This window comes from Garra rufa, chromosome 6, assembly GCF_049309525.1.
Source record: "Garra rufa chromosome 6, GarRuf1.0, whole genome shotgun sequence".
In the NCBI taxonomy this organism is placed as follows: Eukaryota; Metazoa; Chordata; class Actinopteri; order Cypriniformes; family Cyprinidae; genus Garra; species Garra rufa.
Window position 1 is genome coordinate 2,665,616 of NC_133366.1, and position 70,792 is coordinate 2,736,407.

The 70,792-nt window shown below is 38.9% G+C and overlaps 6 protein-coding genes across 6 annotated transcripts in view; 4 read left to right on the forward strand and 2 right to left on the reverse strand.

Annotated features, from left to right (window-relative positions):
* Positions 1-3,600: 3,600 nt before the first annotated feature.
* LOC141336290 (mesothelin-like protein) lies at positions 3,601-15,798 on the forward strand. The gene is made up of 17 exons (XM_073841849.1): positions 3,601-3,642; positions 3,955-4,125; positions 4,202-4,351; positions 4,755-4,804; positions 4,897-5,026; positions 5,207-5,289; positions 5,403-5,532; positions 6,379-6,569; positions 6,645-6,735; positions 6,826-6,958; positions 9,561-9,748; positions 9,833-9,988; positions 10,189-10,325; positions 11,691-11,839; positions 12,870-12,964; positions 13,178-13,457; positions 15,087-15,798. The coding sequence occupies exons 1-17, from the start codon at positions 3,601-3,603 to the stop codon at positions 15,170-15,172; spliced, it is 2,262 nt and encodes a 753-aa protein (XP_073697950.1). The 3' UTR covers positions 15,173-15,798.
* Positions 15,799-30,375: 14,577 nt separating this feature from the next.
* Positions 30,376-36,703, forward strand: LOC141336292 (protein NLRC3-like). Its single transcript, XM_073841858.1, has 2 exons — positions 30,376-30,631; positions 34,914-36,703. The coding sequence occupies exons 1-2, from the start codon at positions 30,376-30,378 to the stop codon at positions 36,701-36,703; spliced, it is 2,046 nt and encodes a 681-aa protein (XP_073697959.1).
* A 6,740-nt stretch (positions 36,704-43,443) lies between these two features.
* Positions 43,444-48,854, reverse strand: LOC141336177 (protein NLRC3-like). Its single transcript, XM_073841716.1, has 6 exons — positions 46,980-48,854; positions 46,312-46,485; positions 44,977-45,150; positions 44,719-44,892; positions 44,363-44,409; positions 43,444-44,281 (listed from the first exon to the last, which is right to left on the reverse strand). Exons 1-6 carry the CDS (start codon positions 48,713-48,715, stop codon positions 43,752-43,754), a joined length of 2,835 nt encoding a protein of 944 aa, XP_073697817.1. The 5' UTR covers positions 48,716-48,854; the 3' UTR covers positions 43,444-43,751.
* A 2,513-nt stretch (positions 48,855-51,367) lies between these two features.
* On the reverse strand, positions 51,368-57,619 carry LOC141336293 (uncharacterized). The gene is made up of 4 exons (XM_073841859.1): positions 57,473-57,619; positions 57,364-57,408; positions 56,614-56,729; positions 51,368-54,656 (listed from the first exon to the last, which is right to left on the reverse strand). Exons 1-4 carry the CDS (start codon positions 57,617-57,619, stop codon positions 53,267-53,269), a joined length of 1,698 nt encoding a protein of 565 aa, XP_073697960.1. The 3' UTR covers positions 51,368-53,266.
* Positions 57,620-60,166: 2,547 nt separating this feature from the next.
* Positions 60,167-64,924, forward strand: LOC141336126 (cytochrome P450 3A27-like). The gene is made up of 13 exons (XM_073841651.1): positions 60,167-60,358; positions 60,529-60,622; positions 60,834-60,886; positions 61,085-61,184; positions 62,139-62,252; positions 62,647-62,735; positions 62,951-63,099; positions 63,173-63,303; positions 63,436-63,514; positions 63,598-63,758; positions 63,841-64,067; positions 64,201-64,363; positions 64,445-64,924. Exons 1-13 carry the CDS (start codon positions 60,288-60,290, stop codon positions 64,559-64,561), a joined length of 1,548 nt encoding a protein of 515 aa, XP_073697752.1. The 5' UTR covers positions 60,167-60,287; the 3' UTR covers positions 64,562-64,924.
* A 2,014-nt stretch (positions 64,925-66,938) lies between these two features.
* LOC141336125 (cytochrome P450 3A30-like) overlaps positions 66,939-70,792 on the forward strand; it is a 4,775-nt gene continuing 921 nt past the window's right edge. The window contains exons 1-11 of the mRNA XM_073841650.1: positions 66,939-67,085; positions 67,268-67,361; positions 67,563-67,615; positions 67,892-67,991; positions 68,126-68,239; positions 68,886-68,974; positions 69,753-69,901; positions 69,993-70,123; positions 70,226-70,313; positions 70,385-70,545; positions 70,623-70,792. The exon at positions 70,623-70,792 is cut by the window's right edge and continues 57 nt beyond it. Of these exons, the coding sequence (XP_073697751.1) occupies positions 67,015-67,085; positions 67,268-67,361; positions 67,563-67,615; positions 67,892-67,991; positions 68,126-68,239; positions 68,886-68,974; positions 69,753-69,901; positions 69,993-70,123; positions 70,226-70,313; positions 70,385-70,545; positions 70,623-70,792 (1,220 nt within the window). The 5' untranslated portion in view covers positions 66,939-67,014. The remainder of the gene's footprint in view (positions 67,086-67,267; positions 67,362-67,562; positions 67,616-67,891; positions 67,992-68,125; positions 68,240-68,885; positions 68,975-69,752; positions 69,902-69,992; positions 70,124-70,225; positions 70,314-70,384; positions 70,546-70,622) is intronic.

Here is a 70,792-nt window from a genome sequence, read left to right on the forward strand (position 1 = left end):
TCCTGTCGCTGATGCCGCCCGCCCGCGTGCCAGAGGTCAGACACGTCTGCCTATTATTGATTAGCCCCCATAAATTAGTCTATACTGCCCTCCAAAGGCAAAGTGCAGTAACTACGCCAACACTAAAACTGAGAAAAATGCCTTTTAAAGTTTTTACACCAGCTAGTCAAACATGTTGACACTCTCGTTTCTCTGAAATGGGACACAATTGAACCAGGAGACTTTGCCACAAGACAAAACAGTTGTCACAAAGTCCATTTTAAGCCTTAACTTAATTTTGACCAAATGTGTGGTTACTGTGCTTTGCCTTTGGAGGGCAGTATAGCTGACATTAGATATTAGATTACGAATAAAGAGAAGCCTTCCAATATTGTTCAGAACAATGGGAGTCAAAAGGATGAGAACTGCTGTTTTAGAGAAATGGGCATTGAGTCACTAAGCGTACCTTTAACTCTTCATATTGTAAGTTCTGCTGTTGTTTAACACGTTTGTTTCCTCACAGCTGATGGAGTCGGTGTCTCCAGCAGAGGTCAGCAGTCTCTTGAGCCGGCCTAACGCTGTGGATGATGTTACCAAAATCTGCCAGTTTTTCAGAATTTACCCGAAAACACCTCAGTACTTACAGACGGTACGGACATCTTTCACTGCTTTAATAACGCAGAAACAAGTGCATTTCTAGATTGAAATGTTTCTGAGAATCTTATATTACCCACTCAGCTTGTTTAGCATCTCCTGATTTACTCTCATTTACTGCGCAAATCAACACAGATTCATAGTCCTAACTGTGATGTGGTAGCAGCAAATGAAGAAGTGTCTCTCTGTGTCCCACAGGAGCCACCGTTGTCTGGCGGTTTGGCCCAGAAGGTGTTGTCCTGCGTGTGGCCTCAGGTCCTGAAGGTGGAAAGCCAGTCTGAGGTGAACGAGTGGTTTGATCATCGACTGGTTCAGTACTTACCCCTCCTCAGCTCAGCTCCTCAGTTAATCACTCCAGACGTCATGCAAAACGCCTCCTGTGTTCCCTTCAAGAAGTTGTGAGTAGCATGTTTTTGCATTGTAGCATTGTGTTTTCAGTAGCATAGTGATATATGAAGTACAGCTGTATCGTCAAAATGCGTTTCAGTAGTGTAAACTAAAGACCTACTCCAAATGAACTTTGTTTTGTTCCAAATGACATCATATCAGTTTGTTCTTACATTTTGCTAGAATTATCCTGGGCTGCTCAATGTAAGTAAGTTTTAGATAAGTTTCCCTTACTTTGTAATGATGGTGGATTTGTGCGTTTCTCTGTTTAGTGTTTCAGTGATGGCTAAATACAACTACACTGCAGCGCCGTTTTCTCAGAGTGACATCTACGACACCATCCTGGTCTACCTCAACACCTGTGAGTTACTTTGATTGACTGCATGATTGATTCTGCTGTTAATGCAAAATTTGCATTTGTCTGACGATGAGCCGTGTTTGTCATTGTGTTCTCAGCTTTAGATTCAACTCCTAAATGCTATAACACCTCTAACCCTGATCTCAACTCCACCGCCTGGTTCGCAGACTACATCTCCGTCTTCTTGAGCTTCATCACACTGGATGACCTCCTCCGGTTTGGCTCAATTCAGGTGTGTCAACCTACATCTTGAAGAACTGTTTCCTGTATCCATTTGCATGTACATATCCATTACGTTTCAAACTCAAAAAACATGTTTGTTTTTCAGCCGTTCACAGTGAACCTGGAGAACCTGCAGCTCTTCGGTCAGTTCAGCGTTCCTGATGATGTCGTGGAGTACTACGTGACTCTGTTGTTTGACTTGAATCCGTCCTTCAGTGCCTACTAGTGAGAGACACCAACAACATACTCGATAATCAACCTTAATCAATGTTGCTAAACTACACTGCAAAAGGAGGATCTCACAGTAACACCATATAGAATAACAATATGGATTTCTCAAAGAACCTTTCAGTGAACAGCTCTTAATAAAACCATTTTTTCATAGTGTGAAGTATAGTTTCTGAACCCTTTTACATTATAAAGAATCTTTCGTTCATTATAAAGATTTAACAATGTCAAGAAAGAATTTATTAAAAGTGTACATTATAAGTCATTTACAGTTTTTTACAGACGCTAGGACACATTTCTCAATACTTAGGTCACTTTTGCAAAACTCTTCACACAATTCTCCTAACCGACTTTCAGCTTGGCAAAGCAGTTCATTTCACATTCAAAATGCACTACGACTACCAAAACACTTTATTCAGGTCTCAAATAAACTCATTCTTCCAGAACACTAGCAAAGGTTGACAGCCGACAAACACACTTTGTCACCCACAAAACAATGAGCTAAAAAACACTAACAACATGTAGCATTACACAGTGTTTTCTTGTGTAAAACAAGGACACATCTCTGTTTATAACTACAATATATATTGTTTATAACTGCAATATATGTTACTGGAATGAATCAGACATGATGCGGAATTCCTCAATATTTGATGTTGTTTATTCATTTTTATTTTTTCACTAAGTAATTCCAAAATACAAGAATTTGTATACACACCATCCACTGATACAGATACAATAGTAATGCTAATCTACTCACATTTTTAGATTTGAAATATGTTTCAATAAAATATTGCTGTTGAATTTTGCTGTCTTATTCAGTTTTGCATTATGTTATTGTTTTGAACATAAGTTTAACAGGTTGGAAAACATGTATGTAAGCACGTGCAAAATGTCCTGTACGTACAAAGATTTTTGGCTGTTGTTGTGTCTGAGTGAGAAAAGAATTCATGAAATTTGAGAGATGTAGTCATTGAATGCATTTTGTGCCAAAACAATGATCATTGATCCTCAGTTTAGTCCACATAGACTTCTGTTGTGCTCACTGTGTCAAGAGTTTTGCAAAAGTGACCTAAGTATTGAGAAATGTGTCCTAGCGTCTGTAAAAAACTGTAATCCATCATGAGCCACTCTCATCAAATGAAGGCTAGTTCAAATCTCACATAACACACTTTTTACAACACTATCATTTGAAAAATCTCCCTGCTGAAAAGACTGATTGGGTTTGATGGTTTTGGCCACTTGTCTGTTGGACCATTTAAACTATAGAGCACTTTAGAGCCACAAACCAACCAAAGCTGGTTAATGTTTGCTTGTGTTTATAGTCTTCCTCTGAAGTTCCGCTGCTTGGCTCCTACAAGCTCCTTCCTTGAGTTGAGTCCAGAGCAGCTGAAGGACATCTCATTCAGCATCCATCAAAACTGCACCGACGTCCTACCTGAAGTACGTACAGGAGGAGTGTTTGTGTTTATGTCAGCAGAAATCAGCTCTATCTGAGCTAAACCTGTGTGTGTGTGTGTGTGTGTGTGTGTGTGTGTGTGTGTGTGTGTGTGTGTGTGTGTGTGTGTGTGTGTGTGTGTGTGTGTGTGTGTGTGCAGGTGTCAGCGGCTCTGGCGAGTAATGCGGATGTTCTGACGGTGGACTCAATCCAGGCTCTGGGTCAGTCATGTATAGGTTTAAGCACGGCTCAGATCGGCGGTGCTGGAGGGAACGTGCTGCTCAATGCGCTGTCTGTGCTCGGACTCGTTCAGGGCTGGAACCTCGATCAGGCCATGACCATCATCCAAACCCTGCTGTCGTCTGGAGTTTACAAGGTACAGACCACCAATACCACTCAAAGCCAACCGAATCAAGCTGAGAAACCTACAGTAGTGGGGCTTGATTTCTGAATAATTGGTGTTGAACTAATGGGTTGAATCAAAGATTTAATGACTCACTCTTAAAGACACTTGTTTCATTCCTAAATGAATCTTGTACAAATCGTTTAAATCAGACATTAATTAAATCATAAAGACTTTTCTTACTGAAGGAATCAGTGATGTTGAACAAACCAGTGATTTGTTGACTCACTTGTACAGTTACATTCCCATATGAAATGTAAGTATAATTTTATCCGTCTGTGGCAGATTAATAGTGTGGCCAGTCTGCAGAACTTGGGTTCGCTGATCATCGGTGTTCAATCATCAGTCATCAGTCTAATCTCAGGAAATATCTTCCTTGAGGCAATGAAATCTGAATTGCTCCTGACCAACATTATTGGCGCACCCGTTATCGTCCAGCAGACCGTGGTCAACCAGGTAACTAAGACACTCACATTTACCTCCTCTGGTTCGTCTCAGCTTTGTCTTACGACGTCTCTCTCTGTCTCTTTAGATCATCTCTGTCAACAGCTCGTCTGACGGCATCATCACAAACGTTCCTGACGTCATGGCGACGGAAATCCCGCGCGTCTTCCTGCTGGGTGTGTCATCGTCATCCGCGGCTGCGCAGACGGTCAACCAGAAGAAATGGAAACACGAGCAGGTGCGTCAAATATCTGCATCGAGATGCAGTGAAAACATGCTATTTTCTGTTAGGAAAATAAGAGAGAGATGCTTTAACATCATTGTCCACGATAGCAAGGGACACATGAACATATAAAGAAAAAAGAAAATATTTTAGAAATGTAAGTTCAAGATTAAGAACTAAAAAGGGGCACAATTGAATATATATAGATAGATATAGAGTTTACAAATATATTCCCTTGATTAATGACTTGAATATTGAAAAGTATGAACTGCACATTAAAATGTATATATTGTACATTGAAATGCATATTTATTGCATATAAAGCCAATAAAGTCACACAGCATGCTGTATGAGGTAGCAAGTGTGTTAGTGCATATGTTAAATATTAATAACATGGTTGAATTTCTCTTCCTCTCAGGCTGTTTTGATCTTTGAAACTGTCGCTGCGCAGTTCAGCAACCCAGATGAGTGAGTGCCAAGCTCTTATCATACAGATTAGTGTTTTAGTTTTTAGTTTTGACCAAGTTAACCTGTCTCTGTGTGTGTGTGTGTGTGTGTAGCATGTCTTTCCAGGTGCTGCAGGGTTTCACCTGTTCACGAATCCAGAGTTTCAGCACAAATAAAGTCATGAGTCTGATCCGCGGCTGCAAACGGCGAGTCAATCAGACGCTCGTCCTGCAGGAGTCACAGGTGAACAAGCACACAATCCTTTCTTGTTTTCAAACAAACCATTGTCATTTAAATTAAGATGCCCCTTCATCTTCTGCAGAACCTCATGAAGGAATATACTTTCCTAAATCCGCTCTGGTTGACTTGGTTTTATCATTTGCATCATTCAGATGAGTGTGTTGATGTGTGTTTGTTCTTCAGCTGACCTGCATGTATCAATACGTCAAGAGCGCCGATCTCACTGCCTTCTCCCAGTATCCTGCTGAAGTGCTCATCTATTACAAGTACGTCTGAAAACACAAACACACACTCAGATCCTCAGTTCAGCTCATGTCGTCAGTCTCAGTGACAGTGAGTTCATCAAGATGAGATTGTCACGTGTTTGTCTGTGTTTCAGCTACTCTGCGATCGACAGATCCGTGTGCCGCTCGTATTTCTCGTCTCTGGGAACGGCCAACTTCTCTGTTCTGTCCAGCACACTGTCCTTCAAGAAGCAGACGCTGTTCGACAACGCCAGAGACTGTCTAGTAATGAAAACCCTCTTACATTTGAGTTTTTATATTCATTTATGCTCTCAAAAATGGATTTATGGATGTATTATTCCCATGGTTTCAGATTACTAGGTTTTAACGTAAACTAATTTAACTTAATCTAAATTCATACATCAATGAAGAAGGTCAGATAGTTTATTATTAACTGTTTTTTCATCTATTTAATTTTTTTAAATAAGCTTTTTTTTGTGAAAAAAGTGTAAACATGGTTAAAATGAGTTTTGACTCACTTGTTTGACTAACTTTAGTTTACTATGAAAAGAACTTCTGAAGCACTTAGTTAATCTTAGTTAATATTTATTGTTTAACATTTAGTGTGTGTGTGTGTATATATATATATATATATATATATATATATATATATATATATAAAAGTTATTGGTTACATTTATATATAAAGTCTTAAGTAGCTAAATTAAATCAAAATTAAAAGCAAAATTATCTCTTGTTTAAGCCAAAAATCATTAGGATATTAAAGTAAAGATCATGTTCCATTAAGATACATTGTAAATGTCCTACTATAAATATATTAAACCTTTTTTTTTCTTAGTAATATGCAAAGCTAAGAACTTTATTTGGACAACTTTAAAGGTGATTTTCTCAATATTTAGATTTGTTTGCACATTTTTTGTTTTAAAAAATGGACCCTTATGACTGGTTTTGTGGTCCAGAGTTACATGTATGAATCATGAATCTTACAGTATAAGGCTTAAATATTTCTGTGGGTATTTGTCTACAAAATAAAAATGTCTAAACTCCAATTCGATCAAATGTTTTTCAGTGCAAATGTTGATCTGCTGTGGTGTTTGTTCTGTGTTTCAGGGAATCTCAGGCTTCAAGATCATTCGGGATCAGCTGGAGGTTTTGGGCAGCATGTGCTGCTTCCTGAGCGCCGATTACATCCAGAGCTCAGACCCGTATGTGCTGGAGACGCTCAAGCAGTGTCCGGATCTATCGGCTCAGCAGATCTCTGCGCTTGAGAGCGTCCTGCTGGGAGGAAACAGCATCTATGGGTACAAACTCACTCACACACACATGATCTCCTGTACATTATATGAGCTCAGACTGACATCAGACCTTCCTCTCAGACCCTCAGACAGCTGGAACAGAACCACGCTGGAGAACCTGGACCTCCTGCCGCTGTACCTCACCGCCAACATCTGGGGCAAATTCACACAGGTAAGACCACAGGAACCGCACCATGGATGGGAACACAGGCCTGTGTGTGTTTCAGTGATAACTCTCTGTCTGTGTCTGTGTGTTTGTCAGGCAAACAAGCAGAGGTTCCTGAAGACATTTATTCGTGACCTGAGGAAGAATGATAAAGCTTCAGAGATGAAGATCCTCAACATGATGAATGAGGTCAACAAAGTCTCACGAGTCAAAATCAAGAGATCCGCTGGTGAGAACCACTGCAGAAACACCACACAACCATTATTACACTGATATTACACTGGGTTGGAGATCTTTTAAAGTTTCTAAAATAGTCTCTTTTGTTCACCAAGACTTATCATCAAAAATACAGTAAAACAGTGAATTATTATTTCTATTTAAAATAGCAGTTTTCTATGTGAACATCTGTTAAATGTAACTAGGCGCGTTTTCATTGCCCTTTAAATTGCAAATTGAAAATACGTCTAATGGAAACGCATCAATCGTGCTAAAACTCCCATATATCGCAAAAAAAGTTTTTACGCTTGCATGAGGTGTTTTTTTAGGCAATTTGAAAAAGTAATACTTTGCAAAACGGCAATGGAAACATTTTTTTTTTTTTTTTTGCATTTACAGGTCACATTCAATTGAATATAGCCAAAATCCCACAAAAATCCGTTGCCGTGACTTAACGCGAGAGGACAAAAACACGTTTTAGTCGCATAACATCTAGTCTCGCGTAGCCAGACCTTCAGACTGACGGCTGAAGGTCTGGAATTCATGGCAGCTTTAATTGGCCAAGGCCCGCCCATAAGGCCGTTTGACCGACATATCAAACAACCAATCACAGTTCATTTCATTCAGCGTCACTTTTCGGGGCGTAGAAATGCCCCCACAACAACAGACTGGCATGCAACAAGTCAGTCATTGAAATAACCAGAATTGAAAGTTAACGAAGAAGAGGGAGAACAAGCAGTAAGTCAGTAATTTGTTTGAACGTCGTAAATGTGTATAACAACAACGGCGTCTGCATAAGCACCTTTTAGCAAAACGCCGAGTAGATCAGTCTGCACTTTGTTTCCCGGCGGACCGAAAATAAACGCGACACTCGTGTGTTCCGGAAATCCGATCAAATTCAACTAATCAGATGACGACTTCGACATTCCTGAAGTGTTTCCAGTTAAGTGTACCATATGCATCAGACGTTTAGCCAATGTTCCGTGGGCATGACGTCTGAGGCTGAGACTACATAACATCGGTTAATGAAAACGCTGTCATTTGGCAGTACTTTTGAATCGACATTTATAAAATAGTGCCAAAGTTTTGCACAAATCTCTAATGGAAATGCGCCTACCGATTGCTGTGATCAAAGATGAATTTTCAGCATCATTAATTCATATAGTGTCACATGATCCTGAAGAAATAATTCTAATATGCTAATTGACCTTATGCACGGAGCGTTCTTTAGAACTTCCGCATAAAGATAAGCCAGCTCGTAAACTTCCGTTGAAGCTCATTTTATATGTGCTATATATTAGGTGGACACTCTTGAGACTGATCTAGTGCCTCGTTCTTATCAGAAACTGAGAAAAATTATAATTGCAACATTATAAACAATGTTAGCGGCATGAACATTCAGTTTCATATTATTTACAACAATTTAAATGCGGAGCCTGGCAATCCCATACTTACCCTATATGCATAGTTGTACATTTAAATGCTGACAGCTAAACACTATCATAACGTGTTTAGGCTAACGTTAGCTAGCTATCATATTTCTCTTCAAGGACATCTTAATCGTATTCTTGATAATCACTAACTTGCCTTCAAAGTCATGAACACATTTTTAAAATCTTGCAATATTTCAAAGCATTTATTATTTTCTAACTCTACAGCTGTGAAATAAAATGTATTTCAAAGACACACTTTTCATTAAAAAAAAAATGGCTTTTCACGGAAAACAACGTATATTTTTGGCTAAAATAATATGGAATTACCCCATATAACCAATAGATGGCAGCAGAGGATTATTTATTATGCAGCTGTCTCTCCCTATATTTTTCAAGACGTCTTGCTTTCGATTTATTATAAAATACTAGTATAATAAATTGTAGTGCTTTGACCTTTTACTTTTATAGTATAGCAAGTGCAGAAAGTCATTAAGCTCACACACAAACAGCCTATAAGGGTGAATTATGTAAATACTAATATATAGTTCACTACAAATACGTTAAATATTTATGGTAGGCTATAATAATTAAAAAATGCACTAATTATGAATCGATAGGAATTTGAAATATTTTCTTAAATTGAATAGCTACATCTTTTAAGTTTTATCTTGAACTGTAAAATCTATCAAATAGCCTATATTTAACCAACACATACTTGTTACTGCTGTAGTTTTGTTATCTGAATTTAGTCTGAATCATTTAAGCTCTTTTTTGACATCAGTTTGTCAGATGTTTGTCCGGTTATTACTGTCAATCATAGCTATGACTCGCGCATATTTAGCCGCGATTTACTCGCGAATTTTTTTAAACTGGCATTTGTCATTCTTGAAACAGTATACATGGACGTTTGGTCCTCTAAGACAAACAACACTTTTCATCGATTGTGAATCGATTATGTAGAGAAAACGAACAAAGTACGCTCATATTACGGCAGAGTACAGTTGACCGGAAATGACTTAGCTGGCTTGACTAAACAAGGAAGTTATCCGTGCATATGGTCAATTGGCTGCTCAAGAAACATTTCTGATTATTATCAAAGTTAAAAACTGTTGTGCAGCACAGTTTCATGAAATGAGTATGTATAATAGCTGTTTCCGTGTGCTTTTCTCTCGTCTCGTGTAGAAACCTCATGTACTGCAGGACAAATACTGCAGGCTCAGGTGTACAGCGACATGTTTCCGTTTGCGTATGACGTGACGCAGTTCAACGCCTGTTTGAGCGTCGAAACGCTGAAGAACAACCTGGAGGCTGTCACCGACAGAGTTTACGACAGGAGCTACCAGCGGATTGTTCTGGACAAACTCAACCAGGTAAAACACACACCTGAACACTACTGTACCTGCTGTGTCAATCATAGTGTTGCCATAGAGACGCATGTGTGTCCCGCCCCTCAGGCGTATCCGGGCGGAGTGTCTGACGAGGTGCTGCAGGTTTTAGGCTCCGCCTCCCGCGCCGCCACACCCGATGATGTCAGAAAGTGGAACGTGACCAAGATCGACACGCTTTCGTCTCTGATGAACCAGCGCTACGGAGACTGGGAAGCGGAGATGGTATGTGTGTGTGTGTGTGTGTGTGTGTGTGTTGTTATACTGTGCATACGTATATCCAGTACTCATAATGCAAGTCATGTCACACGCACTGTGTACGCACTAGTGTACACATAAAACTGAAGTATACATTGGGCTTGAGCAGAGCCGAGCATCGTGAAGTGTGTCCAGTTCTTCAGTGAGCTGATGTGTGTCTCTCTCAGGTCCAGCTGCTGGTCAGTAAGTATATGAGCGTGAATGGAAACGCTCTCGGCACTAATGAGCTGAACGCGCTGGGAGGAACAAACCTGTGTGCGCTGAACACCAGTGTGCTGAACAACATCGCAGCTGCCAGCGTGGAGTGAGTACACACACACACACACACACACACACACACACATATTTCTGTAGAGACTTTATAGAGACAGGGTGCATCCAATGCAATCCAACACTCTCCATTGACTTGTATTGCGGGAAGCAGTCTCCTCCTCATTTCTGACTTATGACAAAAAACAGAACAATGTCTAAAAGCTGCTATGAGACGAGGTGTACAGTAAACAAACTAAAAAAACACACAACTACGTTTTTATAAGCTGTCGACACAAAAAACGAGTGTTTAAGGACACAAATAGTTGTAGATGTCAGAGTATTTCACGCTGGTCCATTCAGCTGGATCATTTCTCCAACACATAGACCAATAAAACTGAGTTTCTCAATATATCTCCTGCTTTCAGGGTGGTGAAATAATCCTTTGACATGGTTAAAAATAATGAATGTTTACTGTCACCGTTACGTTTCCCTCCAGTGGGCTTAAACATACATCTTATAAAAACGTAGTTCTGTGTTTTTTAGCTTGTTTACTGAACACCTTGACACATAGCAGCTTTTAGAAATTGTTCAGATTTTTGTTATAAGTCAGAAATGACTATATTATTATTATACTATATATTAACTATATTCAGTATGTTAATTAATCTGTTTTGCTGGTTAGCTGGTTTCCAAAATGGGGCTGATTTCAGGTCTTTGAGGACATTTGCACAGCAAAAAAGGCACATCTTACTTAGTATTTATGTCATGTTTCTTGTCAAAATATCAAAACATTCTTAAATTAAGATGCATTTACTAGATAAGCAAAACGACTTAAGATATTTAGTCTAGTTTTAAGCAAAAATATACTTAATTTAGTTTTTTTTCCCCCTGGAAACAAGTACAGTTATCTTCCAATGGGCTAGATCAAATATTTCTAAATCAAAAGTATTTTACTTACCCCACTGGCAGATAATTTTACTTATTTTAAGCAAACTGCACTTAATTTGCTCCCTGGAAAAATGTAAATTTGCTGATTTAGTAAATGCATCTTAATTTAAGTATTTTTAGATATATTTTCACTAAAAACAAGACATACTAAGTAAGAAAAGTCTTATTTTGCAGTGTGTGTGTGTGTGTGTGTGTGATTATTTAACCATATTTTGGAGACTAATTTGTAAGTGAATTGGATAAAACCTCTCAAAACCTCACTCTGGGAAAACATTTTTTTATTATTGTATAAATACAAAATATAGTAGTTTTATAAAATAAAATAATAAAACATATAATGCCAGGGTTCTGTTATAATATTTTTAACTAGCTCTATATGGAAACAGTATAAGTCTAAGTCAGTATAAGTCACATTTAGTTTTGTGTTTTTTAAAGATTGTTTTTAGTAATGAAAATGTATGTTTTGCAGGCGAGCTTCTGCTCTCTCTTTGACCAGCTGCAGCTTGGAGAAGAAGTCAGTTCTGTTCAGTATCGCTCAGAACGCATTCAACCCAACAAACACACGCAGTACAAACACCGTCAGCATCTCAACATACCAGCTGCTGCAGAACTTCCTCGGTAACAACACTCACTCACTCACATATTCACTGCTTATGGTTTATGTGGACTCTCTATCGACATAATGGTTTTCTACTGTCAGAGGTGGAGAGTAACGAATTTCATTTACTCGCGTTACTGTAATTGAGTAGGTTTTTTGTGTACTTCTACTTTTTAATGTAACTTTTACATTTTGCAATTTTACTTTTACTTTTAAGTATGTTTTAAATTAAGTTTTTGTACTTAACTACATTTTAAATCTTATTCGTTACTGAGTAAAAATAAATTAAAAATAAATCAAACTAAATAAACAAAAAAAATAATTTGGCACAGTTTTTTCCTAAATGCTTGAATGTCCCTGACCCATTTCGACTTAGTTTTGCTCTACTGCTTTAGTGTTTAACTAAAGGATGCTCCACTGAATCTAGTTTATGCCACATTCAGTGTTTGTGATGTTCAATGTTTTATGGGATCTTTTGCACTAAAATTTCAAAATCTTTCATATGGTTATTTTTTTTTATTTATTGTATTTTATTCATTTGTTTTTATTGCACTTTAATTTGTAAAGTTATTTCCTCAATTAAAAACAACCAGGTTGAGATTTATATCCCCTTGTCTTTTTTGAACTACACTAGAATCCCCCACACACCCCTGCTGTTCAAAAAAATTATTTTTACTTTTACTTGAGTAGATTTTTTGACCATTGTTTTTACTTGTAATTAAGTAAAATGTCATTGAAGTAACAGTACTTTTACTTGAGTAGCATATTTTATTACTCTTTCCACCTCTGTCTACTGTACAAACTCTATTTTCTATCACTCTACACCTAAACCTACCCTCACAGAAAACTAATGGCAATTTTTTTTTAATTTCAAAAGAACACCATTTAGTATATGCTTTTTAATCCTTGTGTGGATGTGTAAACCTCATAAACCATGTTTACATTGTATTAACCACATCACGGCACATTATAAACCATACAGTATATACCAGAACACACACATGCATCACACTGCTGCTGTCAGGCTGAACTTTGTGTGTGTGTTTGCAGGCGGTGCTGATCCGACATTCATTTATCGTCTGGTGAACTCCAGTGTGAATATGGACCTGCTCACATTCATGAGTCTGAAGCAGAGCGTCATCAACGTGAGTCTCCTGTCAATCATTCATGTCTGATTTCTCAAATGGGGGTTTGCCAGTTGATGAAAAGCTGATCAGCAACTGAATTGAAGGCAATATTAAAGCAGATAAACTGGGCTGCTCAATTATGCTTTTTAAACATTTCAACATCACAAGTCTCATCCGCTCGTCCTCATCTTTAGATGTGTTGGGTTCATTAATCTCTGTGTGTTTGTGCAGGTGCTGAACGTGCCGGAGGTGAAGAGTCTGCTGGGTGTGAATGTGGCTGATCTGAGGACGTATGAAAGCGCGGCACAGATACAGGAGTGGATCGGGCTTCAGCTGCAGTCGGATCTGGACACGCTGAACATCGGCCTGACGGGCGTCAGGAACTCCACCGTCACAGGAACCGCCGCCACCGCTACCACCGCTACCACCACTACCGCCGCAGCCTCCGCCGCTACTGCCACCAGCAGCACTAAAGCACCCTCAGTCCAGACCGGCACCGTGGCCACCACAGGTACAGGAGACACACTGCACTGAAACACAATGAGAGGAGACACCGGGGCTAGTTGTCACAGTGTTGACTCCAGTCAAATCAATCTCTCTATAGAAAATGAACACACTACTAAAGTCTACAAGCTGTTGCACATGTTACTGTTCATCACACTAGCAAACAGTGTCGGGGTAATGCATTACAAAGATTACTTTTTCAAGTAACTAGTCAAGTAACGCATTACTTTTTCATTTACAAAGAAAATATCTGAGTTACTTTTTGTTTTCTTTATGTATTTAATCCCATTTTATTAACCAATGTCTTTGCTGCTGACCTTTGTTGATCCAATTCAGCCATACTGATGAGCAAAACTTACTGTAGATTAACATTTGTGCTTCATTTTCCTCATTGCTGAAGAGTGTTGAACTTTCTTCTCCTTCAGTTCTACTGTACAGACGTGAATTTACTTTTCCTTCAGCCTTAGGCTTATTCATTTCACTTTTTGGTGTGAAAGGGCTTTTACATTTGCTAAAAATCAAACTTTTTATATTAAAAACAACAAGAAAGCCTTGACCAGATTTAAAAAGTAATGCAAAAGTACTGTAACGCGTTACTTTCCACAAAAAGTAATTTAGTAACGTAATTAGTTATTTTTTTAGGGAGTAACTCAATATTGTAATTCATTACTTATAAAAGTAACTTTCCCCAACACTATTAACTAAAGAGTGAGTTTTCAGTAAAATATAAACAGTATCACAATCTTTGAGCACAAAACATTTGAGCAAAAAGTAAAGCAGTGTTATTTAATTATAATTATATTATTTTTTAATATATTGAATTCGATTTATTTTTAGTTAAAATGTTATTTCTTATGCTGTGTCTGACATTTTAGTAGCTGTTGTTTTTAAACACTATAGTTTTTTTAATGTAATATTTGTGCATTAATGAGAACTTTCTAATATATATATACATGTTTTTTTTTTTTTTTTTTTTTTTTTGCTCTTGTCTTTATGTATTTCATTTTAATTTGTTCACTTGTTATCTAACAGACCTTACATTAATACTCAAAATATAAGAGTTCAGATGAAAAAGTTCATCTGACACATTTCTTTAAAATAAGCATTATCAGGCTCCTATGTATAGGTTTCTACCTAGGTATTTCTGATTGGGCTGAGGCTAGGATTTTAGTGAGTTTAATGGAGCACTGCACTTTTATTGGAAATAGGCTCATTCTCCAACTCCACCTTCAACTTATTAACTCGGAGAGAGCTGAAGAATGAGCCTATTTCCAAAAAAGTAAAGTGTTCCTTTGAGGTAAAAGTATTCACTGGACGTATAATATGTGTGGAGAGCATTCACTCAGTATCATGATCTGTTTTTTGACCAAGATGACTTTAAGAGGGTTTGCATCTGAACTCTTCATATTGATTTTTTTGTTTGGAGAACACCAATGAAAAAAGGAGTCTGCATAAGTATGCATATTTGAACATATAAAACCACTGCTAAAGAAAACAATGAAGCAATGAAGGTGGTTTTGCTGTAGATGTTGAAATTACATAATTTATGTCAGTCCTGAGTTTGTCCAGTCATCTTCAGTAAATGCTGATCTGCTGATACTCACACCTCAACATCTGTGTGTGTGTGTCTCTGCAGCTGCTGGATCCAGAGTCTGGTCACCTGACTGTCTGCAGCTGCTCCTATTGGCTGTTACCATGACGACCCTGCAGCTGCTGCACTGATGACATCATCCCTGTACTTCCTGTCTCTCCGTCTGTGTCGTATTTAAAGAGTTTCTGCACTTTCACTCGTTACGCACTTTCACTTTTCATGAACTAACATGAACTATTTCTGTCTGAAATTGAAGAATAAATCAATCTAGATCGCTGTAGTCACATCCAACTCAGTCATATGATTTGACACTAAAATGCTAAATCTCAAAAACATCTTAATAAATAATATTTATAAAGACACAAGGATTTTTGTTTGCATACGTAAGAGAGATAGACTGAACCATAAGCAAAGCATGATCCATGAAGGTCAACACACTGAAGTTCGGGTTACTTAAGGAAAACTCAATGAATGTAATGCAAAACTTTGTACTGATTGATGAGTAATATAAACAAATGCATGCTTGTTATCCTGGTTTTTGCCTAGGGTATTTATACTTTTTAATATGCAAGTACAATTTAAAGTCATACTTTTTTACTTTTACTCAAATTTGATTTGGCCAGACAATTGTTCTTTTTATTGCGTAAAATTACACTGAAAATCTTTCACCTCAGTATAAATTTGTAATATTTTTACACCCATGCAACTTTGTGATGTTTATAATTAAGTGATAAAAATGTTGCAAATGCTGTACAAAATAAACATATTCATCTTTTCACCAATAAAATGCATAATGCTTTATTATTAGTAGTAATACTTATTCTAGAAAGGGTCCGGAGATCTCGACAAATGGTCTTTTGATTTATTTTCAGAAGATTTAAAGAGATCACAGATGTATGATTTCCTTTTTTAACTTTAGTTAGTAATTTTGCTGTTTGAGCATAAACAACATCTGCAAAGGTATGATGCTCAAAGTTCAATGCAAAGGGAGAAGTCCATTTCAAAAAACTGTCATAAACATTTTAAGCTTAGGAGCACAGATTTAATTTTGGTCTCATTTTAAGGAAGACCCGTGGCAGATTATTGCTAAAGTAGAACAAGTTTAAAGAGTAAAACCAAAAAAAAATAATTATAATTATAGTAGGGGTGTGCGATACTGCAAATTTTGGTATCGATCCGATACCAAGTAAATGCAGAGCCAATATCGCTGATACTGATACTGATACCGATACTTTTCCCTTTTTAAAAACAAACTTAAATGACCAATTACACTTTGTGTATTAACAATTACTAATATTGATATGACTAAAATATTGTATAATATTGTTTTTTATAGTTTTATGTTAAGTATTTACCTCCCACAGAGTTATAAACAAAAACTTAACCTGGCTTAATGCATTAAGGAAGTAATATTAAAAGGCTAAACCAGCATACTGATGATGCAAATTATGTGCACGCAAGCTGTCCAGGATATGAACACAAAGTGCATCCATGTTAAGGGTTTTCCTTTGATAGAAAACCATTTATAATGAAAACATTTAACGTGGCTTAATGGTTAAAGCCAGTGATACTGTATAAAAAGGCCAAATTCGAGAAATTTAAATGGTCTGGCTTCCAGTCTGCTTCCAGCTAACTTTAGCTGTACAAAAACGGTCGTTTTGCTGCTTGATATTGGAATTTCTTACCGTATTCTTTTAATGTATTGTCTTATTTATAAACACACGGGGTGGATAGCACAAACAGTTTTATCTGTTTATTGCAGTGTATTGCCTAATGAAGCAAGCATTTCGTACATTCACAGAAGAAAAAGCTTACTTCTGCATTGAAAAATAATGTGTATAAGTTGGTGGTGTTGCCACAGATGCAAATTTGTACCGTTCCTTATCTCGCTTTAGATCCGCTTACAACTGAAGTGACGTGGCGGCATTACAAAAAAACAGTATAGTGTTTTATAAAGACAGTGAGGTTTTACCTGCACAGCACCTACTGGCTGGCCTCCGTTACACTTTCATTTAAAGCATATTTTATATAAATTATACAGGTGCTGGTCATAGAATTAGAATATCTTCAAAAAGTTGACTTATTTCACTAATTCCATTCAAGAAGTGAAACTTTTATAATGAATACATTCATTCCACACAGACTGATATATTTCAAGTGTTTATTTCTTTTAATTTTGATGATTATAACTGACAACTAATGAAAACCCCAATTCAGTATCTCAGAAAATCAGAATATTGTCAAAAGGTTCGGTATTGAAGACACCTGGTGCCACACTCTAATCAGTTAATTAACTCAAAACACCTGCAAAGGCCTTCAAATGGTCTCTCAGTCTAGTTCTGTAGGCTACACAATCATGGGGAAGACTGCTGATGTGACAGTTGTCCAAAAGACCACCATTGACACCTTGCACAAGGAGGGCAAGACACAAAAGGTCATTGCAAAAGAGGCTGGCTGTTCACAGAGCTCTGTGTCCAAGCACATTAATAGAGAGGCGAAGAGAAGGAAAAGATGTGGTAGAAAAAAAAGGTGTACAAGCAATAGGGGTAACCGCACCCTGGAGAGAATTGTGAAACAAAACCCATTCAAAAATGTGGGGGAGATTGACAAAGAGTGGACTGCAGCTGGAGTCAGTGCTTCAAGAACCACTACACACAGACGAATGCAAGACATGGGTTTCAGCTGTCGCATTCCTTATGTCAAGCCACTCTTGAACAACAGACAGCGTCAGAAGCGTCTCGCCTGGGCTAAAGACAAAAAGGACTGCTGCTGAGTGGTCCAAAGTTATGTTCTCTGATGAAAGTAAATTTTGCATTTCCTTTGGAAATCAGGGTCCCAGAGTCTGGAGGAAGAGAGGAGAGGCACAGAATCCAGGTTGCTTGAGGTCCAGTGTAAAGTTTCCACAGTCATTGATAGTTAGGGGTGCAGTGTCATCTGCTGGTGTTGGTCCACTGTGTTTTCTGAAGTCCAAGGTCAACGCAGCTGTATACCAGGACGTTTTAGAGCACTTCATGCTTCCTGCTGCTGACCAACTTTATGGAGATGCAGATTTCATTTTCCAACAGGACTTGGCACCTGTACACAGTGCCAAAGCTACCAGTACCTGGTTTAAGGACCATGGTATCCCTGTTCTTAACTGGCCAGCAAACTCACCTGACCTTAACCCCATGAAAAATCTATGGGGTATTTTGAAGAGGAAGATGCGATACGCCAGACCCAACAATGCAGAAGAGCTGGGGTCCGTTCTTCGTACGTCGCTAACTCAGTTAGCTGGATTTGATTGTTGTGAATTTGTCCTGATCTTGGATTGTTTCGTTCTTCGATGCACATCTATCTATCTATAAGTTTGGGGTCAGTACATTTTTTTTTCTTTTAAGAAATTAATACTTTTATTCACTAAGGATGTATTAAGTTAATAATTAAAAATGTATTAAAAGTTAATAATAAATAATTTACATTGTTATAAAAAATATATATTTTGAATAAACACTGTACTTTTTAAACTTGTTATTCATGAAAGAATCCTGGAGGAAAAAAAATCACAGGTTCCAAAAAATATTTGTCAGCACAACTGTTGATATTATCCAACATTGATCATTCTAATAATAAATCAGCACATTAGAATGATTCCTGAAGGATGTGACACTTAAGACTGGAGTAACAGCTGATAAAAATTCAGCTTTTCATCACAGGAATAAATTCTATTTTAAAGTATGTTAAAATGAAAAACATTATTTTATATTGTAAAAACATTTTGCAATATTACAGTTTTTTTCTGTATTTTTAATCAAATAAATGCAGCCTTGATGAGTATAAGAGACTTCTTTAAAGACTATTACAAGTCTTACTGACCCCAAACTTTTGAACGGTAGTGTATAAAAAATATATATAAATAAAATAACATATCAAGGAAAAAACATGTAACATGGGCAGCATTAACGCATTTAATTTGTTCACTACTTTTTGCCAGCCCTCTCTCCTTGCTTTTGCATCCTTTGCAGTGTTCCCTTGCATTTTAATTAAACTCTGAAACTCTTGAAAACCCTCAATCAAGAGTTCTTGGTCTGCTGCAGAAAAATACTGAGCGCGCTCCTTCGTCATGTTCGCCGACCAATCAAAGAGTTGCCGATCAATGTTTCTACTATCGATACGTAGCCCCTTTTAAGCCACCCAGTGATCTCAAATAACTTCATCCAGCTATACTAATCATTAACAACAGGTGCGTTCGGAGAACCGGAATAGCCAGCTCATAGTTAGCGCGATGATTTGATCTTGGATGTAGTAAGCAAGGTACGAAGAACGGACCCCTGAAGGCCACTATCAGAGCAACCTGGGCTCTCATAACACCTGAGCAGTGCCATAGACTGATCCACTCCATGCCACGCCGAACTGCTGCAGTAATTCAGGCAAAAGGAGCCCAAACTAAGTATTGAGTGCTGGACATGCTCATACTTTTCATGTTCATACTTTTCAGTTGGCCAAGATTTCTAAAAATCCTTTCTTTGTATTGGTCTTAAATAATATTCTAATTTTCTGAGATACTGAATTGGGGTTTTCATTAGTTGTCAGTTATAATCATCAAAATTAAAAGAAATAAATACTTGAAATATATCAGAGTGGAATGAATGTATACATTATACAAGTTGACTTCTTGAATGGAATTAGTGAAATAAATCAACTTTTTGAAGATATTCTGATTATATGACCAGCACCTGTATATATGCTTACATACATTCCATACAATTTCAGCTTGGGGGTTTAAAGGGTTAGTTCATCCAAGCTAGAGGTCGACCAGTTTTGCCGATTAATCGGCACTGATAGTTGATTGGCGGAACTATCGGTTATCGTTTTTTTCTGGGTATATTGCATGTTGAACAGAGCGGACACCTCAGATGCAGCCTTAAAACATCGACAACGAACCAGGGGCGTGTTTACACTGGAGGGGGGCCCTAAGCAAACCTCTGGCAGGCGGCCCTGTGATCGCGCTCGGGGAGAGGGGTATTGTGCAATTTTTAGCAAAACTTTCTGCATGTTTGTATGTTTCATTTGCTGTGGTTTTCTCCATCCTCACTGCTCACACCAGTCTGCAGACATTTCAGATCATACAAAGATGCACAAATATAATACAAAAGCATTAATTTTAACAGCAATGCTATTTGATCTCTGTATTAGAAGTACCAAAATGATCTTACTTTATATTTTTGTTTCAGGTTTTCCTTTTTTTCCACAAATGCTGCTTTCACCTTTCCATTCAGGTCCTGCTCCACCACAAAAGCAGTGCAGGAAATGCACAGGAATCAAGAATCAAAAAAGTGCTGTAATAGCTCTGTTTGAAATGAAAACAATTAAAATAAACTACAACTTAATATTAAAAATGCTGTATTGATATCTGTAGTGTACTCACACAAAGCATTGCATGGCAGCAGCCCTTCATTAGTCACTCTTCAGCGGATAAACACGTGTGTCAGGGTTGGGGTCAATTCAGGAATGAACTCAACAATTCCAATTCAAAGAAGGAATTGGAATTGGAATTCAACAACAATTACAGGAAACAGAGTTGGAATTGAATTGGAATTACAGGAAGTGGAATTCAATTCAGGGAAATGAATTTATTGCTGTTTCTGAACATTTATTTGTGATTGCATTTATAGACATATATTTGAACTTTATTTATGATGCTTTACAATTACCATGTATGAAATAGAGTTGATCAAATGCAAGTAAATAAAAATGAGAACTGTACATTATGAATTAATAATTGAATGACAGTGGTGATACGTTTCTGGATGTACTATACATTCAAGATATGATTACCACATAATATACGTCTCAACTCACAAAAACATGAGTCATGTTCATTCATGTATTTTATTTACTTTTTATTGCATCAAATTATCATCATTTCCTGAAATTTGGCTTGTGAAATGATCATGCTTAACATACTAAACATACAGTACTTTGTGTTTCTTTTATATGTTTATTGTTTATGTGATTTACAATATTTAATGTACTATGAACTATTAAGAAAATCAAGTCAAATTATTTTATTTAGCAACTCAAATTGAATTTAGTGGAATTTATTTGAATTCAATTCTGTTACCTGACATTCCAATTCAATTCCAATTCCATTTTCTGTCAGCTGCATGCAATTCCAATTCCAATTTACCATTCATTCTCAATTCAATTCATGAATGGCCCCAACCCTGATGTGTCTCATTTGTCCCTGTAACATCCACACAAGATTCAGTTATGTTGAGTTATACTACGGTGTTGAAATGGTTGCTGATGCCTTAACTGGTTTTTATCCAGTACAAATGTTCCTCAATTTATCAACAGCACTAATGGTGTCACACCCTCAGCACGTTCCCTCAGTCCCAATCACCGTGATCCATCACAAACCTGCCAATCCCCACTGCACCATGCCCGTGAACCATCACCAGAGTTCTAATCACCCACACCTGGAACTGCAATCACCACTCCCTATATATACTCACCTCTGTCATTCACTCACCGGCTGGAATCAAAGTTACATGGACACCTCTCTGTGGATCTTCTCCTCCTTCTCTCGATTCTCCTGTGCTCTTCAAGGACTGCATCTGGGTGAACCTGTGAAACACATATTACCCACTTTAAGGGAAGTGACTGTTGCTCTTGCTGACGATTGCCTATGAACTTATGTTTACCTGTTTGGACTGTGTTTGAAGACTCGGATACCGAAGTCTATACTCACCTGTTTTCACCTGTTTGAAGTGTGCACGTCTGTTAATAAATACCTTGAAATATACTTACCTTCTCCTTGTGTGTGTGGACGTGACAAATGGACAATACAGTTACAGTATTTTTAAAAATGAAAATATGTATACTGTGCGCATACAGTAAAGTAGATATTGGCAAACACTCACCTGTAGTAAGTGAGTCTGGAGTTAGACACCTACAGTCTTTATGAACAGCCTTCTATGTACTTACAGTAGATTTTATTAACATATAGTGTAGTGTACATATATGAAGGAAGGTACTGTATTGGCAAAATCGCACCTGTAGGAATACATTATAAATATTACAAGCTCTATAGTTTAACAATGTGCTTTTTCAGTGTTAAAAGTCATTTTAATTAAAATACACTGGACGTTTTAACCCAGTCGGTGGATTTGTCAGGCGGTTCCTTACACCCTTACACATCAAGTGCTGCGATAGCGCATCAAAGCTTTCTCCAGTTTAAGTTTACCGTTACAATACAATAGTTTTGAAATATGTTTTTCATGTTTTTTGAACGGTGGCAAATGAAAGCAATATGGTGAATATCGAAACTAAAACTAACTTTCTCACACTATCATAGTGACAATCTGTGGCTGTTAACACGCAATCACAGTTACTGACGTAGACAATACATTATACTATACACAAAGCAGCAGCTCTGGCTGTAGGCTAATCCAGCCACCTAAAGAACTGCGGACTATACGATGCTGTCCTGGCTGCATCAGAACATCTTTTAGTTTTAAACCGTCCGTACTACTCTGGTATACTTGGCATTGACAGCTGCAGAACATACGTGCTGTTGTTCTGTCTGAAGAAAAAGCACAAGGCAAAGGTTAGCCCATTATTACTGTTAATTGTAATTATTACTGTCCGATTATTATAAAGTATAAATGTATAACACATTTTTGAGTAAATGACCGCTAAATTACGTTGCTTTCTGTTCACTTTATTGTGCACTATTTGCAAATCCTTGATTACTGGACATTTTAAGCATATTTTCTGACTCCCTTAAATGCATTTGAGCCATATCCCTGTGAAATTGATTTATCTTTATTTTTCCAAAGAAATAAAAATTATTGACATAACAATAAAATTCTATCACATTATTTTGGCAGTTAAAATGTTGGGCTGGTTTTTGCTGAAGTGGGCGGGGTTTGGTCAGCTTTTGGGCTGGAAATCGTCAACTTGATCTGGCAACACTGTGTCAAATTTAGGGCAAAGCAAGCCTCTGAAAAAGAATGTTTAAACAATGTTTACGTTTCATCGTCTTCTTTTAACAGCGGTTCGCAAACAAACACTGGCATGTAATGAAAGCATGCAACATGCATTTACTTTTGCATAACTGTTTCAATGATATGTGATTTCAGCTCAATAATCCAGCAGTTTCGCAAACACTCCTAAACATAAGTCAAAATCTTGTTGCCTACTTTTCACAGCGATTGGTTGTCGCCAGGCGTTTTGCGTTTGAGATTTGCATAAAGCCCAACCCTTTTGCTGCTCTCAAACGCTCGCGACGTGCCAGTGGAAACGCAGTCTTGTTAAGCAGCGCCGCTTATTTCAAGTGGAAAAAAACTTTTAGCCTTTAAGCAACAATCCAGAAGCCAGAAACACGGTTAGTAAAAATACTTAATAAAATACCCACTTGAATAGATTGAAGTGCTGTCTATCTGTTTACATTGTTTCTAGATCTTCCTTTTTATTTATTTATTTTTGTAGAAAAAGCTTTTTTTACTTTTTAGTCTTTTAAATCAAATGTACTGCAACGGATAACCACTACTTTCTGGCGTTTCATGTGCCTTTCAACTTCTCTTTATAAACAATGGCGGAGCCAGGATGTTCTCATAGGGGTGGCCAGGGAGGGGCCAGCAATCAGTCTGGGGTGGCACAATAATCTTCATTATTTCAATATAAATTTTTGACTATAAACTACTGGACTGTTTTAGTGACTAAAACAAAATTGAATGCAATTCATTTTCACTTTATTGTTATTTTTTTGAATTAGATCAAGTAATACTGAGTGAATTTGGCTGTTTTTGTAGGGGCTCACTGTTGCGCATTCAGCTTGGTTATGGTTCTCAAAACCCCCAAAACTTGTTCTCCAACATTCTATACGGATGAGACAAATAGTGATAAGAATGTGAAAAAGGCCAGAAGTCATCATTACATAAATCCCAGAATGTAAAAATAATTAAATTCACTTTTGTTTGTACTTTATAAATGAATGAAAGAAAACAAATTAGCGCACATTTTCTAATATAAATGCACTGTGCTCACATTTACTTGTGCATTAATTTACAAGTTAAAAATCAGCGTGTGACGCAGTTATGGAATGATCCGGAGGCGTTGGATCTAGGGCTGGGCGATATGGAGCAAAAAATATATCTCAATATATTTTGCTATATCTCTATATACGATATATATCTCAATATATTTACAGGAAAAAATAACCCCCCAAAAACTAATGCAAAAACAAATATTCCAAATTTCAAAGTCTTTTTTTATTGAAACTCAGGGGTAGGCAGTTCAGAACAAAGTGGTTCTGCGAATGTTCTTTTAAAAATCCCTGTATACATATTAAAGCTGCACGATTCTGAATAAAATGAGAATCACGATTTTTTGGCTTAGAATAAAGATCACGATTCTGGAAAACTTTATTTTAAAGATTTACACCTGAACATTAGGTTATCAAACAGCAGTAACATAGCAGTAAAATAAGACATAATAAACTTGGCTTTAAATTTAAAGAAATTTAATGAAAAATAATGTAATAATGTAATGAAAAAAACACCATTAAACATAAAAAAAACATACAAAGTTATTATATCAGAGAAAAGCAATTTAAAGCTTCTTAGCTAAAAACACTTGCCTGTCAACATTTTATGGCTATCACCGTCCTCTCTGTGGGATGCCCAAGTTTACTTCACCATTATACAAATAAATCCTAATCTAATCATGACAAACCATATAACATTGGAAAGGTCTAATGGTGCGTTCACACCGGACGCGACTTGCGCGGAAAAAACGCGCTATTCGCGCGTAGTTGAACGCTTGAACATTTGAGTTTACTCGCGCCATTCGCGCGGTAAAATTCGCGTCATTCGCGCGTGACATTTTCTTCACAACAGATGCGAATTCGCGTCAAGGTAGGGGCTTCTGCCACTCGTCAGCGGTAAAGTAGTTGTAAAATAGGTGAATGAGCTGAATTTGCCAGCTTTAGCTTGCTTGTAGTCTCAATATGTATGTATATGTAGGTCAAATTGAGTAAAGAGCGTTTTTTAAAACTAACCAGATTGTCCGACCTCTTCACTCACTTTATTCCTAGCAAGATCCCTTTTATTCCTGTTTCTACAAAAGTCCAAAGATGTATCGTACAGCACCGAGGAACCACAGACAGCAACGGTGATTTTGTCCGCCATTGTTGTTTCGGATTTCTGCCTCCGTCACTACTAGAGCAAGCTCCTGATTGGTTAACGCGGCGCGGATTTTCGCCAAAGTTCAGATTTTTGAACTCGCGCGAATGGCGCGGCAATCGCTTGAAACGCTCAATGCGCGCCGCGCCATTCGCGCGTTTCGCGCCGCAGGATGGCTATTCGCGTCTTTGCATTGACTTAACATGTAAATCACTCGCGCTTGCCGCTTCATTCGCGTCCAGTGTGAACGCACCTTAAGGCTCCTAAATAGATATTTGACATTTTGTGTTACAAATTGTAGAGTGCACCTTAAAAATCTACTTCATAACAGGAGTTCTGACCTTTTTCACAGACATCCTTGCTGCCTTTTTCCCTATTACACTTTAGAAATAATAAGAAATTATATTTCAGATGAAAACTTAAAATTTCAAAATTCATCATTTGAAAACCATTTTAAAATCAGACATTGCATTAACATGGACAATGTACATCAAAATCATATTCTTCATTTTCACGTCTCTGTTCAAAAATGGGAGTAACAGTTAATGGATCATCATGCTCATTTATGGTTCCATTGCTGTGCCGGTCCATAAATCTATCACGATCAAAGTACTACTCTTTTAATTTTCAAAGTGCAAATAGAGACCGAATTTTTCAAGCATGATACAGAGCTATCTACACAAGTTATTATAGCCCAAATACTAATAAGAGCCTAGATATTTTATGTAGCCTAATTTGCGTGCATTGGGGAGTTGCTCTCTAAACGAAGGGGATTAAAATTGCTTTTGAATGTGCGTGCTTGTGTTACTTTTGGTTTCGTTTTAACGATCACGCAAAAATCTCGGTTCGTGGTGCAAGAAGCTCCATATAATGGAGCCAGTTGTCCTTTTTTGCGACGAGTTCTGTAGCCTCCGGGCTGGTTGCGGGCGCCGCCATGTTGAATGAGACGACAAGCGAGGGAAGGGGGAACAAAAGCAAGGAGGCGGGGGCGAGCACAGCACAGAGAAGGCAAACAAGTAAAGTGGCGAAAATTAAATATAAACATTATATCGATATATACGATATCTCAAAATTCATATCGAGTTTAAAAAATATCTCGATATATTTTAAATATCGAGATATCGCCCACCCCTAGTTGGATCCATGTGCAACATCTATATTGAAACACACAGTGTAAACAGGCTGGGGTCGGCAACAACAGACTGGTGTGGTGAAGACAGGCCTAATGGGTTAATCCGAGTCCAGGCAAAAGGTCGGGGCTGGCGGCCACCAATAGACGTAATCCATGAAACAAGCGGGAGTCGGCAAAAGACAGGCAGCAAACGTTCACACATACAATAAACAGTCCGGTTGGCAACGGGTAGCCAGTCCGAGAAAAGAGCTCTCAGGATTTACAGCATAACTATTCAAAACTTCACGGGGAACACACCAACGCGGCTCGCCTAAAATGGCCGACGGAGGGAAGTGAACCGGAAGACCCGGAACTGGAAGTTCGGGCGCCAGCTACGGGGAAGCTGGAAAATGTAGTGATTAGAACTCCGGTGAGGATTCCCGCTGGCAGTGGTCGGAGGGAGCCACAGGGACCGCGTTTGTGACAGAGCCCACCCCTTGCGAGTGACTCCTGGCGCGAGGAGGAGCCTGACGCCGGGGCCGGCCTATCCCACGAGGGGTTGGTCGATCTGGGTGTGTGGAGTGGAAGTCAGAGGTTAGGGTGGGGTCGAGGATGTCTTCAGCAGGCACCCAAGACCTCTCTTCAGGACCAAAACCCTCCCAGTCGACCAAGTATTGTAGGCGGCCATTCCGGCGTCGGGAGTCCAGGAGAGAGCTGACACGGTAGGCCTCCTCGCCGTTGATGATGATGGGGGAGGGTCCCTGCGTGGTGGTCTCATCTAGGTTCACCACTTCTTCCGGGTCACCAGCGGGTTTAAACAGAGAGACATGGAAAGTGGGTGAGATACGGTATTCTGCGGGGAGTTCCAAACGAAATGAGACGGGGGTGATTTGTTTTATAATTTTAAAAGGACCCACGTACCTGGGGCTTAACTTTCTGCATGGTTGGCGCAGGCGAAGGTCCCGGGTCGACAGCCACACCCATTGGCCCACACCAACTACCCCGACGCTGGTGCTGGAAGCGTCTAGTTCTACGAGGAAGGGTTCTTTGGGATCAGGGTGGTGGAGGATGGATGCCGTGGTGAATCTCTGGCGGAGATCATAGAATGCCTGAATTTCTGGTTGAGTCCAGATGAGATGGGTACAGCCCTTCTTAATCATTGAAGTAAGTGGAGCGGCTAGGGTGCTGAAATGGCGGATGAAACAATGGTAAAAATTGGAGAAGCCCAGAAATCGTTGAAGCTCCTTGAGTGTTTTTGGACGGGGCCAGCTGAGGACAGCACTGACCTTTCCCTCATCCATGGCCACGCCTTCCGGACTGATAATGTACCCTAGGAAAGTGATCTTGGTCTGATGGAACTCACACTTCTCCTGCTTGGCATATAGTTGATGCTCAATCAGGCGCTGGAGTACTGTACGGACGTGCTGGACATGTTCGGCGTAGGAGTTAGAATAAATGAGGATGTCATCGATTGTAGATGATCACCCAGCGATTGAGCATGTCGCAGAAAACCTCATTGATGAAGGCCTGTAAGACGGATGGGCTGTTGGCCAGGCCGAAGGGCATTACCCGCTACTCATAGTGTCCTGAAATGGTAGAGAAGGCGGTTTTCCATTCGTCTCCTTCCCGAATACGGACAAGGTTTTATGCAGAGCGTAAGTCCAGTTTGGTGAAAATCTTGGCAGTACGCAACTGTTCCAGGGCCGACAGAACGAGTGGGAGAGGATAACGGTACTTGATTGTTATTTCGTTGAGGGCGCAATAATCAATGCACGGGCGGAGCCCTCCATCCTTCTTTTTGACAAAGAAGAATCCGGCTGAAGCAGGAGAAGTGGACTTGCGGATGAAGCCCTTAGCCAGTTCCTCCTGTATGTACGTGTTCATGACCTCTGACTCCGGTTGCGAGAGAGGGAAGATGCGTCCTCTGGGTGGAGTAGACCCAGGGATGAGGTCGATGGCGCAGTCTCCAGGATGGTGGGGTGGTAGTCTGGTGGCCTTGGAACGACTGAAGGCCTCGAGCAAGTCCTGGTATTCAGCAGGTATGGATTCCATGGAGATCAGGGGTGATGGAGGATTGAGTGGCCTGGCGGTGGGTTGGAGACAGGATTGCCGGCAGCGGGGAGACCATTGAGTGATGGTACCTTGTGTCCAGGAGATGACGGGTTCATGTTGGTTGAACCATGGATACCCCAGGATAAGTGGTGACTTATGGTTTCTTGGTGTGAGGGCGTTATGCACAAGGTGAGGTCATTGGTGGTGCGTTCGATCCGTCCAGTTCCTAATGGTCGTCCGTCGAGGGCGGCCACTGCCACAGGAGGGGTACAAGAGAGAATGAGAAGGTGGTTAGAGCTAACGAAGTCATAATCGATAAAATTTCCGGCAGCGCCAGAATCAATCAAGGCCGTAGTAGTAATGGTAACGCTCTCAGTGATTAACGTTACAGGGACCTCACACCGGTTAAGATGAGAACAACTCCTACTCACCGATGTGGGTGGACGAGGTGGCCATGTGGGGCAGTTAGCTCTGATGTGTCCTGCCTTTCCACAGTATAGACACAGGTTGCCCATAAGCCGTCTCTCCCTCTCCTCGGTAGATAGCTTCGTGGCTCCTAGTTGCATGGGCTCCGGTGTAGCTTCGACGCTGGGGGTGGCAAATGGCAGGGAGGTGAAGAGCCGACCTGGCTTACGAGCTCGCAAGACGTTGTCGACCCAGATGGAGAGGTTGATATACTGGTCCAGAGAGAGGTCGATATACTGGTCCTGAATGAAAGGGCGTAATCCTCGTCCGTTCTTTTGCCCTGACGTAACATCACGATCTGTTCCCCTGCCTCGCTGCTCTCAGAACTTGGTTGGAAGACCTTATTAAAACGCTGTGTGAAGGCGGCGAAGGAGGGAAAGGTAGGTTGATCCAACCTCCAGACCGCGGTGGCCCAGTCAAGTGCCCTCCCGGAAAGGAGTTAACAAACAAACGCGATCTTCCCCTCATCGTTGGGATACAGATGTGGCTGCTGACTAAGGAACAATGAACATTGGAGAAGGAAGCCTTTGCACTTACTCGGTGTTCCGTCGAATTTTTGCGGGAAGGCAAGTCGCGGACTCGCAGCCATGGCTTGAGTGGTCGGAGGAGGCGTGGCCACGGGAGGCGGAGTCGGCGAGGCAGAAACTTGGAGGCCTTGTAACACCTGGATGAGCTGTTGTGTTACCTTGGTCAGCTGATCCAGTTGGGTTTGATGAACCGACAACACCGAAGCTTGAGCTGAGAGCTCCGTGGGGATTTGCTGTACTGTCGCTGCATCCGGTTTCGGTGAAGTTTTCTGTGACGCAGTTATGGAATGATCCGGAGGCGTTGGATCCATGTGCAACAGCTTTATTGAAACACACAGTGTAAACAGGCTGGGGTCGGCAACAACAGACTGGTGTGGTGAAGACAGGCCTAATGGGTTAATCCGAGTCCAGGCAAAAGGTCGGGGCTGGCGGCCACCAATAGACATAATCCGTGTAACAAGTGGGGGTCGGCAAAAGGCAGGCAGCAAACGTTCACACACACAATAAACAGTCCAGCTGGCAATGGGTAAGCAGTCTGAGAAAGGAGCGCTCAGGATTGACAGCATAACTATTCAAAACTTTGCGGGGAACACGCAGACACGGCGCGCCTAAAATGGCCGACGGAGGGAAGTGAACCGGAAGACCTGGAACCGGAAGACCCGGAACCGGAAGTTCGGGCGCCAGGTACGGGGATGCTGGGAAATGTAGTGATTAGAACTCCGGTGAGGATTCCCGCTGGCGGTGGTCGGAGGGAGCCACAGAGACCGCGTTTGTGACAGCACCTTGTATTGTGATCTCGAATTGCAGAATATATTTTAGTATATGCATTTAAAAAATGTTCTTTAATGTGATCCATATATGTGCATGCTCAGTTTGCAGCTTTAATCGCCTTTTTGGTAATTTCATGACTTAACTGATGACAGAACTATGCTTGTAATTTCTTAAGTACTTTATTTAAGATGAAGCGTTATAGTTTTTGTTCTCATCCTGCAGGAGTGAATCAGTGAAGGACAATGGCGTTGGTTCAGGAAATGCTCGTGAAATCACTGATGGAACTGGTAAAAGATGATCTGAAGAAGTTTAAGTGGTACCTAAAAAATGATAAGCATATTTTAGCAGATGAGGTGGAGAATGCAGATGTCTTGGACACAGTGGATAAAATTGTGGCACGTTCTGGAACAGAAGAAGCTGTGAAGATCACGGTAAACATCCTGAGGAAGATAGAGCAGAACCTTCTTGCTGAAGAATTAGAGAACAAATATAAGGAAGGTAACATGTAAATGTTTATATGTACATTTAAGCATTTAGCTGACACTTCGATCCAAAGCAGCTTATGTTTGAGGCAGAAGCAAAAGCACTTTGTCAAGGAGCTAATTGTTAGGGTTAGAGGCTGAAGGGAAGAGCACGATGCAGGATTATCCAAGAACAGTCTTTTAATATGATGCACAATAAGACATACACGAAAACCAGGAGCAGGGGAATTGCAAACACAAGTAATGTAAAACAGCAGAAAAGCAAATGGGGAGATCACAAGACTTAAATACTAGGAAGCTAAAGAGAGAAACACAGGGAGACATGTAACACCAAAATTACTTGTTATATACAAAGGCATGTTTATTTAACACTCAGTGGTAGGGGTGTGCGATACTGCAAATTTTGGTATCGATCCGATACCAAGTAAATGCAGAGCCAATATCGCTGATACTTGTACTGATGCCGATACTTTTCCCTTTTTAAAAACAAACTTAAATGACCAATTACACTTTGTGTATTAACAATTACTAATATTGATATGACTAAAATATTGTATTATATTATTTTTTATAGTTTTATGTTAAGTATTTACCTCCCACAGAGTTATAAACAAAAACTTAACCTGGCTTAATGCATTAAGGAAGTAATATTAAAAGGCTAAACCAGCATACTGATGATGCAAATTATGTGCACGCAAGCTGTCCAGGATATGAACACAAAGTGCATCCATGTTAAGGGTTTTCCTTTCATAGAAAACCATTTATAATGAAAACGTTTAACGTGGCTTAATGGTTAAAGCCAGTGATACTGTATAAAAAGGCCAAATTCGAGAAATTTAAATGGTCTGGCTTCCAGTCTGCTTCCAGCTAACTTTAGCTGTACAAAAACGGTCGTTTTGCTGCTTGATATTGGAATTTCTTACCGTATTGTACCATTCCTTATCTCGCTTTAGATCCGCTTACAACTGAAGTGACGTGGGGCATTACAAAAAAACAGTATAGCAGTGGTGCAGCAGCAATGTTTGCATACGAGATGTGAAAAGAGCGGCATATACACAAGTCTACTCTTTGTTAAATGTATTAAGCAAAGCACAAAGTGTATAGGAGAAAAAAAATACTTAAAGTATCGATCTCAGCAGGCTACTATCTATCCGATACCAATACCAACGTTAGTATCGATACTATCAATATTAGGATCGACCCGCCCACCCCTACTCGGTGCATTTCCAAAAAAACAACTATGGTCACAAGTTCCGTTATTTCCGATGGAGTTCAATGAATATAAGGACCATAGTTGGTCAATAATGCTTTTGGGAAATGCACCCCAGATTAGTAAGTAAGAAAGTAGAGAAGCGAGGGAAAAGTGAATGTGATTGTGTGAAGTGCATTGGTTTAAGGGTGATGGGCTTATTAATGTTCTTTGACACAGAGCTCTGTGGACAGCCAGCCTCTTTTGCAATGACCTTTTGTGTCTTGCCCTCTTTGTGCATGGTGTCAATGGTGGTCTTTTGGACAACTGTCACATCAGCAGTCTTCCCCATGATTGTGTAGCCTACAGAACTAGACTGAGAGACCATTTGAAGGCCTTTGCAGGTGTTTTGAGTTAATTAACTGATTAGAGTGTGGCACCCGGTGTCTTCAATACTGAACCTTTTGACAATATTCAGATTTTCTGAGATACTGAATTGGGGTTTTCATTAGTTATCAGTTATAATCATCAAAATTAAAAGAAATAAACATTTTAAATATATCAGTCTGTGTGGAATGAATGTATTCATTATACAAGTTTAACTTCCTAAATGGAATTAGTGAAATAAGTCAACTTTTTGAAGATATTCTAATTATATGACCAGCACCTGTAATGAAAAAACGCCAAACTAGAGTGTTTTTTTTTTTTTGTCCCAAAATAAGAAATAAAAGAAAATTGTACAAATGTGGTTGTTTAACTTAAATTATTTGCACTAGTAAGTTATTTTTTAATAATCTTCATTTGCAAGATGCATTGTTTCTCTTTTTAATAGTTCAAACTAACACTGAAATGGAGACTTCTTCCACTGCTGGAGCTGCTTCAGAACAGATATGCGGTAAATAATAAGCCCTGTTTGTATGGAAAAATACATATACATATTTACTCTATGATAAGGTCATATGGACTTTTTCTTATAAGCAGCAATTATAGGGCACAAGCACAGCAAAAAATCTAAAATAAATACTTTTGCATACCAGTGATGACTAGGAATTGTTAAATGGTTTAAAATACCATAATTATAACTTCTTACTGTATACTGTTATACAAACATTTACAACTTTTGACCAGTAGGTGGTGCTATTGTCGTGGAGTGATTACAAGGATGCAGATAAGGGCTGCTTTTGATAGTCATGCTCATTGAAAAGTTTGTTGATGCTTTAAATGGTCATAAAACCCCAAAACACATTTTTTTTCAATTGTTAACAGATAGATACATGTTGTACATTGCTTAAAACAGTAATAGCAGTCACGAAATATGTTACAAAGTTGAACCTGGTCATTTTTGGGCTTTTTGTGACCATTTCAAGCATCCTGTTTATAAAGTTACGTTTACGGCCCGTGACGTAGACGCAGGTTTTTTTTAGCGCTCATTGGCTGCATGGCTTGTACAGTACCTATTTATGTCAGGCGGTTGACGCGCCCTTTTAAGCATTATTAATGAGCGGTGTAACATGTTGTGAACTTTATCTTAGAGACCAGGAGACATTTTCGATGCAGCTGGGAAAATAAGTATTTGACACATCAGCATTTTTATCAGTAAGGGTATTTCTAAGTGGGCTATTGACACAACATTTCCACCAGATGTAGCCATCAAGCCAAATATTGAATTCATACAAAGAAATCAGTACAATTAACTATTCAAGTTGAGTCATAATAAATAAAGTGAAATGACACAGGGAATAAGTATTGAACACACTTTATTTAATACTTTGTAGAAAAGCCTTTGTTGGTGATTACAGCTTCTAGACGCCTCTTGTATGGAGAGACCAGTCGTCTGCATTGCTCAGGAGTGATTCTGGCCCATTCTTCCACACAAACGCTCTTTAAACGCTCGTTCCTTGGGCCTCTTTTATGAACTTTGATCTTCAGTTCTCTCCAGAGATTTTCTATGGGATTTAGGTCAGGTGATTGACTGGGCCATTCAAGCAACTTGATTTTCTTTCTTTGAAACCACTTCATTGTTTCCTTGGCCTTTGGTGTTTGGGATCATTGTCTTGCTGAAATGTCCATCCTCTCTTCATTTTCAGCTTTCTGGTAGATGGCAGCAGATTTTTATCCAGAATGTTATTCCCTGTGTCATTTCACTTTATTTATTATGACTCAACTTGTATACTTAAATGTTCTGATTTCTTTGTATGAATTCCAATATTTAACTTGATGGCTAGATCTGGTGGAAATGTTGTGTCAATAGCCCATTTAGAAATACCCTTACTGATAAAAATGCGGATGTGTCATGTACTTAATTCCCCACTGTATCTTGAAGCAGAAGTTTTCTTTATTGAGATACTAGCTGTGCGTCGCTGCAGTCATCAAAAGTTGTCTGACTAAGGCAGATGCATCATGGTTTATAAACATTTCCAGGGGGAGGGATACATAGAGGTGGAGACAATCTAAACAAAGTATGCAAGTGCAGTACAGGAATCAGCCCGTTAGCGGAGTTCCCCCAGCCCTAATCTCATTATCATAACAGTGTCATTCAAAGGCATAGGTGCTAATCCAATCAGTCAGACAGTATTGCCTATACCTTCACATTATCATAGAGACAAAGGCATAGCTGTACCTTGAGCTTAACTTGGGACCCTAGCCAATGGTCAGGAAGTGCATGAAAAACAAAATACCTGGGGCTGCCTGATTTGATCTTCTTAGAATGTCATCATCTTTACCTCTAGAAGCTAAATACAATGTACTTCACCTTAGATTTTCCTGTGATGCTATGTCAGAACATAGGATCATCATATCTTAATCAGATTTTTACATTTGTAATCCTTCAAACATTATACATGACAAAGAACTCGTCTAATCCAATCTCTGTGGCGTGCTTTGCATGAGCTTTGGCAGTATATGCATTGAACAGTAGCACTTGTAAACAGTTGTAAACAGTTTATAAACAGTTTGAATTATTAAAAATTCTGTTATACCTTTGTTTTGCATGGGTATATGGTCTGATTGAAGATGGTGCATGCTGTGCTATGAGTATTTGCAGTGTTTCAGACATAGGCCTAAGTGGTTGAACATGCTTGAAGACATCACTTTTCATCTTTTTTTGAAGGTTCACCTGCAGAGACTAGTACAGCTGATTACAGAGGGATTAGCCTCGGACTGAAAGAAAAACTGAAGCTGGACCATGAACGAATGTTGCTTGGTAATTCACAGACGGGTCATCGTCAGTACTTGAACGATATTTACACTGATCTATATGTGGTGGAGAATGAGACTGGAGGAACCATGAGTGAGCATGAGGTGAGACAGATTGAAGCACACAGCGGAGCCACTGCCGAGGACAAAACGATCCGGTGTAACGACATGTTTAAAGTTCAGAGCGATACGGGTCGACAAAACAGAAAAGTGCTCACCATGGGGATCGCAGGGGTGGGAAAGACCGTCTCTGTTAATAAATTCATTCTTGACTGGGCTGAAGGAAAAGACAATCAGGACATAGTCTTGATTTTTCCACTCCCGTTCCGCGAACTGAATATGATTAAAGAGGAATACAGTCTCATAGGACTGCTTAACAAATACTTCTTTAGTGGAGAACTGTCCTCTCTTCCTAAAGATGGCGGTAAGGTCATGTTCATCTTTGATGGGCTGGATGAATGTCGCTTCCCTTTAGAATTTCAGAGCAGTGACAGATTTACAGAAGTGCGTGAAAAAACAACAGTGAGTAAGATAGTTGCAAACCTGATCGCAAGACATCTGGTTCGTTCTGCTCTCATCTGGATCACTTCCAGACCAGCAGCAGCCGGTCTGATACCCCGAGACTACATTGATCAGGTGACAGAGGTGCGAGGATTCAGTGATGAGCAGAAAGAGCAATACTTCATCAAAAACAGCAGTCCTGAGGTTGCTGAAAACATCATCCGTCAAATCAAGAAATCCAGGAGTTTGTACATTATGTGCCACATCCCCGTCTTCTGCTGGATCTCTCTCACTGTTCTTCAGCCTCTGCTGGCTCAAGAGGACAATGACAAAACTCCTACAACTCTCACAGGGATGTACATAAACTTCTTACTCTCTCAGCAGCAGCAGATGAAAAGAAAATACTGTAATGATCCTGAATCTAAACCTGAAGTCAAGTCTTTTGATCAGATTATTCTGAAGCTCGGGAAAGTGGCTTTTAAGCAGCTGCAGAAAGGAAACCTGATTTTCTACAAAGAAGATCTTGAGGAGTGTGGACTAGATGTCAGTGAAGGGTCAGTGTTATCTGGGTTATGCACTCAGATCTTCCACATGGAAAAGGCTGTGTCAGAGAGAGAAGTTTACAGCTTTGTGCATCTCAGTGTCCAGGAGTTCCTTGCTGCTCTCTACGTGTTTTTCAAATACAAAGATTCCAAAAGAAACCAATTTCTTCAATCATGGAATGAAAAACTGACATGGAAATTCTCTAAAACATCATTATTTGACCTTCATAAAGCTGCAGTCAATAAGGCTTTAGAAAGTGAGAATGGACACTATGACCTTTTCCTCCGCTTCCTGCTGGGTCTCTCACTGGAGTCTAATCAGAGTGACCTGAAGGAACTGCTGCCGACACTGAAAATAAAACCAAAGAATGTCAAAGACACTGCTGACTATATCAAAAAGACAATAGAGATGGAAGAATCAGTAGAGAAGGCCATCAACCTCTTCCACTGTCTGGTGGAACTGAAAGATGACTTTATGGATGACATTCAGAAGTATCTCAGATCAGGAAATCTTTCAGAACAGAATCTGTCCTCGGCTCAGTGGTCTGCTCTGATGTTTGTGCGGCAGATGTCAGATGAGACGTTTGAACTGCGGGAATACAGCAGATCTGAAGAAGCGCAGGGGTCGTCAGCGACCCACACCGCCACAAAAGCACTGTAAGATTCAACCTTTCAATCATTTATAGACATGATTGATTTATATTTTACTAGGGTTGTTCCGATTCTGATACTAGTATCGGAAATGCCGCCGTTACCACAAAAAAATCTAGCATCGGAATCGGTGAGTACTTGAACCCACGTACCGATCCGATACCATTTTCTTAAGATATAAGTTATTCCCGCTAGCAAATCGGAAGCCAGTTCTTCTTCGCGGCTAAGAATGCAAACACAGGGAATAGTGCTGTGTTGCCACAAGCAACCACTGTTTAGAGGAGCGAAGAAGAAATACAAACGTGCTATCAGTATGTCCGCTGTTTGGCAGTATATCAGACTGGACCACCCAGCCAGTAAAACGGCGGCATGTCTCATTTATGATTTACGGGATGCGGAAAACACGGACGGAATCGCGGAATCCAGTCACAATGGAATTTACAGTTTAACGCGGAACGTCACCGAATTTGTCAAAGTTTGATGCATTAATCAAAGGTAGTTCATTACACTTGAATCAAATCGTGATATGGACTAATATTAAGCCGCAAACCGACTGCTTAAATATAAATTATGCGTGGCTCTGTGTAAATGAATGGCACAGGCGCATGGATTTGTTTACTCCTTGTACTGAAGCGCGTGTGACACTTGCGGTAATATTACAGGGCTCCAGACTGTGACCATTTTTTCTGCCAGTGATACCAATTTTCGTGAGCGGTCACACTGGCGTGACCACCGCGTTGTTCAACTCATAAGCACTGTCATTTCTGTCTCAGATAAGAAACATAAAACGGCACGCAAAACGAAAGCGAAACTAACACGACACGTTTGAGCTGCTCAGCGCTGACCGTTTATCAGCTTGGACCGCAACGCAAACAAACTTGCACGAAACCCCGAACAGCTTTATTCTGGAGCCAATGTTGATTTTGCAACACTGTTACTGCTGCGAGATGCAGTGAGGAGCATTTGAAAATGCCGCACAATGAATAAGGTTGCTGCGAGATCTAGTGAGAATCTTTCAAATTCTGGCCAAAATTCTCTGTTATAAACAGGGCTGATATACGTCAGAAACCAGATTAGTAATGCCAACTATAGAAAAAATATTACTGCCAAATGTATGTCATATAATAAAAATACTCTAGTTCACTGTATATATCACTGTATGTTTGTTTTATTAAGGGGTAAGTCTGAAGCACACCATAAATTAATTTATTAATATAATCTACAGCTGTATATGCAATTACACACCCAGGTATCGGATTAGTACTCGGTATCGGCCGATACCCCGAGCCCAGGTATCGGAATCGGTATCGGGAAGGAAAAAAGGTTATCGGAACATCTCTATATTTTACAGTGGGACTTAATTTTGTAAGGGTAACATGTGAGGCATAGTCAAAAATATGAAGATTTTAAAATATCTTTACAATTTAAAAATCTAAATGTTCAGCTTGAATCTACTGTCTAATGTATTCTTTTCTGTGATGCAAAACTCCATTATTATTTCAAAAATACTGGTCAAGCAGTTTTAACAACATTCCAGGTTGAGAAGATGTACCTTACCAGTAAATTACAGTTTGATTTGGCCTTGGTTGCATTGATTTATTGCATTGACAGTCTTATACGAAATGTCGCATAAGTAGATGTGTTCTGGAATTTTGCTATTAACATGTAACATTTTTAGGGCTGTCGCGATTCATCGATTCTAATTGACTATTCGACTTGTAAAAATCCTTGATTTCATTTTGTCAGAGTAACCGGTAAAATACTGGAAGTGATTAAAACCTATTTAAAAATCATAATTAAGCATAATTGTGAGTTCACAAACGCTACGATTCAGTCAAATAAATATATTCAATGCAGGTTTAATATGTGCATTAATTATTTATATGCATGTAGGTTATGTACATGTGTCTCACAGCAACATTTATTTCAGTGAAAAAAAATAGGTCCAAAACTCTGGACAATTTTTAAATTGTTTTGGATTACTCTTTCATCTAATCCCTCTGCATTAGGTTCGCCGCTGATATTGACTTTCGCCTGTCTGAATTACTCTGTGTTTTGCCCTCGTTAAACCCGTTTGCTGTTGCTCGACTCCCTGCCTGTTTATGACCACGTCTGTGTTTAACTGTAATAAAAGCTTGCATTTGGATCCGACCGCCTCACGACCCTATGTTACATCTACTCTAACATTCTCTGTTGTTTTTCTATTCTATCTACTTGTTACTAAACAAAACAAGACCTTGTTATGCAAGCTGCGTTAAGCTAAATGAGACTTATCACAGCACTTACATATTACTGTTTTGTTTGGATAAAAGCATATTCTAAATAAATAAATGTAATGTAAATATTAGATGTGTGAATTGTGATGTTTTAGTTTTCTTTTTTAGCTGTAGTTGTTACTGTTGTTTTCAGTAGACTGTTTGAGTTTTAATGTGAATTATTTACTTCCTCTCATCACTGATGTTCAGATACTTATTCTTTCAGTTTGTTTTATTAAGTCACCAGCCAACTGGGGAGTTTATTAGTTCATTAAATAGTTTTGTATCCAGTGTGTGTCAGACAAACTTATCTCTCTTTCATTCTTTCTTCAGGTCCTCAAACCCCATATCTTCTGGGCTCAATATTCATCCTCTGCTGAAGTGTCGGTCTTGTGTTCATATATCTGATCCAGATCTGTGGGATCACATTGACCGGTCAGCCTGTATTGAAGAAGTTTTGAGTTTGAAAGTTTCAGAGCCATCACTGGTCCAGAATGCGATGAGTCTGTGATCATGACGTTACCCTTCAGTATCACATCGTAGACGGTCAATTCCTCAACGCAGAGTTGGAGAGACTACAGTCCAACAGAATCGCTCCAGTGGTGGACGTGACGATGATCTCAGGGAAACTGGAGGAAGTTCATCTGCCACATTACATGAAATGAAAAACTCAAACTAAAATAAAATTGTCACAAAAAAAAAATCAATTATAATAATGAATAATATTTTGTAATAATTATTTTCTCACCCTTAAGTACATCGCTGTGTTAGACTTGCACTCTAAAACCAAATATCTTAAGTATATTTTGATGCATATAGCCTTTTATTTTATTTAACTAAAAGGGATGTATTTGCATTTTACATGAAGGGATAGTTAATGAAAAATCAAGAACTTTATAACCAAGTAGGCGAATCATTTACTTACTTTTATGTCATTCCAGGGGCCTCATTTATAAAACTTTCTTACGCACTGATTTGATCTTAGAGTGTTCGTACGATAAAATCCACGTCAAAGTACAGATTTATAAAAACCGTCTTTGACGTGGAAAAGTACTTATCTCCACGTCAGATTCCAGCTTGGCGTACGGCCGTTTCCTTGTGGTAATGCCTGGTATTGCAGATAGTTCAGCCTCACTATAATTTGATTTCTTGCGCTCCTTTTTACTTGCCATTGTCACAGAGTTTTTGCTTTAGGAATGAGCTCATTTTATATGTTAATTAATTAAGCAGGGGCGTTTCGACGGCGGAACATTCAGCTGCACACAATTCCACGATCATTTGTGATTTATAACCGAATGACTGGCATACGCAAGGATTTCGTGGTACGTTCGTTTTCTCTGAATCGCTCTTACGATCAAATCAGAAAAGTTCTTAGATAAAATCAAGGATGGTTTCTACTCAAGTCTTTATAAATGAGGCCCCAGTCCTGTATTATTTTCTTTCTTCTGTGGAACAAAAGCAAAATTATTCTGAGACATTTCCTATTATGCAAGACTTTTTTTTATGTCCTTAAGACACTAAATGGCTTATTTCACTGAATTTTACAAAAACTATCAACACTAGTAATATTTCTAATGCATATTACATATTTATCCATTTTCACAACTGCTTTGTGAATGTAGGTGTTTATCTATTTATTTTCATTTTTCCAATTTTAATTTGTTGACTTTTTTTGCCCTTTTTTAAAAAACATCATCACTTGAAGGCACTGTTGGTACTCTGCTTGCTCATGGAATAAAGCTAAGAATAAAAAATTAGCACTGCTTTATTGTATATTGTGGAAAGTGGTCTTAAAGCTCTAAAAACCATCATAACTTACTGAATCAGAAGTTTTGGATATATTTTTTATTTTTAGTATTTTTTGGGAAAAAAATACTAAAAATAAAAATCACTTTTTTAAAATCACACGCTTTTAATATGCGGTTTGTTGAATCTGTTGTTTGAATCCGCCACATTTTACTCTCACTATAGTAATTGCATGTGCTCTGTGTAAAGTTATACTGCAGCAAGTTGTGACACAAGAACTTACCACACAAGTTTTGATGCTTTAGTGATACTCAAGATCTGTAAATCATTCACCATCATCAGCGCAGTTATTTCTCCATCATTCACCATCATCAGCTAGTCATCTCCGTTTATGTGGTAAATGAAATCTTTTGTACTGCAATGTAATAGGCTAGCGCTAGCAAAAAGCTAACCATGTCCCTTCAGTGGCTTGCCTTGTTTAACTGATGTACTGACGTTAATGATGATTGGGCGATGCAAATGTTGGAGGCGTAACTATTAACAATCTCAGGAAAGTTTGGTAACAGTCGGTGTTATGTTGGAATTGACCTATTTTTTGGTGGTCTTTTGCAAACACTAGATTTATATAAGAAGGAGTAAACGATGGTGTTTGAGACTCATGGTATGTCATGTCCATGTACTGAACTGTTATTATTTAACTATGCCAAGGTAAATTCAGTTTTCCATTCTATGGCACCTTTAACAAAATTCAAAATAGACACATTGTTTTTTAAATAGTTAATAAATATTCCAGCATGAATAAAAATAACAAGAACAATATGTGATGTTTCAGATAAATGTTTAATCATGTAAGAACAATTGGTAAAATCCAATGAAATCCCGAATCTGTGAATAAACAATTAGCAGATATGCATATAAACAACATTTTAATTGACCAACTAGAATAATCATGGATGATGAGCCTAAAAAGATGAGTAGGACATATGTGTGCCAATAAATGCAACGTTCCTAAAATGTTTACTTTCCAATGCAGATATCTGGAAACAGCCATTTTAGACCTTCTGAAAAATAAAAATAAAAATTTGTTTTTACTGGTTAAAATAGAAATTGTATTGGTTTTAATGTAACTGTAATGGTGCCTGTGTTAATCTCTACTGAAATTTGGTCAGCTTCTATTAGTGGCTTGTAAAAACCACTAAAAACCTAATGGAATATCTCCCAAAAAACAGTAAATGAAACCATTTGTGACCCTGGACCACAAAACCAGTCTTAAGTCGCTGGGGTATGTTTGTAGCAATAGCCAAAATACATTGCATGGGTCAAAATTATTGATTTTTCTTTTATGCCAAAAATCATTAGGAAATTAAGTAAAGATCATGTTCCATGAAGATTTTTTGTAAAATTCCTACTGTAAATGTATCAAAATGTAATTTTTGATTAGTAATATGCATTGTTAAGAACCTAATTTGGACAACTTTAAAGGTGATTTTCTCAGGATTTTGATATTTTTGCATCCTCAGATTCCAGATTTTCAAACAGATGTATCTCAGCCAAATATTGTCCTATCCTAACAAACCATACATCAATAGAAAACTTGTTTACTGAGCTTTCATATTCTATATACATCTCAGTTTTGTAAAATTTAACCTTATGACTGGTTTTGTGGTCCAGGGTCACATTTATTAATGATTTTAATGGTTAATAGTGTAACGAAAAAAGATGCCAGTCCGCATCTGAGGCTGTATCTCTGCAAAGCAAATTTTGTATGTTGCATTATCACCTCACACTGATTAAACCACATGGTAACAGTGCCACCTATTGGTCAAAAGTAATAAACCATTCATTAACCATTTGTTATGAAATTTCCAAAAATGCTAGTAACGGTTGACTGCATTAGTCTATTGTAATGAGTCTCAATGTAGTGGTCTCAAAATATTCCTTGGGTCATGCCGACATCATAGATACCAATCATACCATAGTTGGGGCGAACTTCCTGTCCACTATATTGTCCTAGACCGTTGGTCTGATTTTCTCTAAAATCAAGTATCATCTAAAGACTGTGCTGACAAAATGTTACGGATTTCATGTTGGTAGATGAAACCGATTTTGTACAGCACCACAAATATTAGGCTTGATGCCAAAATGACTCTGAGGCTTTATCTCTGCAAAGCTTTTGACATAATGACACCAAACTTTGTGTCACACTAAATACACCACATCGATTTGATAACAGCACCACCTGCTGGTCAATAATTTGTCATGTTGAATAAAATCATCTTAAAAGGCTTCCTTTTACTCATTGTTACATTTGGTCTAGTGTTCCATGCCACGCTTAGCTCCTCATTTTCCATTTGGCCCTGTAATTGCTGCTTGCAGATATATTCTTTTTATTATTATTACTGCTGACCTTATAATTACATACAAACTCAGGGAAAGATGGTAGTATATTAAACAATGAACAATCATAATGACAAACAACAATAAACAACTATATTGGGTTTGCATACATCATAAAATGAGATTATATACACAGAAAAAAGGATTAAATCTCTTTGAATAATCATAATATTCATATAATCATAATGCATCAAAAAATTGCATTTGTTTTTGTTATTTATAAGCCTCAGGGATAAAACGAGAGAGAAATTCAACAAGAAAAAGAAGAAAATAAAGGAGATTTAAACCCGTTTTTTGTGTGGGTGAACAATTTTGGACCAAAAAAAAAGAAATTAATAACATATTTAAGAGATAACGATAATATCTTTATTAAGTGTGGGTCATATTAATAGAGTTAAAAATACCAAAACTTAAATCAACCTAAAATGTATTAGTAATACCACAATCACATTAAAAGGACAACTGTTTCTTCAACAGGACAACAAAATAAGTACATTACATCAACATCAAAATATTCACAGACAGATGAACTAAACCTGTCGCTCATATCTTCTAAAGTCCCCCTGTAGTCAAATATTATATCCCCAAAAACGAATCTTTGATTATCAAAAGTACTTATTTAAATGTTTTTCTTAAATGTTAACGGTTAGTGGTTTTGCTCTATTTAACCTGGCACAGAGACACTGAGGAGCCATAAACTCTGAATCCAGCATAGAGGGGTTTAGTGAATGTGGTGTTGAATGTGTGTAAGTGTGTGAGTGTGTGTGTGTCAGAGACACTGTAGAAGGACAGAGAGCCGGCCGGCACATCCACATACACTCCTATTCTATTAAAGCAGGGAAAAGGGACACGTATGTCATTGCTCACATTATTATGCCAGGCAATGAATGTACTATCAGTGCAGTTCAGACTCCAGGACTTTTTATTGCGTCCAAACCTACACTCTCTTCCTCCTTTCCTGCTGATTTCTCTATATGACACTGATATATAAGCACAACTGTTCCATTCAGCTTCCCAGTAACAGCGTCCAGTCAGAATCTCTTTGCACAGAACCTGAGGAATGTGCTCAAATCTCTCTGGATGATCAGGATACAACTGCTGCTCATTAACGTGTGTCATCTTCCTTTTGTCTTCAGACAGAATGATATGAGTATTTATGGTGTTTAGATCCAGCATGAGATTACAGGCATCTGAACACAAGAGACAACAAACATTTTTAATCTAGTTTGTTATCATGAAATGTGCAAGAGTTTGTCAGAAAAAGAGCCTACATTTTCGCAGTCCTGGTTTGATTCTGAAGGGTTCTCCATGGTCCAAACTATAAAGAAACACAAACAAAATATACCGTTGTACATTTAATACAATTAATTAAAAAGTGATTTTTATATACATCTTAAAAAAACATCAATCATAACATATAACAATCAGTAAATGTTTTGCACTCAGTAATTATGTAACCTATAAATAAATATAAATACACCATATGTGTACCTCAGTCATCTTTGAATGAATTACTATGTGTAAATTGTTAATTTTGTCTTTATCATTTAATTCCATAGTCTAATCAAATAATTACACACAGAGATTAAAATTAAATTAGCAAATAATGAGGAGTCTAAATATATACTTGAGTATCTCTAGTTTATAGTTTGGATCCTCCAGTTTGTGTTTGAGCAGCTGTACTCCTGATTCTCCTGGGTGATTGTAGCTCAGATCCAGCTCTCTCAGGTGTGAGGGGTTTGAACTCAGAGCTGAAGACAAATAACCACAGCCTTTCTCTGTCACCATACAGCCAGACAACCTACAGACACACACAGTCAGATCATATACAGCTCCTTACAGTCAGATTATCTACAGAAACAAATCAACATTATGTTTGTAATACCTCAGTATCTGCAGCTGACAGTTTGGACTCTTCAGTCCATCAGAGAGCAGCTTCACTCCTGAATCCTGCAGGTCATTGTTACTCAGATCCAGCTCTCTCAGGACACAGTTTGAGGATTGAAGAGCTGATGACAAACTCTCACAACACTGAGCAGAGAGATTACATCCAGCAAGACTGAGGGAGGGCAAAACAATGACTTTTAATCTGGTAATAATTAAGTCAATTTTCAATACTTTTTCTAAAAAAAATTCAAATATTTTTTTCAATAAATTGTCAAGTGTGATCTATAAGTGAAGTTTTTTTGTTTTTGTTTTTTTAGTGTAATTTCCCTTCTGCAAGTAGGGGAAGAAACAATACACCTGAAACACAGAGTGCACCACAGTGCAAAAGAACCACAATGTAAGTTCCTGAAGTATCCCCTACCAATGCACATTTAATTTGTCTCCTTAAAAAACTCACCAGCTTCAGGTCATCAGTTCATAAACAACAGCCTTGCCAAGACTGAACTCCATCAAACCTATTGTTTCATCACAATTTTACTATTCAGTTAGGCACATCAACCATAACTCCTTTAAAAACAGTAGTGATTGATGATCAGCTAACTTTCCCAGACCACAATGCTAAAACTGCCTGGTCCTGCTGATTTGCTTTATTCAACACCAGGAAAATCAGACCCTTTCTTTAGGAACATGCTTCACAACTCCTTGTTTAATCTCTTGTTCTGTTCAGGTTGTTGGAATATTGCAATGCTCTCTTGGCAGGTCTTCCAGCCAGTTCTATCAAATCTTTACAACTGATGCAGAATGTGGCTGCAAGATTAATTTTTATTGAGCCGAAAAGAACGCACTTCACACCTCTGTTTATCAATTTGTACTGGCTTTTGTACTGGCTACCAATAGCTGCTCGCAAAAAAATCGAGGCATTAATGTTTGCCTACAAAACCACCACTGGCTCTGCACCCCTTTACCTAAATTCACTATTTTTAGGACTTATGTGCCTCTAGAAGCTTGCTTTCTGCTAGTAAACAGCGCATTATTGTGCCATCCCAAAGAGGCAAAAAATCACTTTCACAGACTTTTACCTTAAATGTTCCCTCCTGGTGGAATGACCTGCCCAACTCAACCTGAGCAGCTGAGTCCTTAGCCATCTTCAAGAATCGGCTAAAACACATCTCTTTCATCTTTATTTGTCCCTCTAACTCCAGCACTCTCTATTCTATTTATATATTTATTAAAAATTATCTTCTATTTTTTATTTATTTATTACACAATAATAGCATAGGATTTGTAAATAATGCAAACCAATTATGAAAATATATTTTTTTTAAAGTCAAACCTCAGTATCTGCAGCTGACGGTTTGGCCTATTCAGTCCATCATACAGGAGATTCACTCCTGAGTTCTGCAGGTCATTGTTACTCAGATCCAGCTTTCTCAGGACACAGTTTGAGGATTGTAGAGATGATGACACAATTTCACAGCACTGACTGGTGAGATTACAGCCAGTGAAACTAAAAGAGAGCAACACAGTAAATTTTATAGGTAGCTGAGCTGGTAATGATAAGCAGTTATAAAGTGTTAGTTAGGATTTTGTGCAAAGGCATTGAAGTGTGTTCAGGATAGTTGGTAACTGGTCCTAAAAGAAGTATCAGGATATATTGCTTCATTCTTTAATGAAATGCATTAATTTTAATTGTAGTTGAACCTAGATGACAATGAAAAAGCTACTCAACATATTATCAGTCTCAGTCCAACATCCATTCCCTACTAATCAGAAAATTGTCCATTAGAATCTGATTCGCTGGGTGCTACACAATTTCCAGCAGTCGGACATCTGACTGGAAACAGACCGGTATTTACAAGGTGCCAGTTACATCCAGCAAGGGCTTTTGAGAAAGATCAGCAGCATCTAATTTTTACATTTTGAGCTACAAAAAGGTATAAAATTTCATGCTTGGCAAAGATATAGCTTCTTATTCATGAAAATAAATTATTTAATGCTTACAGAGCTTCCCTGCAGTTGATCACAGCTGGTATCAGCCTTCTTCTCCCCTCTTCTGATATGTTGTATTTTTTGAGCTCAAACTCATTTAGCGGCTCCTCTGACATCTGAAGCATGTAGGCGATTGTTGAGCACTGAGCAGGAGAGAGTTTCTCCTCTGAGTGTTTGTCTGATTTCACAAACTCCTGAATCTCTCTGGACAGAGTCTGATCTTTCACTTCCAGCAGACAGAGGAACAGATTGATGGATCTTTCAGTAGAGAGTCCATGTCCATCTGTGATTTTTTCTTTAATGTACTGTGTGGTTCTCCTGATGCTCTCTGAGCTGTTCTCTGTGTGTGTCAGTAGATCCTGTAAGAGTCTCTGATTGGACTCCAGTGAGACGCCCAGCAGAAACCGCAGAAACAGATCCAGCTGTCCTTCCTCACTCTCTAGGGCTTTATCTACTGCTTCCTTATGCAGATTATGAACTACATCCAAAAACTGCAATGTGTCAGTATTTTTCATTACATAATGATAAAACACATAGAAAGCAGCCAGAAACTCCTGAAAGCTCAGATGAATGAAGCTGTAGACTTTCCTCTGATGAATCACAGATTCCTCCTTAAAGATCTCAGTGCAAATCCCAGAATACACTGAGGCATCAGTGACGTCTATGCCGCTCTCAATCAGGTCCTCCTCATAGAACATCACATTGCCCTTCATCAGCTGTTTGAAAGCCACTTCAGCAAGTTTCACAATCACTTCTCTGTTGGACTGCAGGAGTTTCTCTGGATCTCTCTCTTCATACTTCTGGTTCCTCATGTTGATCTGAATCAGCAGGAAGTGGATGTACATTTCAGTCAGAGTTTGAGGGATTTCTGCACTCAGATCTTCTTCCAGGATCTTCTGAAGCACAGTGGATGAGATCCAGCAGAAGACAGGGATGTGGCACATGATGTGGAGGCTTCTTGCTCTTCTGATGTGTGAGATGATTCTGCTGGCTTGATGCTGGTCACTGATTCTCTTCCTGAAATATTCCTCCTTCTGAGGCTCATTGAATCCCTGAATTTCTGTCAGACGGTTGATGTATTTGGAGGGGATCTGATTGGCTGCTGCTGGTCTGGAGGTGATCCAGATGAGAGCAGAGGGAAGCAGTTCTCCTTTCATGAGGTTTGACATCAACACACCCACTGATGAAGTCTCAGTCACATCACAAACTTTCTGATCATCTGAAAACATCAGTGTGATTCTGCTTTCATCCAGACCATCAAAGATGAACACAACTTTACACTCCTCATAAATCTTTGAGTCCAGATCTTGAAGTTCAGGATGAAAGTCCAGCAGAAGTCTGTGAAGACTGTACTGATGATCTCGGATCAAGTTCAGCTCTCGAAATGGAAGCACAAACATGAAATCTACATCCTGATTGGCTTTTCCCTCGACCCAGTCCAGAATGAACTTCTGCACAGAGACGGTTTTTCCGATTCCAGCGATGCCTTTAGTGAGAACAGTCTTGATTTGGTCTTTCTCCTCATATCCTGGTTCAGATGAGGCTGTAAAGATGTCATTGCAGTAGATCGGAGTGTCTTGTGAGTGTTGTGTTCTGGCTGTTTTCTCCATCTGTAAAACCTCATGTTCTTCATTCACTCCTTCTCTCTCTCCCTCTATGATGTAGAGCTGTGTGTAGATGCTGTTCAGGAGGGTTTCATTCTCCTGGAGTTTCAGTCCCTCAAATAATCTCTCATACTTGTTCTTCATTCTGGTTTTGAGTCTGTCTTTGACTCTCTGTAGTTCATCATTCACTGGTTGATTATGTTTATTCAGGGACGCTGTAATACTCGTGTTGTTCAGACAGAAGACAGAGGCGGCTCCTGGAGAGATGTTTTGGTTTCGATCTGCTCTGCTGAAATATCAAAAGAAGAACAGATAAAAATATCTAAAAATAAAGTATGTGTAGATTAAATATAAAACAATAGAAAAGTCAGTCTTGTCTGTTCAGGAGTATGAGTAAAACAAGTTCCTGCTGGTCCTTATAGAGTCTTAAACATTTTGGGCTTTCTGGGTTTTCATAAAGTGTTTTTTCAGACTAGTGGAAAGAAAACATCCAAAAAACACTGTTAAGTCTTTCTTTTATAGCACTCTATCTATTTGGCCAAGAGTTGTTTCTCCTACACTGAGCCATAAATCTCCACTTCAGTAGCACTTACACACTAAACTTTACATTTTTATTCCTGTCTATATCCTGAAGGTTTTTACAGAGGGATTTGTTCATATACCTTTTTCATTTTTTTATACAACATTTTATTCCCCCCCCCAAATTAAAATAAATAGTGTTTCCTGCCTGTCCGAGTATGTTTTTTTCTGAATTATGGAGTGACAAAATGAGATACCCAAAATTCCCTCTGTAAAACCTTTTGACTCTAATAAGTAAAAAAAAAAAAAATTTGAAACTGACTTCATCCAGTGTTTAGATTTTTGTACTAGAAATGTATGCAAATTAGTGCATATTTCATTAAATAATAAAATAAATAATATGCATCACTAAGAACTTCATTTGAACAACTTCAAAGATGATTTTCTCAATATTCAGATTTTTTTGCACCCTCAGATTGCAGATTTCCAAATAGTTGTATCAACCAAATACTGTCCTATCCTAACAAACCACACATCAATGGAAATCTTATTTATTCAGTTTTCAAATGATATATAAATCTCAATGTAAACAAAAAAAGACTCTTATGACTGGTTTTGTGGTCCAGAGTCACAGATGATAAACAGGTCTAAGTTATACTTCAGGGGGATGAAAAAAATAAAAACGCTAAAATATAAAATAAATATTTATGTACGTCACAAAACATGACAAGGAACCCATCTTGTGTGGAATTATCTCGGTAAATATTAGAAAATCTCCCACGTTTTGATGTCAGCTCGTGAGGAAAATCATCCCGTTATATTTACTTTCACTTTCGATCATCTCTTGGGCGTCAGTTTTTTGTTTTTGTCAGAAAACAGCAGCAGAGTCACGATATCATAGAAATACACAGAATACCATCATATGGCGACGTGACACGACATTAAATAAAGCCTGATAACTAAACTTACCGTCAAATATGATCTTTTATAAGCATTTTTAACGTTCAGCGTCTTTTCGGTTCTAACGGAAAAGTTCGGACTCACAGAGCAGCATCGCAACTTTTTTCCGTTAGAGGGACCTTTAATGTGCATTCCACTCAGCGCCTGATCAGAAAATATATTCAATGTCGTAACTAAGCAAACATGACAATGAATACATATAATGGTAAATAAATGAAATTTAAATGATGTCTCATTTACTGATTATATATATATTCACCATATGTTTGTAATGTTCTTATTTCATAATACAATACCAATTATTTTCATTATTACAACAGCAATATATTTCCTTCATAATTTAATATCTCTAAAATATACTACTTATATACCACTACTCTTTCCTTGTTATTCATAGCCACAATATATGACAGTATAATTGCAGTGTACATTATTTTGGCCAAACCATGCAGCCTTAAAATATTTGCCACTTTTAAAAACATTTAAATCAATATTCCAATTTTTTAATCAGAAAAAATATCTAGATATTTTAACCATTTCACTATATTTGTTGTCATATTTACAGTACAAGTCACATTTATTGTGATTTCATAATTTTAAATTACCTACTATTAATTTCATACATTTTATATGATATAGAGAGCTCTTCAAAACACATTTTAGAGAATTCTCATCCTCATCCTCAATCGATTGCCATTATGTTCCCAAATATTTCAGAAATTAGATTCTTCTCTCAAACCAGATCAGAGCATCAGAGACCAACAGTTGATATGAACCGGATCCTGCAGAGTCTCTCTTGTCAAAACAACAAAAGGTCGTAAAGGGAGGAAGCAAACCTGGAGGAATGAGATCTTCATCATCATAATCCTCTTTCTTATCACTCTGTTGCTCCTCAGCAGTGGTTTCTTCTCTAGTATGGTTCAAATAAGACATTAATTCTATATTAACAAAGATGAAATGAAGAGCTGTTCAAACCTCTCTGTTGAGTTTGTCTCCTCTTTCTTCAGCTGACAGATTTCTGTGATCAAATCCTCAATATCCAGCATGGACAGATCAGTTCCTACTGATTTACAGCAGATCACATCCACCTGCGCTTTCATGCTCAACATCTGAACACAAACACAATTATAATGGACTGATCGACCTCAAAATGACAGCAGAACTACACAGAACTGAGCTCTTATTAAAGAAAATCACTTAATATCTACAATATAAAGATGAACAGCTTGATAATATAATAATATTAGAATGATTTCTGAAGGATCATGTGACTGAAGACTGGAGTAATGAGGAAAATTCAGCTTTGATCACAGGAATAAATTACATTTTAATAGATATTGACATAGAAAATAGCTGTTTTAAATTGCAATATTTCACTGTTTTACTGTATTCTTGATGAAATAAATGCAGGCTTGGTGAGCAGAACAGTCAGTGTATGAAAGTATTGAGCTGCAGCTCTTTGTATTCACTTTTTGTGACAGGAATATGAGCAAAACATTATACAGCAGAGATGTATAATATTCCTCACACATTAAACATTTTTTAGACACATTAAAAACACCTTTGTACATTTGTACTGTTATTGCCCAAGAAACATAAACACACAGCTGACCTACAGCGGGGCATGTTGTCACAGCCGTAACTGCGGTTTAATAACACAGACCAGAGAAAACACTTTCTAGAGTCACAAAAAGACACCTTCCACAGTTTATGTGTTTATAAAAAAAAGTGTCTCATTTAATCACTATTTACACAAAAACAATTCATTAAACAACAACAGTGGAGAAAGTAACGAAAACACTGAGATGCTGTTGATGGTAACTCTAGAAATTGTATAAGCAAACAGAAACTGTGTGTATGTATATATATATATATATATACACACACATACAAACACACCAGAAACGACTGCAGAGGAGGACAGTAATGAAGGAATCTGTATTTTTACTTCACAACATTCCAAAGCATAATACTGTACTCTAACATTAGAAATGTAGTACTTTCTTACTTCTACTCAAGTCAAAGTAATTCAAAGTTTTACTTGAGTACAAGAAGGTACTAGATTTTAAATGTTCACTTTCAGAACACAAATGTCCAGATAATGCACTCACCCCCTTGCTATCCATGATGTTCGTGTCTTTCTTCCTTCAGTCGTAAAGAAATTATGTTTCTTGAGTAAAACATTTCAGGATTTCTCTCCATATAGTGGACTTCTATGGTGTCCCTGAGTTTGAACTTCCAAAATACAGTTTAAATGCAGCTTCAAAAGACTCTAAATGATCCCAGCCGAGGAAGAAGAGTCTTATCTAGCGAAACGATCAGTCATTTAAAAAAAAAAAAAAAATTAAACAATTTATATACTTTTTAACCTCAAATGCTCATCTTGTCAACTCTGTGTATTCGGTTCATGACATTTAGGGTATGTTCAACTTCAAATTACATCACTGTTTTACCTTTTTTTGTAAAGGGCGTTTAATCTTCTTCGCACGTTCACTTTGTAAAACACTGGGTCTGTTCTTCTGCAGCGATGGAGGACGAGTTTGAAGTTGGAGGAGAAACTGAGATGGGAGTTTTTCCACATACCCTAACTGTCTTGAACTGGAATACACAGAGTTCAGGCAGAGCTAGACAAGATGAGCATTTGAGGTTAAAAAGTATAGAAATTGTACTTTTTTTTTTTTAGAAAATAACCGATCGTTTTGCTATATAAGACCCTTCTTCTTCGGCTAGGATCATTCAGAGACCTTTGACGCTGCATTTTGAAAGTTCAAACTCATGGGCACCATAGACGTCCACTATATGGAGAGAAATCCTGAAACGTTTTCTTCCAAAAACATACTTTCTTTACGACTGAAGGAGGAAAGACATGAACATCTTGGATGACACTGGGGTGAGTTAATTATCTGTACTTTTTTGTTATGGGAGTGATCTTCTCCTTTAAGTATTAAAGGTAAAAAACTTTTATTAATGAAATGTACTGCAGTAAAAAGTACAACATTATGCTTATGGAATGTAGTAAAGTGTAAGTTTTCCAAAGAAAAACACTCTACTCTTCCAAAGAAATCCTTCACTAGTGTCCACCTGAAAGCGTCCTGTAGAAACTATCAGCAAAGAGAAGAGTGCGTCACTACAAAAGACAGAGAGATTGTGTTGACTGATGTGTGTTCGATGTGTGTTCCTGTTGGAGAAGTGTCCAGAAGCGGTTCCTGCTGTGTTTTATTTGCAGGTCTCTGCAGTGGAGTATCCGCACGAGAGCCAGTCCAGACGGCAGCCGTTGTTCTCCTGTGAGTCAATCGTTCGCTCAGAGTCTTGTCCTGCTGTCGCTGGATCTATTGAGTGTTCATTTGCATCACCGCTAGAGTCTGACCCATTGGCCGTGGAACCGATCGAACCGTCTGTAACCAACCCCGGTTCATTTGGGTTGAGCGGGTGAATCCCACAGGATCTGAAGGCTGCGGTGATGTTGTCCGGTGTGGCCGATAGAGGCAGCGCATTGGCCACGATTCCCGGGACGTGATGAATGGTGATGCTCCTCCCCGGACTCCCGAGCATCCAGCTGTCCACAGCCGCGTTCACACACTTCCTGAACGGATCGTAAACCAGGCGCTCCAGGTGCTGAGAGCAGTGCGGCGGGAAGGACAGAGACACCACTCCGTTGGCTTTGGCGAAGTTGAGACCGTCGATGGACAGGTGAGCGGCGTGGCCGTCCAGCAGCAGAAGGCAGGGTCTGTCCGGAGTGCATTTGGTCTGTCGTGTGAAATGCTGCAGGAAGTCCACAAACTGCTCCTCCCTCATCCAGCCGCTCAGATGAGCTCCGCCAGAGCTTCCCGTTGGCGCACCGGTGAGGAAATGCTCCCTGAACTGCACTCGCGGGAACACGAAATACGGCGGCATCACGTGACCGGCGGCTGAGATGGAGCATGCGACGCTCACCAGGGGTCCGCGGTCAGGAGACGTCACTCCGCTGGTTTGTTTCAGACCTTTCCTGGCCAGCACACGATCCGGCCGCTGAGCCGTAGTGATGCCCATCTCATCCATGATCCATATATCCTCAGGTCTGAAACCGTGGCGCTCCGTCAGAGTCTTCATCTTACTGTAAAACATCTCCACCTGACTCCGGTTGAAGGAGTGTGGACTCGCCGGCTCAGGGGTCCTGACGGACAGCAGCGGGTGTCTCTTTAGGAAACTGGCGAACCAGTCGGCGCTGGCCTGTTTGTTCTCTCTCCACGAGGGAGGCGTTTGCAGCTGGTGGCTCTTGGCTAGCTGGAAGGCCAGTTTGCGGATGGCTCTGGGCGGGAGGGTGTAATAAACGTCAAACGCCAGTAAAACGTAGGCGACGAGTTCGGACTCCAGCTCCGGGCTGAACACCTGTCGGGCGCCGATGAAGCCCACGGCGCAGCTGGGATGCTCCACGCTTCCCTCCACCTCCTCGCGGGGGATCTTGGTGCAGTAGCGGGCCAGAGTACGGTAGTTGATGCCGAACTCTTCTGCCGCGCCGCGGATGGTTTTCTTGAACACCAGAACCTGCCGGACGGCCTTCAGCATGGTGTCAGGAGCCGTACTCGCACGGTTGGTCTTCCTTTTGTACGTTCTCACCATGATGCTGCTGAAAAAGGAACACGATTCGTTATTCGGATTAATGAATACATATACGGTGCATTACTGTAATCTGTGTAATCTACATCTCCCACCCAGGGGCCAGTCGTTTAAAAAGTTTAATCTGGATCAGAATGATCTGGGCACAGTTTTTCAAAAGTAATCCAGAGGGATTTTGGATCACGGATTGGATCGAATCTTAGAAATGGGTTTTTCAAAAGTAAAAGAGGGATTTTGAATTAAGATCAGACCATGTAATCCAATCTTACATTTGATTTAGATCAAACCTACCCTTTGGGTTATTCAGAAATTTGAACTCAGATTGGGATCTATTTGATCCAAAAAAACAGATTATCCTGATCCCATCAGACGGGTGGATTCAGCTGTGATTTAAGCAAATAAAATAAAAAAGTTATATTTTGTATATGAACGATCACAAACTTAATGGTTACTAATGATATATAAATTCCTTCATATTTGAAGCCTATTTGACGCTTGTCACATCTAATGAGATATGGTAAACAACAACAACAACAATGCATGCAAGGATTATGTTGCATGCCACCTTGGTTGCACTTGTAAGTAGTTAAGACATTTAAATTAAAAGTAAAACAATTAAAACAAACAATGGCTATTTGTGGCCGCTGGTGTTTTGTCTACCTGTTGTTCTTTGCTAAATCAGTAGGCTACATTGTTGGTTCCATTTAAGGCTCTGGTAAACAGGATTTGGTCATCCTGAAATTTGGTATTTGGATCACAGTGATCCAACACAATGTTCCTTTAAAAAACTGTCATCAAAGTAAAATAGATCAGTTAATCCTGGATAGAAAACATGGGATTTCCAAATCCGGACCAATTTGATCCAGATACATTTTTTTTGAAAAACTGGGCCCTGGATTTGGAAATCCAGGATCAAATAACCTTACTTTTGACCGTTTTTTTTTTTTTTTTAAAGCAAAATTGGATTGGATCACCCTGAAAAAATGTTCATGTTTTGCACTGCATTACTAATTCTGACTGGTCCATCTCTGATGACGGTGTCAATGTAGTTCACAATCAGTGATTTAAAAAAATTTAAATTAAATATAATATTTTTGTTTGATATTTACAGCTGTTTGGGAATATATTACATGTTAAAATGTTGTATATTTTTGTACCAGTTTTAAAAAAATGTATTACATTTTTGTTCCTGGAATCCACTCTTCAGTTTTTACTAAAAATATCCCAATCTTACTAAAATGTTTTGAACAACACAAACTGAGAATTTAATCCAGATCAAAACCAAAATTGGATTTTAAGGTCTAATCTGAATTCAGATTTTTTTTTTTTTTTTTTTTTAAACAACCCATTTTCAAGATTTGATCCAATCCGATGGCCAAAATCTGATCAGATTACTTTTGAACAACTGGCCCCAGGATTATAATTTCTAACAAAAATTTTAAAATGCATTTTCACTACTTGAAATAGACGTTACCTGAAATAAAATATAGTAAAAATTTGAATTATCTTATTTAAAATGTTAGAGCTAAACTTAATTTTATTACTTGGCTACTTTTCCAAGGAAAAAATCTCACTTTTATTTAGTAAAATGAAAAAATATCATTGCTAATATTAAAGATTCAACAGGGATAAAATTTACAACTAAAACATAACATCATGACGCGATAATGAAAATATCAAACATGTTAATTTAAAAATAAAATAAATGGCTTTTTACCAGAAAAATATAAATTCAAAGTCATCAAAACATTCTACAAAAAGACAAACTCATCACTTGACGACTTTTACGATGCAAAAACTCTTTAATACCTAAAAACATTATTATTCACACATTAACATTGAGTGACAGATTTGAACTTAGTCAGGAAAAGAACGCCACTGCGCATGCGCGGATCATCACAGGACGTGATTGAGAAACTGTAAACACACTCAGAAGACGGCATGCAATAGTAGTGAAGTACAGAAACCTGACTTTAGTGAGCAGCTCCTCTGTGTCCGTCACGATGATGATGAAGATGAAGATGAAGATGAAGAAATCTTCAGCCTCCCTCAGAGATCTCACGTGACCCCGGTCTTCCCGCCACTTATCAGACAAATGAAAACCAGTTGAATCAAATCCACACAGGACTTAAACCTGCGACCAAACTAAGGTTATTACTAACTAGTCCACATCTGTAAGTTAAAAACATCATATAGGAACAATCTGATCTGTTAAGTAGACTCTGTTTATATGAAACGCTTTCAAACGCGAAGACGTGAGGTATTTTCAATTATTATTATCTTAAGACATCTGTGGAGATGTCTTTATAGGAACACAGTTCAAATGTACCTTTATCACATAGTTAGCTCTTGACTAAATGTATATAAATGTGTTTAATTGTGCTCAACCCAACAGATTAATTACATACATCAGCAAATGTTATCATAATATAATGTACAGAGGACAAAGTTCACACAAGTGTCCACAGGAGTGTTGAACACAGAATGCAACAGCTCTGCTGGAGAAAACACGCGTTTGTTTATTAGTTTGAGCTCAACCCCGTGTGACAACTAGCCCCGGTCTCATTCACACTGCTGCCTCCTTAGTTTGACACATTCGCGCTCAGTCGCTGGATTTAATATTGAGTTAGTTCATATATTTGTTAGAGACTAAACGTGATCTCCTCAGACTTGGGCTGTTTCTTTAAAAACTGTGAATGAAACTGTCTAGGACAAACCAGCGAGACACCAGAAGAAAAGCTTGGTTTACGGGCATTAAAGCCCTACAGTGAGAAAAACATGAAGATATAGAACATTATAAAGAGATAAAACAGAGAGAACACGCACCAGCGGAGCGATGAAGCCCTGAGACTCTTCCGCGCGGGACCAGACGCTCACTGCGCCCCCTGCTGCCCCGGATGAAGCGATCCTCTCCGGCGAACTGTGGTTCACTATGGCAAGCCGTTTCAGCCTAAAATATCGTCGTAATTGCATTTTTACTAGTAGCGATTGAATTAGAGAGATCTATAATTTAATTCCTACTAGTAACAATGGCAATTAGAGAGCGCTCTAATTCAGTTCTTACTAGTAACAATATTAATTAACATTGTAACAATTCCAGTTAGAGAGCTCTATAATTCAATTTTACTAGTAAAAAAACACATTAAAAATGTTTCATTGCAGAGCTCCGTAATTGAATTAAAGAGCTCTCTAATTCAGTTCTTACTGGTAAAAATTGATTTAGAGAGCTCTCTATTTGTAATTGTTATTAGTAAAAAAAATATGTTGTAGAGCTTTGTAATTAAAATGAATGGAAGTCAATGAAGACACATGACTAGTAAAAATTAATTTGTAGAGCTCTCTAATTAAATTATTACTAGTAAAAATGCAATTACGACGAGTGAGGCATAGTACAATTGATGCTAAAATGGCTTGCCATGATACATAATTGTAAACACTCGGACAGTCACATTTATACACCAGACAGACATATTAATATTATGAATAGTGTTCTCTGTTGACACAATATCAGTCAAAAATATTTCCATTAACTATATCTTCTAACATCAGACTGTGAATATTTAAGTCCTTGGCTGCCATTTGTGGTTTTCACCATTTTAAATCGCCTTTTAAATGTTCTATCACCAGTTCGCATAGAAAAATATTCCAAAAACACTTTTCTGACATTTTACTAAAGGGCACACATATTTAAACAGAGTTGTGGAAGGTGACCATATGATCATATACTTGTGTTGATGACCCAGAACCATTACCATTACATAAACCAATGGCCTACTTCACCCAGTGCTGAGATTGCTGCTCTCTGGACGATGATTATAACCCATCGTAAACATCACACACCATACAGATAACTCTATGATCAACACATTTCTCATGCAGTCGGCTCATTCTTTTTCACTGGTTTACTTTTTTGTTTGTTTGTTTTTTGATGTGGTTTTCCTCAAATTAAATCTGTTCAATCTCCCACCATCAGTTAAAATGGTAAATGGTCTCAAGTAAAATGAAAGTCTCTTAAAAACTGTTTAAACATTATGTGTGGACCAAGCTAACAACAAATATGCTTTGCTGACATTCTCATTAAGTAAACATGTTCTTTTTGAATGTTCTCTGAATGTATCAAATGTTTTCTGTGTTGTGTGAATGTTTAGGGAACATTCCATTTCTCAGATATTGAGAATGTTACTTTTGAATGCTCTCTGAACGCTCTGGACTTCACAGTCTGGACACAGCAGTCGTATCTCATTCATCTGCATTTCACGGCTGAATGTATGTAAAAATGTAAAATATTCACAATGATTTGTAGAACAAATAGTTTTACTGTTTATTGCACGTCGTTATTCTTCTAGTAATGAAGTCATGCACATTCACAGAAAAGATCTTACTTCTGTGTTGCAAAATAAGGTGGATATTCATTAAACAATCTGCTGAACAAAAAAAAAAACCTGTTTGGAAAGTTATTATTTTGGCCATATTACAGTTAAGTCCAACAAGTTTCCCTCATTCTCAGGAGAAAATGCCCAGACCTGCTCTGCACTCTTAAAAATAAAGCTGCTTTAAAAGGTTCTTCAACTGATGCCATAGAAGAACCATTTTTGGTTCCACAAAGAACCATTCAGTCAAAGGTTCTTTAAAGAACCATCTCTTTCTTAGCTTTTCATAATCTGAAGAATGTTTTTTTTTTTTTTTTTTTGCCACTAGAATCTTTTGTGAAACAGAAAGGTTCTTCAGATGTTAAAGGTTCTTTATGGAACCATTTAGACAAAAAAAGGTTCTTCTATGTCATCGTGAAGCACCTTTATTTTTAAGAGTGTGGGAACGACTTGGTGCTCATAAACCCTGACGCAGTCATCCGGAGCGACCTGAGACCTCTACAAAACATGATCCATTCGGTCGTCCTCCTCTATTCTTCTGGATCGAGTGAGAAAATAGAGTTGCTTGAAATAAGGGCCAGTGTCAATGGTTCCTGTTTGCACAATCAAATGTAGTTTAGAGAGAAAAACAGACCATCTCTGGTCTACAAAGACTCAAGCAGTCTGAACACATGCTGAAGATGACAAATGTCACGTTAAAGAGATGAAATAAACATTTCATCCCAGTTATGCATCCTTATCTAGAAACAGACTCCAGATTGTCTGAATTGAGATCCAAACATCACAAAATCAGCTCTGTGAATACAAAAATACTGCATTTACATTTACACAAACTATGCATTTGGCAGATGCTTTTATCCAACTGACTTACAATAGAAGATCAAAAACTATTTGTCACAGAGCTTAACAATAGCCGGAATGTAGAATACCAGGTTTATTAGACCGCCAGATTAGAAAGTAGAAATGCTGAGAACTTTGTCTACAGTTCCTCTTTTTTATTTAAATGAATTTAAAAAGTTCTGACCAGTCTTTAGATGACTAAGCTGTAAGACTAGTCTTGTCAGATTATGTAAGCGGCCTGTGATCGAGCTGCAGTTGTTTGATGAATGTACGGTGAGTTTGATCAGAGGTGAGCGTGGGTGTGTTTGTGAGGGTCTCCTGAGGTTGAACACAATCATGTTTGCATCTTCTCCATTGGTTAATGTGTAATCTAAGAGCAGAATATAGCTGCTGCGGCTCAGTGCCAGTGTTTCTATAGTCGACCAGAAACCATGAGCTACGGTCTGTTCTTCTCCGCCGAAACATGGGCTCTGCTCATACTGTTTGTGGCACTTCTGTTCATGTGAGTGACTTTTGACACTCTTCTGCAATGTTGATATAAATGAGTCAGTTTGTAATGAGTTTGGAGAATTACATTTTTATAGACCCAAAGCATTTAGAAGCAAAATCTGCTGCTCTGTCTGAGAACAGTCTAAAAAGCTGTTATTCTTACGGTTTTAATGTCATTTCCAGATATGGATCCTGGCCTCACAGTTTATTCAAGAACCTGGGCATCCCTGGACCCAAACCCCTTCCGTTTATCGGGACGATGCTGGAATATAAGAAGGTGAGGTTTTAGTTTTAGTTTAGTTTTTAGACCTTTGGACACATTCGAACATCTCCTGGTTCACCATCAGTCCATCTGCTCACTTTAGTGAATAAATCTAACACAAACCTGGGTGTTGTTACTTTAGCTTTATGTCTTTTCATAGTCCTCACGTCTTCTATGACTCTGGATTGTACTCTAAACATGAACACGTCTGTCTCTGTGCTCTCAGGGGTTTCATACATTTGATACGGAGTGTTTCAAGAAGTATGGACGAGTCTGGGGGTGAGTGAGATTAACTAATGAAACCTCACACATCAGACAACTAAAAATTGAGTCAGATGTGAACATCAGTTTGAAATCAAATGAGATCAGCGATAAGCTTCAAAAGATCTGTAATGAACAATTCTGGTGAAGTAATGATTATAATGAACTGAATGATTCTTCTGAATGGAATGCTAATATTGTTTGCGTTTCTGGCAGTTTCTACGATGCGAGGCAGCCCGTTCTGTCCATCATGGACCAATCCATCATCAAAACCATCCTGATTAAAGAATGTTACTCTTTCTTCACCAACAGAAGGGTAAAATTATCTTCATCATTATCATCATCATTGTAATATCATTGTAATACAGACACTTTAGCAGAAATTTAAGTTCGAAATATGTTTTTGTTTTACATTTTTATGAATAAATTAAATTCAAGTTTATTTGTATACAGCTTTTTACGATGCAAATTGTTGCAAAGCAGCTGTACAGAAAATGAAGGTTTCTACAATATATTTAGTAGGTAGTGGTAATGTACATATGGTATAGATGACGTAATCAAACAGACGATGAACACTATTAACAGTAATGATTATGTGTTGCAATCAAACTTGTAGCAGAATTGTGTAGTGCTGTATGTTTTTTCGAGTCTGGCGTCATCTGAGGTCCTCTGAGGGGTTGGCATCATCTCTTCTCGGGTATTCTGAATCCAGACTGAATCTTGTGTAATTCCTAGTTACCACGGGGTGTTCATCCTGTGACAGAAACAGAGAAACAAACAGAGAAATAATTAGCGTAGCTGCTGTTCTAGCTAAGCAAAAATGTGTTGATGTGCATTTGATCAGATGTAACTGAAGTACAACGTTATGAGATCCATTATGTGAATGCTTGGCTAAAGAGATGAGTCTTTAATCTAGATTTAAACATAGAGAGTGCACCCCGAACATTATCAGGAAGGCTATTCCAGAGTTTGGGAGCCAAATGTGAAAAGGCTCTCCCTCCTTTAGTGGACTTTGCTATCCTAGGTACTACTAAAAGTCCAGATTTTTGCTCCTTAGGGAGCGTGAGGGATTGTAGCGTAGTAGGAGACTAGTTAGGGAGCGTGAGGGATTGTAGCGTAGTAGGAGACTAGTTAGGTATGCCTGAGCTAAACTATTAAGGGCTTTATATGAAGTTTTTTTTTTTTTCATTTTAATGTTTTCAGGCAGACGAAACAATATGTGTTTGTGCTTGTGGTGTCTGTTATCTTCATTTATCCTCTAATCCGACAGAATTTAGGTCTGAACGGACAGCTGTATGACGCCGTGTCTATCATTGAAAACAACGATTGGAGGAGGATCCGCAGCGTCCTCTCGCCCTCCTTCACCAGCGGGAGGTTAAAGGAGGTCTGTGAGGCTGGAATCACTCACACATACATGTCTTTCATTTGATGCCACATATAACCCTTCAGTCATCCTAGAGAGAAACCCGGACTGGAGCTGAACTGAGCAAATGATTCCCATTAGGATTTAACAATGCTGTATCTTATTATCTTTCTCTGTATCATTCTCACTCAAATAAGCATTATATAGCTATAGTTAATATCTCTTATCTGTAGTGTTACCTGAAAGCAGTAAAACTGAGCTGCAGTGCAAATACACAAGAATGAGTTCAAGATGTAAAATGGCTGGTTTGAACTGCAGAATGAATCTTGCTCTGGAGGATCTGTGTTTGATATTAAAATATCTCTGTTGTCTGTGAGTAATCTTGATGATGATATACTGCTGTTTCTCGCTCTAGATGTTTGGCATCATGAAGACACACTCTCGCATTCTGGTTGATAATCTGGGAAAGGCAGTGAAACGAGGAGAAAGCGTGGATATTAAAGAGTGAGAGTCTCAAGAGTCTTACATAATATGTATGCCTTCTTATTATCTGAACAAGATTAAAAAGAGCTGCAAAGGTATCACTTTAATCACCAGAGCAAAGGTGTTCAAAGACTACAACAATAACCTTTTATAACCTCCCAGACAGACATTTATAATGGGAAACATTCGCTGTTTATAGAGAATATATGTTTATCGGATGATGATGATGTGTGTAGGCTCTTTGGTGCATACAGTATGGATGTGGTGACCAGCACATCATTCAGCGTCGACATCGACTCTCTCAACAACCCTAAAGATCCATTTGTGACCAACATCAAGAAAATGCTGAAGTTTGACTTACTGAACCCTGTGTTCATGATCACCGGTAAACAGCTCAACTAGTCCTGTCCGTTCAGCAATCTTAAGATCTTAAAGTCCCTTTTCAATTTCTTCACAAGGTTTATTTCCTTTCCTGACCCCTGTCCTGGAGAAAATGAATGTCGCCTTTTTCCCGACATCTGTGACCGATTTCTTCTACGCTGCCCTACAGAAGATCAAGTCCGAAAGAGTGGCCGATGACCACAAGAAGGTACGACAAACACTTCACATGAACAACACCAAGGTCATAGGTTTGACTGCCAGGGAATGTATGAAATTGATTTATACCTCCAATCAAGTGTAGGTAGCTTTGAATAAAAGCGTGCACATGCATCTTCTTTAGAAGCGGGTGGATTTCCTGCAACTGATGGTTGATTCTCAGACAGCAGGGAAATCTGAGCATGATGAACACCCAGAGAAAGGTGAAGCATCTCAGATAGTTAACCACAGAATAAGAGCTTGTACCGCATTGGAAAACACATTCCTCTCAATGTGTCGCATGCAGGTCTGAGTGACCATGAGATCCTCTCGCAGTCCATAGTCTTCATCCTCGGAGGTTACGAGACCAGCAGCAGCGCTCTGTCCTACTTCTTCTACAGTCTGGCAACCAACCCAGAGGCCATGAAGAAACTGCAGGAGGAGGTCGACCAGACCTTTCCTAATAAGGTATAACAGAAAGAAACCAATTAAACACTCATCAGAATCACTGTGAGGCTTTGAGACTCTAGCCGTTGACTTTGTGTTGAAGGCTCCGGTGGACTACGAAGGCATCATGAACATGGACTATCTGGACGCGGCACTGAGCGAGTCTCTCCGGCTGTACCCTATTGTTGGTCGCCTCGAGCGGGTCTGTAAGAAAACGGTGGATATCAACGGCCTCCTCATCCCTAAAGACACAGTGGTCATGATCCCGACCTTCGTCCTCCACAGAGACCCGGATTACTGGAGCGACCCAGAGAGCTTCAAACCTGAGAGGTTTGAGATTCTCCAGTTAACAGCTGAAAACACATTTTTCTACTGAAAGCTTAACATCTCACTGGTTCTTTAGAGTAAATGCTTGTAGTGATCCTCATAATGAGCAGAAGTGACTCTCTTGCCTCATCCTCAGGTTCACTAAAGGCAATAAGGAGTCGATCGACCCCTACATGTACATGCCCTTCGGTCTGGGACCCAGGAACTGCATCGGGATGCGATTCGCTCAGGTGACCATGAAGCTGGCCATCGTGGAGATCCTGCAGAGGTTCGACGTCTCCGTGTGTGCCGAGACTCAGGTGAGCGGACGGATCCTCCACATGGTCTCACAGGAGGACGTGTGCTCCTTCTCTCACTTGACCTTCTCTTGTTCTTCACAGGTTCCTCTAGAGTTCGGCAACGGTGGTTTCCTGATTCCCAAGAACCCTATCAAACTCAAGTTCAAGCCTCGGAAAGTTTCCCTCTCAGAAGACATTTGTAACAACAACAAATCTTAAAGCAGCTCTCAAACTGCGTTCATCTGCAGCATGCTCCTCTTTTGGTCTGCGGAGAAGGTTTTATTAGTCTTTAAAAAATAAAATAAAAGAATGAATGTAGTCTGTAGTCTTCAGTGAAGAGGAAGATTCTTATTCAGGGCCTGGACTTAGACTGAGAGGTTTAGTAACTTGTAGTAAATGTTGGCCAGATTTGGCTGTCATTTGGGACTTTCTGAGACTGCAATTGATGATGCCATAAGATTCATTGCCTTGCCTTGATTAAGTGAACAAAACATGAGGTTAACCTTTAAAGAAACAATATGCAAATGAGAAATTGTATGGAAATATGAAATAAAATGTATCAAAAAGGTCTGCAGAAATGTATGTGATGTGTGTGTTTGAGATGTCTTTTAAACACATCAGACTGGACTATTCAAGAAAAGGCATCACCTTTATTATAGAACAAGTTCAATTCATCTATAAAGCAACTCTGTAGCAGTGATGTTATGATCCAGCTTAGCTCATCTGAAAATACTTTCCCTCCTTGCAATACAAAATACATTTGTTTTATTCCAGCTGCGCTCCATTTTCCAGGCTGTTATTTTTAAGGTGCGAGTGTGCTCGTTGTACCAAGGTGACAAATTGTTTTTCTCAAGTCTTTTGAAGCGTACAGGAGCAACCGTGTCTATCAATATAAAATTATATTTAAATCAACGTGATAAACAAGACAGGTCAAAACTAATCTAAAAGTAGTCTGATTTTATCACTTAAAACATGTAATGTGATGGATTAAGTTACCAATTACAATTTTTGTCCTGTAATATGGAGTTTGTAATGAACTACAATTTGTAAGTAATCTACCCAGCACAGTTTGTACATAAGTACTCAAAATGAAGTATTTATGAGCGATTATTATAAACGTGTTTAATGTATGTGGGTTTAGACCCAGACGGTTGGAGAAGGCTCAGAATCACACACAAATGTAGCTTTGTGAATATGTGAACGGCAACTTCTGAGTACATTTAGGGTGGAACCTTCAGTCTAATGACCAATGGCAGCCCTGTTTGAAAACAGTCATTCATTTTGTTGAGATTCCTTTGGGTGCAAAGCTGACACACGTCACCTTTACCATCTAGCTAGTTTCCTTCTCATATTCACAGGAGAACATGCCCAGACCTGCCCCACAACTAAAGCCAACAAAAGCCTTTAGAGAACAGAGCAAACTGAAACTAAACTGCTGAATGCAGTCTTCATCCCTCCTCCTTTCCAAGAGCAGACCGGATTAAGTTGCTTGAAATGTGGGTTGCTTTAAAGACTTTGATACCTGTTTGCACAATCATAAAAAGTTTAAATATTAATTCAGCGTATAGACAGAATTCGTTTTTGTTTGTTTTGTTTTTTTCACTGGGAACACCACAAACTTCAAAACAAACGTCATGGTTGAACGTTAAAGTACACATGCAATTTCCATATTTGATTTAATATTTCCAAAAATACCCACAAATAATGCCAGTTTTTACTAAACTGAGGAGCATTAGCTCATATCAATGAAGCCTGTAGTCAGTCAGTTCTTAAGAGAAACAAAGAACTTGTGCTAATTGAAGGAAAACAAAATGATAAATAGATTTAATCCAATAACTGGCAATAATATAGCATAAAGTTTTTGTAAGCCACTTAACTTGAATCAGAAACACTACAACTAAAAAGTGAGGGGGGAAATTCTCAAAAAGGTACAAAGTTGTTCAGACATGTTTGTGACATTGTTATAGGCTCAGTATTAGTCCAATATCATAACACTAGCTAGCATTTCTGGAGAAATCAAAATGACCCGAACAAGTTGGCACCAAAAGCCTTGTGGGCATATATATCCCATCCCCCTGTCCTCCACACGATTCCTGTCATATCTTCACTGTCCTATCAAGAAAAAAAATAGCCCAAACAAGACCAATGAGCCATGAAGCTAAATAACAATCACAATGACGTCATGTGTGGGTCAAACCTCTAAGATCACTAAAAACTCACAGAATGACCACATACACGACTCCACTTTCATAGGCTCAGGAGACACAGTAGGTTTTATTTATCTATCAACGTTATCTCAGATGTTTCTCCTGGAGAAATAATGACAATGCTTACACATCTGAGAAGAAGCAGGGGATCTCACTGCACCCCAGATCAAACAATTATCCACAGATCTCAGAAAGATCATGTGATTTATCTTTCACATGGGATTGATGATTTCAGCTCAGAGCTGTTTGGCAGTGGAACCAACAAACATGAGCAATAAACCAGAGACTGCTAGAGGCATTTGGTCAGAGGTGAGTGTGACGCTGCGGGTGTGTTTGTGTGTTCAGAGGTTGAACTCTCTTGTGTTTGCGTCTTCTCCATTGGTTAATGTGTAATCTAAGAGCAGAATAAAGCTGCTGCGGCTCAGTGCCAGTGTTTCTATAGTCGAGCGTCCCGCAGCAGACACCATGAGCTACGGTCTGTTCTTCTCCGCTGAAACATGGGCTCTGCTCATACTGTTTGTGGCACTTCTGTTCATGTAAGTGACTAAACTGAATAATTAGTTCTAGGTCTGGAATATCAATATAAATGAGTCGGTAAGCAACGTGTTTGAAGAATGACAGTAACCTGATGACATTCTTCTGCTGAAGCAAAATCTGCTGCTCTGTCTGAGAACAGTCTAAAAAGCTGTTATTCTTACGGTTTTGATGTCATTTCCAGATATGGCTCCTGGCCTCACAGTTTATTCAAGAACCTGGGCATCCCTGGACCCAAACCCCTTCCGTTCTTCGGAACAATGCTGGAATATAAGAAGGTGAGTTTTTAGTTTTAGAGCACATAAAGTATGAATATGATATCAAAACTGACCTTTGGACTCATCTGAACATCTCCTAGTCTTCTGGTTCACCATCAGTCCATCTGCTCACTTTAATGAAGAAATCTGACGTGAACCTGGGTGTCATTGAAATCTTTGAATTTTATTCTAAATGTGAACAATTTGTCTCTGCACTTTCAGGGGTTTCACAATTTTGATCTGGAGTGTTTCAAGAAGTATGGACGAGTCTGGGGGTGAGTGTGGCATCAACCAATGAAACCTCACAGATTAGACACAAAGAATCAGTTCAGAACATCAAAAGAAACAAAAGGGATTCAGATGAGAACATCAGTTTGAAATGAAATAATAAAACGCTTAGGTTTAACACTGTCTTTTATGAGATCAATGACAAGCTTTATAATATCTGTAATGGAGAATGAGCTGAAAAAATGGTGATTATGAAATACTGAACGTGAATCAATCATCAACTAAACGATTCTTCTGCATTTAAAGTTAATATTGTTTTTCAGTTTCTACGATGCGAGGCAGCCCATTCTGTCCATCATGGACCAATCCATCATCAAAACCATCCTGGTTAAAGAATGTTACTCTCTCTTCACCAACAGAAGGGTAAAATCCTCATTTTTAATTCTGAAATTAAACCAGCCTCGTCAAACTCATATTTGATCCACGGAGAATGTAGCAATGTTGTCCGTTTCACAAGAGCTTGTGTGGTTTTATCTGCTTATCCTCTGAACCGACAGAACTTCCGTCTGAACGGGCAGCTGTACGACGCCGTGTCCATCGTTGAAGACGACGATTGGAGGAGGATCCGCAGCGTCCTCTCGCCCTCCTTCACCAGCGGGAGGTTAAAGGAGGTCTGTGAGGCTGGAATCACTCACACATACATGTCTTTCTTTGATGCCACATATAACCCTTCAGTCATCCTAGAGAAAAACCTGAACTGGAGTTGAACTGAGCAAATGATTCCCAATAGGATTTAACAATGCTGTATCTTATCTTTATCTTTGTCATTTGTTAGTGTTATAGCAATAGTTAATGGAAAGGAAAAGATGTGACTTGTGGCCAAGTATGGTGAATTTGTGCTCTGCATTTTACCCATCCATGGGCACACAGGGAGCACTTTGGGGTTCAGTGTCTTGCTCAAGGGTCTCACCTCAGTAATGGTATTGAGGATGGAAAGAGCGCTTCTTATTTATTCATCTCCACCTACAATAGCTGCCGAACCTGAGACTTGAACTCGCAACCTTCGGGTTAGAAGTCAAACTCTCTAACCATTAGGCCATGAGTGCCCCAAAATGTTAGTGTTTCTTACCTAAAGCAGAATCTGAAAGCAGTAATACTGAGCTGCAAGACAAATACACACAAAAAAGTTCAAGATGTAAAATGACTGGTTTGAACTACAGAATGAATCTTGCTCAGGAGGATCTGTGTTTGATATTAAAATATCTCTGTTGTCTGTGAGTAATCTTGATGATGATATACTGCTGTTTCTCGCTCTAGATGTTTGGCATCATGAAGACACACTCTCGCATTCTGGTTGATAATCTGGGAAAGGCAGTGAAACGAGGAGGAGCTTTGGACGTAAAAGAGTGAGTCGCACACTCAAAGAGTCTTATATAAAATCACGTATGCCTTCTTAGTATCTAAATAGATAAGAATGGAGCTGCAATGGTATCGCTGTAATCACCAGAGCAAAGGTGTAAAAATACCTCAACAATAACCTTTTATAACCTCCCAGAATGTTTTATAGAGTATATGAGTTATAATTTTATCAGTTAAGACCATAGACTGTAAAAAATATAGACGTAGTGTCCGTGACGTCATCCGTAGGTTTCTGAAGAGCGTTTTTGAAGCCTATATTGGGCGGGATTCGGTTGTCTCCATCTTGGAATCATGTCACTGCGCGTCACTCCCGATAATCGAAAATGGCCAAAAAAGCGGGACATGGCTGGAGCTGGTTGCTGAAACCACGCCCACCCAGCTCGACAGTGCTGACAGCAGCGGCAATCCCCCTGTCACTCAAGTGGCCACACCCTTAATTATGCAGAACTTTAAGGCTTAATTTAACTTAAACGGATGAGTTATAAAAAAATTCACCCCCCTCACAGTTGACATGAAGGGCGAAATTAGCTAAATAGACCAAAACCACTTTTTGTACCAGGCTGTAAACATACTTTTTTCCTGCTGTGAAGTTGGGCATTTTAACATGGAGTGTCACTGGGATTGACTCTCTTCTGCAGCCAGTCTCTAGCGGCCAGTCCATGAATTACAGTTTAAGCCACTTCCGTGTTGGTTTCAATAGAGAGAGCGGGAGGTTGCCGCTTGGGTAAGACTAATAATAGTTTTCTCCTCTCTGGATGTATTTAGGTTCTTCGGCCCATACAGTATGGATGTGGTGACCAGCACGGCGTTCAGCGTCGACATCGACTCTCTCAACAACCCTAAAGATCCATTTGTGACCAACATCAAGAAAATGCTGAAGTTTGACTTCCTGAACCCTGTGTTTCTGATCACCGGTAAACAGCTAAACTAGTCCTGTCCGTTCAACATACTCCAGCGTAGGACATTTTGATAACAGCCTGTTTCTCAACTCCTTTTCTTCACTAGCCTTATTTCCTTTCATCACCCCTGTCCTGGACAAAATGAATTTCGCCTTTTTCCCGACATCTGTGACTGATTTCTTCTACGCTGCCCTACAGAAGATCAAGTCCGAAAGAGTGGCCGATGACCACAAGAAGGTACGACAAACACTTCACATGAACAACACCAAAGCATTCGTGAACTGATAAATGGCTTTAGATAGCAGGAACGTAAATATAATCACATGCACCTTCCTGTAGAAGCGGGTGGACTTCCTGCAGCTGATGGTTGATTCTCAGACAGAAGGGAAAACTGAGCAGAGAAGCGGCGATGAACACACAGAGAAAGGTGAAGCATCTCAGATAGTTCTCCACAGAATAAGAGCTTGTACTTGTTTCTTCACACCATATCCTGTGCAGGTCTGAGCGACCATGAGATCCTCTCGCAGTCCATGATCTTCATCTTCGCCGGGTACGAGACCAGCAGCAGCACTCTGTCCTACTTCTTCTACAATATGGCGACCAACCCAGAGGCCATGAAGAAACTGCAGGAGGAGATCGACGAGACCTTTCCTAATAAGGTAGAGCTCAGAGAACTGAATGAAACTGTAAGTGTGACCGGTTTGAGAGTTTAACCGCTGACTCCATTGTGTTGAAGGCTCCAGTGGACTATGAAGCCATGATGAACATGGACTATCTGGACGCGGCGCTGAGCGAGTCTCTCCGGCTGTTCCCCGTCGCTGGTCGCCTCGAGCGGGTCTGTAAGAAAACGGTGGATATCAACGGCCTCCTCATCCCTAAAGACACGGTGGTCATGGTCCCTACATA

What these genes read in the sequence shown, in the direction of transcription:
- LOC141336126 (XM_073841651.1), top strand. Translation starts at nt 60,288, where the DNA reads ATGAGCTACGGTCTGTTCTTCTCCGCCGAAACATGGGCTCTGCTCATA. An exon ending in AAGTATGGACGAGTCTGGGG is followed by an intron (nt 60,887 to 61,084) that starts GTGAGTGAGATT and finishes CGTTTCTGGCAG; the next exon opens with TTTCTACGATGCGAGGCAGC. An exon ending in ACCAGACCTTTCCTAATAAG is followed by an intron (nt 63,759 to 63,840) that starts GTATAACAGAAA and finishes TTTGTGTTGAAG; the next exon opens with GCTCCGGTGGACTACGAAGG.
- LOC141336293 (XM_073841859.1), bottom strand. Translation starts at nt 57,619, where the DNA reads ATGCAATTACGACGATATTTTAGGCTGAAACGGCTTGCCATAGTGAAC. An exon ending in TTTCTTCTGGTGTCTCGCTG is followed by an intron (nt 56,730 to 57,363) that starts GTTTGTCCTAGA and finishes TTGTCTGATAAG; the next exon opens with TGGCGGGAAGACCGGGGTCA. An exon ending in GAGCTGCTCACTAAAGTCAG is followed by an intron (nt 54,657 to 56,613) that starts GTTTCTGTACTT and finishes TTCCTTTTTCAG; the next exon opens with CAGCATCATGGTGAGAACGT.
- LOC141336290 (XM_073841849.1), top strand. Translation starts at nt 3,601, where the DNA reads ATGACCATCATCCAAACCCTGCTGTCGTCTGGAGTTTACAAG. An exon ending in TGTCGTCTGGAGTTTACAAG is followed by an intron (nt 3,643 to 3,954) that starts GTACAGACCACC and finishes CGTCTGTGGCAG; the next exon opens with ATTAATAGTGTGGCCAGTCT. An exon ending in GGAGGAAACAGCATCTATGG is followed by an intron (nt 6,570 to 6,644) that starts GTACAAACTCAC and finishes CCTTCCTCTCAG; the next exon opens with ACCCTCAGACAGCTGGAACA.
- LOC141336292 (XM_073841858.1), top strand. Translation starts at nt 30,376, where the DNA reads ATGGCGTTGGTTCAGGAAATGCTCGTGAAATCACTGATGGAACTGGTA. An exon ending in AGAGAACAAATATAAGGAAG is followed by an intron (nt 30,632 to 34,913) that starts GTAACATGTAAA and finishes CTTTTTTTGAAG; the next exon opens with GTTCACCTGCAGAGACTAGT.
- LOC141336177 (XM_073841716.1), bottom strand. Translation starts at nt 48,715, where the DNA reads ATGAAGAACAAGTATGAGAGATTATTTGAGGGACTGAAACTCCAGGAG. An exon ending in TGTCAGCTGCAGATACTGAG is followed by an intron (nt 44,893 to 44,976) that starts GTATTACAAACA and finishes GTGTGTCTGTAG; the next exon opens with GTTGTCTGGCTGTATGGTGA. An exon ending in TATAAACTAGAGATACTCAA is followed by an intron (nt 44,410 to 44,718) that starts GTATATATTTAG and finishes GTTTCTTTATAG; the next exon opens with TTTGGACCATGGAGAACCCT.